General features: G+C 44.7%; 1 pseudogene; it reads right to left on the minus strand.

Moving 5' to 3' along the window:
* Positions 1 to 17,544: 17,544 nt before the first annotated feature.
* Positions 17,545 to 18,540, minus strand: Tmem94-ps1 (transmembrane protein 94, pseudogene 1; annotated as a pseudogene).
* Positions 18,541 to 72,089: the final 53,549 nt, after the last annotated feature.

Genomic DNA, 72,089 nt, shown 5'->3' on the forward strand with positions numbered 1-72,089 from the left:
GTAGAGGAATAGACAAGCTGCTGCCCGCCCACCTGCCACAGGCCACCACACAAGCGATGTGGAGAGAATAGATGGGCCTTCGGGGACGAGGGGACATTCAGCAGGCTACTGCTGATCACAGAGGTGTAGATGGCATTGAACTAGCCCTGCTTCCTAGGCTCCGACTATGGGCCCAGTACTAGGATGAGATCATGCTTGCTCGGAGTAGAACCTACTGACACAGAGCAAAAGGAGGAAAACTAAGCTCTCTGCTTCCGGAACCCAGGTTTCCAGAAGCCATCATGTAGCTTGTTTTCATAAAACCCCCAGAAAAGAAAAAAAAAATGCCCTGCTTCCTGGAAGACTGCCTGAGAAGCTTCTGTTTCTATTAAGATACTTTGAGAGGCGCTCTTCCTCCACCTTTTTAAAGGTGAGGCTCCGACAGTGCTAGCCTATAATCCCAGCACTTGGGAGACAGAGGTAGAGGAATCTGGAGTTTGAAACCTGCCTGATTATACAGTGAGCCACCCCATACCCACCCACCCCCATCACTTCATAAACAAGTGAAGATATAAAGGATCGTTGAGAGGGCTCAGCAGGTAAAGGGACTTGCACCCAGACCTGAGGACCCAAGTTCTATCCCCAAGTGCTACATGGCAGAAAGAAAGAAATGACTCTTGCAAGTTGTCCTACATGTAATAAAAATATAAATAAATGGATAAACAAATGGATTCAGGATCTAAGCAAGAGACAGATGTCTCTTCCCTGAGGGGAAGTCCCAGCAGGAGTGCTTAACTCTAACACTGAATTTTCTAGGACTCCATAAGCTGGCTAAAAGCAATTTCAAAAACCAGAAGAAACTCCACCCTAAACCACAGTGCCCAGGAGGGAAATAGGCCCCTCTGCTAGCCGAGGAGTTGGCTTGCATGGCTACCTCAAGTCTAAATATCACACAATGGTCAAAGACTCATAAAACCACAGTCAGCTTCTTCCAAGCACTCCTAGGAGAGATGTGTACTTTGAAAACGTTCTAATCCTTTGCTAAATACCAAATACTGGCTGTGTTCTGTTTCTGGCACAGTCCCTACTTCCAGCCCGGATGGGAACCAGGGGAGGGAGGATGGCTCTGTTCACCTCAGCCCTAAGACAGGGTAGGCCCTCCAGCCTTCCCTCCCAAGCCCCCCATCCCCACGCCCTGTCAGTTTCCCCTCCTCAGAGCAGGAAAGTGAGGTGAGGTAATGTCTCTGGAACCCCACCGTGGCAAGAAGATGAAAAGAATCCGAGAAATGTTGTGTTTAATTTAAAGCAGACCCAGCCTGCCACCAGGCTGCAGTTCCACTCAGAATAACCAGTTTGTTTTTCTTGGACATTCCAGGAACCAACTGGCCACCCCAAGTCAAAGCCAGCAGGAATGCTCAGAGGGCCCCTTGCTGTGAGACACTTGGCTGCCTGGGACTGGCAGATTGCTCTCTCCTCCTCAGACCAGGACTCCTACTGTGGTCACTGTAGGAGTCATTTGTTGGACATTCTTAGCCTGAGACTCTTCCTGCCCCCCCCCCCCCCCCCGCGCTTTAAGCACAATGTTGACAATAGCAACATGGTGTATTTATCCTGTGTATGCTGGTGAGCCTGGCGTTGTGCTGACCTCCCTATTCCCTGCTTGTCAGATCCTTCAAGCATCCTAAGAAATCAGGAAGATTTATTACTTTCTTTCTACAGTGGCTGCAATTAAGTCAAAGGGTGGTTACATAACTTGTCTCGGGTCACCCAGCTAGGGTTTGAGCTCAGAGTGCCAATCTAAACTTGGTTGTCCATCAGCAAGCCCTGACTTCCCACAGCTGGCACAGCATCAAGATCCTTATCCTGAATCACTGCTTCTGTGGTGTCAGGGTCTACAGTGATGTCTGGGAAGGGAGTGGTCTGGGGCACAGGCACATGGCGGCTGATGAAAGGTGGAGTTGTAGTCATGAGCTCTTCTTTCCAGCTGTTGAAACCTGCATCTTGGGTGGGGGCTTCCAGGCCCTGTGTAGCTTGTTGCTTCCAGGGATCTGTTAAACCCCTTCCTGTCTCTAATCGCTGGGTGGCTTAGAGAAAGGATGATGCCAGAGAGAGAGAGAGCAGTCCCTGGGTATGGAACTGGGCCTGGCCTGGATCTTAGGCAGTCCCCGTGCCCCTTTTATCTACAGAGCCTTATTTCTCTATAATAGTATCTTTGTCTTTGAGGGGAGCAGGAAGGGAGAACACACATGGCTCTCATGGCTGGGGCCTCCTAGGGCCCTGACTTTCTCTAGCTTTATTCTGTAACTGGCACTGAGGGTGGCCACGCAGCAGGAGGCTGCCCAACAGGAACAGTTTCTGCCTTTGAACTTTCCAAAACAAATAGACAGGCAAGGGGGCACTTCCGGTGTCTGTCCCTGAGGGCTGCTGCTGTCAGGACTCAGAACAACCAAAGGGACATCTGCCATGCTCTGCTCCTGAGCTGCTTTAGCCGTAAAGAGGACTGGATAGGAGACTGGGATGATAAGACCCAGGGCAGTGGAGCCTGTCACCAGCAAACCTGGGTCTGGCTTCCCTACCTGAGTCAACAAGAGGAGCCCTGGGCTGTGAGAGGGCAAAGAAGGGGGAGCGCTCAGAGAAAGGCTGGCTCAGGGGACAGTGAGGTTACTGTGGGAGGACTCAGCTCCCAAGAGATGTTTCCATGGCACCCATGAAGGTCAATGGTCACATTGTGTGGGAGGCTTTGGGTCCAGCCTCTCCCTGTGGGGGAAAGATAGTGGGTGGGAGGGATCCTTGCTCTCTGGCCCCTGGAAAATATCTCCTGGCACCATGCCGTGGGGTGGCAGGAAGGGGACGGAGCCTACCCACCACCTTTCCCCCTCTGCAGACAAGGGTGAAGCTGTGGGGGTGTTGCCAGGAGGAATTCCTGTCCTAGAGGGAATAGACAGCTGAGAAATGCCCTTTCTGTGTACTTTCTCCAAACCTGAGCCAATAAACCAGCTCTCGCTCCACTGAGTCATCCACGGGAACTGCAGGCTTTGGTGCCAAGTGTGGAGAAGGGGGAGACCATTTATAAGTTGCAAAATCTCAGGAATGCAATGCACTTTTCACCAAAGCAGCATGGGAGCTAGTTAACCTGGTTAACTCTTAACCAGGCAGCTAACAACAAATGCTGTGTCAGCTACCAACAGAACTTTCTGGCAGTCACCTGGCTGAGGCAGGATCCAGGCCAGTTGAGACCTAGCAATGGGAGCTGCCAGCCAGGCTCTGGGGTCAGAAAGTGAACGGTGCTTCAGAATGCCTACGTGCAGGAGGTTGGGACCCAAGGTGACAACTCAGAATGGCTGGAGAGGAGGAGAGCCCTCTTCATGTATTTTCCCCGTCACTGGAAAGGAATAAGCACCCTGGCCTAGAACAGCACTGGGAGAATGCTATTGGGGCAATATGGTGTGAGGATGAACTGGGGGTGGGGTGGGGTGTCTGGATAAGGCAGACAAAGATGGGCTGAGGGCTGGAAGCTGAGGGCTCAGCAGTTAAAGTGCTTGCTACTCAAACATCTCGACTAGATTCCCAGAAATCCTTGTAGATGTCACTGGGCTGGGTGGCTCACCTCTGAAGGATCAGGAGAGCAAGCTGGCTAGGTGTATTGCCTGGTTCTAGGTTTAGTTGAGAGGCCTTGTCTCAGTGAAACAACTGAAAGGTTTGCGGTAACCCTCCATATAGTGGCTCACAGATGTTCATGTGTGCTCATACTTGTGTGTGTGTGTGTGTGTGTGTGTGTGTGTGTGTGTGTGTGTGTGTGTGTGTGCTCACCCAGCTCAGGACAAATGGAGGGGGGGGAATGAGGGAGTTGGGGCGGTCAGGATGGGGAGACCTGGGGAAAGGCATAAGAGGAAAATACAGGAGTCCACTTAGGCCACGGAGGGCAGTGGCCAACTCTGGGCTCTCCTAAAACAAAAGCCCCTGACTTGCCAGCAGCTGCCGTATTTTTTGCATGTTATAAAGATACTTCTGTGGTTATCTCTGTGAAGGTGCGCCATGCAGCTGCGGGCAGGGTCTGATGCTGACAGCTCTTTGTAGCCAGCCCCCATATATCACAGTATCTCCCCATCCAAGTACACATTACATTTGAGACGTCAGAGAATGTCTAGGAAATTGGTGAAGTCCTTCCTTTCCCTGTACTTCTGGATGGGAAGAGCATTAGACACCTGGCCCCTGCTCCTTGGCCATCAATCAAGAGCTTCTCCCAGGGTTTAGCTGAACTCTCTGTTCACTTGCAGAAGCAAGACATGGGGTCAGTGGTGCCAAACGACTAAACAAAAATGTTAGTTATCCCAACTATGACTGTGAGTAGGTCACTCAACCTTTCTGAACTCCAGGTCTTTACAATATGAGGGACACGGTGAAGGTGGGCAGGACTTTCCTGTCTATTCAGTGAGTCCCTGGGTGCTCTCCCCTCCTCCTCTCCCATCTCCCTCCTTCACCTTCCCCTCTACCCCCTCTCTCCCCCTCTCTCTCCCTCTCTTCTAGCCTGTCAGCAACTAACTCCACAGCTTGTAGAAACAGAGAGGCTAACTTAAGTACCTTTACACACTCTGTCTATATCATTCTGGGTCCTACAAAGCAGGGAGTTTAACCCATTTTTACAGATAAAGCGACTCAGGCTCAGAGCGATGACATCTGGTCAGACACCTCTCCAATCCTCTTACTTTTCCCTTTGCAGGCCCTGAGTGCCAGGCAAGCAGCTCACCAGAGCAGACCTGCAGAATCTGAGAGGTGAGAGAGGAAACATGGTGGACCCAACATCTAGTAGAAGATCGAACTCAGTGAGCTGCTAGAAGAAGGGTGAGCAGTGCCTGAATGTATAGGTCATCTTTCTGGGCTCCCTGTGGTGGGTCCAGCTCCCTCAGATACCCTGAAATGAGATGAAAGTCGGAAGTGCATCACAATGTGTTCTAGAGTCAGTGTGGGGGTGGAGGGGGAGGCCAAGGATGAGAGGGGAGAGAGAAGTGGGTGGTGAGACTTGACACTGGGCTTCAGTGGAGTCTCCAGCCAATCTTCTAGAGGAGCTCAAAGCAAGCCTGAATCAACCCTCATAGCAACCAGCCATTATGTGTACAATAACTGCCCTGGGGAAAGGGCTGAGATGCTCCCGGAGGGCAGGCAGCTGGAAATGAGGGGCAGTCCCAGGAGATGCTTTGCAATGCCAGGCACAGTCCAAGAGGCCAACATCTCCGCCAAGTACAGCTCCCCTGAATCTCAGAGGACACATTTCTTTGTCTGGGAGAGAGTGGAACACGCCTAACTCACTTCTAAAGCCAGGCTATCTAGGTCAAAGGCCATGAATGGACACCAGGACTGGCAGTGTTTGGGTGAAGCATAGAAGGGTCTCACAGCTAAATCTTATGATTTTGTGTGTATGGGTTTATTTGCTTGCTTGTTTGTTTAAAATAAGCTTGTGTGACCTTTGCTCTCAGGGAGAAGTTTTACATTCAAACTGCGAAAGCCAACAGTCTTATGAGACTTTTGTTCGCCCATTTTACTGACTGTGTGTTATGAACGAGATGGGGATATGAACAGCCATACAAGAAAGGGTCATTCTGTTGTAGCCACACTGACTTCTAGTGAGTCCTTTCTTTTTCTTTTTTTTTTTAAAGAATTAATAATTTATTATATACAAGCACACTGTAGCTGTCTTCAGACACACCAGAAGAGGGCATCAGATCTCATTACCGATGGTTGTGAGCCACCACGTTGTTGCTGGGATTTGAACTCAGGACCTCTGGAAGAGCAGTCAGTGTTCTTAACCGCTGAGCCATCTCTCCAGCCCCTACAGAGCCATTTCTATCCCACCGACTATAGCTGACCAAGAAAGCTTCTCTTTGCAGAGTGACAGCTGAAGTGGCCATTTTAAGTCTTCCAACTGGTCAAAGTACAGAGGATAATTCTCAGCCCTCAGTGGGACATCAGTGTCACCTTCTTCAAGGCACAGGCAACATCGAGGAAGAGTGGGAAGGAAGATCTAAGCATAAGAAGGCAGAAGCCCTGGGAAGTACTGTCCTGTAGGCAGGACATGGGCACTATAACCCTGGACACCCAGCAGCTGTAGTGGTCTGTACCAGGCATTAACACACACACACGTTCGCATGCACATGCGCACGCACACACATGCACGCACACACAGACTCAACCCTAAAGACACACAGGTCAGACGGGGAAGCAGGGAAGCTGCAGGAGAGAGAGCGACAGTGGGAAGCCAGTAGTGAGTATGATACGTTATGTACATGTACATATGGAAGTATTAAAAATTGAACGTAAGTTGCTTAACTTTTCTTTTATACTTCATGCATATGGCTGTTTTGCCTGCATGTGCTACCTGCACACCACTTCTGTGCAGTATCTGTGGCAGCCAGAAGAAGGCGTGGATTTCCTGAGACCAGAGTTGTGATCCACCATGTGCATACTGGAACTCAAGCCTCTGGAAGAGCAGCCAGTACTCTTAACTACTGAACCATCTCTCCAGCCCCCTAAACAAAGCCCCACGGGCCCTTCCCTCTAGGTAACGGGTGACTTGCAGACTTGCTGCTGCAGGGGAAGGCAAGCACACAAGAGTCCATCTCTTCGGGGTTCAGACAAGCAGATTGGAGCTATAGCGATCAGAATCAGAATGTCTATCACCTCAGGAGAAGATGTCACGAGGAGGGGAACAGCAGAGCGATGGAATGTTCCAGATCTGCCCGTTGAGAGTCACTGAGGTGTCTACTTAAGATGTATGCTATTTGCTATCCAAAGGCCACTTAAATGATTTTTTGAGTGCAATGTTTTTCAGAAGTTATCTGCATCTCATTGAAGCTATAGACTATGAAGGCACTGGCTCCTAGAAATTCTTAGAAGGACAAGGGGTCCCTTGAAGAAACTCTGTAGGCTGTGTGGTTTCTCTTTTGCTCTGCTCTTTCAGGTCTATTTCTGACTCTGAGCTCCAGACCCATTGATATCCTGCCCTGACTTTTATTATGTTTCCAAAAATTTTTTATTTATGCAGATTTGCATAATATATAAAACATATTTTGATCATATCCACCACCATCTCTCTCTTTCAATTCTCCCTGATCTGCCTCCCCATAGCTGTCTTCTTTCCAACTTCATGTTCTCTTAATAATACTAATCATAACCCACTGAGTCCAGTTAGCACTGTCCTTGTGTGTAGTGGGGTGCAGCCTGCCACTGGCCACACCCCTAAAGAAAACTTACTCTCTGTAGCTGTTCTTTCGGGTACTTTGTGGCTTTTTCTTTTTTCTTTCACTCTTCTCCTACTCTACCTTCTTCCCTTTCAACCCCCTAACACTAGGTAGGAGAGAAAAAGGGATAGCGAGAAGGGGGTGATGACGTTATTAGACTACTTCCTGCTGATTGAGGGTGTTGAGTTCCTTGGGGTAAGTTTGGTCTCTCAGTCAGGATATCTAATTTCTGCTTTTTGTCTCTTCACATCTGACTACTTGGTGAACCGCAACCAACAGCATCAAACCACCACTGTCCAACCAGTTACCCACTATTGGGGCTCTAGCATTTATATAGCCTCTGAAATGCCCCCAGAATTCCTAGTTTCACATACTTATAGGAACTGTCTGCAGCTCGCCAAACCACACCCCTGCTAGAGCACAAGGCAAATCAGTTAGCTGCCGGGAAGAATCTGAAGCAGCCCCATACCCCATGCCTGGGATTAGAAAGGAGATCATGTCTTTATACCATTTCCATGTTTTTAAAGAAACCATAATTCTCACTCTAACTCTCCCTCTCCCAGCAGCCGTCAATGGCCAGTCGCTCCTCAACTAGGGGAGGGGCCTCGGGAGTGCCTCTCAGGGACGACTTTTAGAGATTACTCCGAAGAGCTTCTCTTGATTCAACCGGAGGCCTGGCTTCTGTCTGTAGAAGAGTATTCCGTATCAGCATAGGGTGTACCAATCCCAGGGGCTAGGACTTTAAAAATATGTGATGTTGCCTCCATGAGCTCTCTCTCTCTCTCTCTCTCTCTGTGTGTGTGTGTGTGTGTGTGTGTGTGTGTGTGTGTGTTAGTGTACAAATGCCACAATATACATGTGTAGGTGTAGGTCAAAGGACAAGAGAGGGTCACAGGGACTCCCAGCTCAGGTCATCAGTTCAGCAGCAGGCACCTTCACCCACTAAACCACTTCAGCAGGCCCCTGTGCTTAATCTTAAAAACTCTGCTTCTGTCTGGGGAGATGGTTCAGTAGGTAAAGTGCTTATATGCCCTTTAAGCATGAGACCTGAGTTCAATCCTCAGGACCTGTGTGCAAAATACTGCAGGTGGTGACACCGTCTATAATCCAAGCCCTGAGGAAGCAGAGACAGATGGATTCCTGGAGTAGCTGGCCAGTCAGCAAACCTACTTGGCAAGTTCTAGGCTAAGGAGAGACCCCATCCTTAAAAATAAAGGGTAGAGAGTGTTCCTACAGAAGGACACACAAGGTCGTCCTCTCTCCTGGTCACTCTCATGTGTGCACACACACATACACACACACACACACACACACGGAGAGAGAGAGAGAGAGAGAGAGAGAGAGAGAGAGAGAGAGAGAGAGAGGCACAGACCTACTCCAGCAATGCACTAGGAACAACCCACATTGAAATATATGTATATATGCTCATTAACATATATAGCCACACAGTCCTTTCTTGATATTCTCGGGGACGTGGGTTCAGAAACCCCAGTAGCATCAATGTCTGTTCTGCCCTTAAATAAAATGTATGGAATCTGCATAGAGCCTACAGCAGACATCTCTGGATGACTTCTAACATCTGACACAATGTAAGTGTCCTATAAATAATTGTTACAATGTATTGTTTGGGAAATAATGGCATGAAAAAAATGACTCTAGGTAAAGCATTGGGTACAAATACAAATTTCTTCCAAATATTTTAAATTTATAGAGATTGAATCTGCAGATGTGAAAATTGTGGTCAAGAAGGGTTAACTGTGAATATGTATTTTAGATTTCAAAATATTTAGAAATGATTTTTACAATTCTCTTTTTAAAAATGATAGGCTACATACCACATGCTCTTCCGTGGCAACCCCTAAGCACCACTCAAGAAGGCTATAAAAGAGGAAATGTTACTTTCCATTCATTTTGCAAACTTGATGAAATGGCTTAACATACTTTAAATACATTAGTTAACTAAATGGACATCATGTTCTACTTTGGAGGCATTTAATTAAAATTTATTCATTTTGATTATGTAGTTTTCGTTTCTAAGGTCTGTTATTGGTTTATTTTTTTATTATTTTCTCATACATTACATTCCAACTGCACTTTCCCCTCCTTCCACTGCCCCCAGTCCCTTACCATGCCTCTTCTCTCCCCTAGATTCACTCCTTCCTTTCCCTTCAAAAAAGAAGATCAGGTATCCCAGGGATATCAACTAAACATGGTATAACAAATTACAGTAAGACTAGACACAAACCCTTACATCAAGGCTGATGAGGCAACCTAGTAGGAGAAAAAGTGTCCCAGGAGCAAGCAAAAGGCCCCACTTCCACTCTTAGGATTCCCCACAGTAGCATCAAGCTGTGTAACTGTAACATGTGCGGATCTAGCTCAGACCCATATAGGATCTGCAATTGTAGCTTCAGTCTCTGTGAGCCCCTCTGAGCTCTGTTTAGTTGATTCTGTGGGGCATGTTCCGATGATGTCCTCTACTCACCTGACTCCCACAATTCTCCCTCTGTCTCTTCTGTGGGGCTCCCCTGACTCTGCTTAGTGTTTGGCTGTGTGTGGGTCTCTGCTCCTAACAGTTGCTGGACGTAGCCTCTCTGATGACAACTGGGCTGAGCACCGATCTATGAGTATAGCAGAATGTCATTAGGAATCAATTCATTGACCTTTTTTTTTTCTTGCCAGTTGTGTTTGGTTTTATCCTGGGTTTCTGGGATGTCCTGCCTCTGGTTCCTGAACATTCAGGCAGTATCAGGAGTAGGCTCCCTCTCGTAGCACAGGCCTCAAGTTGGACCAGTCATTGGTTGGCCACTGTCACAAGCTCTGTACCACCACTACCCCAGCACACCTTGCAGGCAGATTGTAGGTTAAAGGTTTTGTGGCCCGGTTGATGTCCCAGTCCCACTGCTGGGAGCCTTGCCTGGTTACAGAAGATGACAGCATTTGAGGGGGCAACACAGAAATCCAATGCAGTGGGAACTCCCTGGGATCTACGAGTGTGGGCTGGGGATTTAGCTCAGTGGTAGAGCACTTACTTAGGAAGCGCAAGGCCCTGAGTTCGGTCCCCAGCTCCAAAAAAAAAAGAACCAAAATTAAAAAAAAAAAAAAAAGCATAAACAACTATGAGTGTGACCCTGGTGAAGACACCTAGAAATGGGGGATACGGAGCCTGAGCAGTGTTCTCATATTTTGGAACACCTTATTCAACCAGAACTCAGATTTTTTCTGTAGAGTAGTAGGTAATGGACAACCTGGCTCTGGTTGGGAAGCCAACTTTCTGGCCTCCCGGGTGAGCCCAGCCAAGAGCTGTGTGAGAAGTGGCAGACCATAGCTGAGTGTGCAGGGCAGGCAATATGCATGAGGCAGCAATGGCAGGAGGTGGTCTCAGAGAACATGGTCCACCCACTTCACCATGCACTGGTATCTCTTTTCCAGGCCCAGAGGGTTCAGGACTTGAAGAAGGATATGTGGAGTTGTGGAGTCAGCAAAAGAAGTCTTTGACCAAGAGCTGCAGTTCGCACACTGGCACTAAGGCAACTCAGCCCACCTTTACTTATACATCTATTTATTTACAGCTGAAAGGCTTTACATTCATTTTCTCATGCATGATCCCATTTAAGAATTTCCTGTTTTTCCAAATGCACAAAACAAAGAAAGAATATTAAAAGCAGTAAAGGAAAGAGGTCAAGTAACATATAAAGGCAGACCTATCAGAATTACACCAGACTTCTCACTAGAGACTATGAAAGCCAGAAGATCCAGGACAGATGTCATACACACCCTAAGAGAACACAAATGCCAGCCCAGGTTACTGTATCCAGCAAAACTCTCAATTAACATAGATGGAAAAACCAAGATATTCCATGACAAAACCAAATGTACACAATATCTTTCTACAAATCCAGCCCTACAAAGGATAATAAATGGTAAAGCCCAACACAAGGAGGCAAGCTACACCCTAGAAAAAGCAATTGTTTTTTACACCCTAGAAAAAGAAACTAGTTGTTTTGTGACAAAATAAAGAGAAGACAAGCATACAAACATAATCTCCCCTCCAAATACGAAGATATCAGGAAGCAACAATCACTATTTCTTAATATCTCTCAACATCAATGGACTTAATTCCCCAATAAAAAGACATAGATTAACAAACTGGATATGCAATGAGGACTGAGCATTTAGCTTCCTACAGGAAACACACCTCAGAGACAAAGACAGACACTACCTCAGAGTAAAAGGCTGGAAAACAACTTTCTAAGCAAATGGTCTGAAGAAGCAAGCTGGAGTAGCCATTCTAATACCAAATAAAATCGATTTTCAACCAAAAGTCATCAAAAAAGATAAGGACACTTCATATTCATCAAAGGAAAAATCCACCAAAATGAACTCTCAATCCTAAATATCTATGCTCCAAATACAAAAACACCTACATACGTAAAAGAAACCTTACTAAGGCGTCAAAGCACATATTGCACCTCACACAATAATAGTAGGAGATTTCAACACCCCACTCTCATCAATGGACAGATCATGTAAACAGAAATTAAACAGAGACATAGACAGACTAACAGAAGTCATGAACCAAATGGACTTAACAGATATTTATAGAACTTTCTATACTAAAACAAAAGGATACCTTCTTCTCACCACCTCATGGTACTTTCTCCAAAATTGACTATATAATCGGTCACAAAACAGGACTCAACAGATACAGAAAGATAGAAATAATCCCTTGGGTTCTATCAGACCACCACAGGCTAAAGCTGGTCTTCAATAACAATAAGAAATGAACACCCACATATACATGGAAGTTGAACAATGCTCTACTCAATGATAACCTGGTCAAGGAAGAAATAAAGAAAGAAATTAAAGACTTCTTAGAATTTAATGAAAATGAAGGTACAACATACCCAAACTTATGGGACACAATGAAAGCTGTGCTAAGAGGAAAACTCATAGCTCTGAGTGCCTGCAGAAAGAAACAGAAGAGAGCATATATCAGCAGCTTGACAGCACACCTAAAAGCTCTAGAACAAAAAGAAGCAAATGTACCCAGGAGGAGTAGAAGGCAGGAAATAATCAAACTCAGAGCTGAAATCAACCAAGTAGAAACAAAAAGGACCATACAAAGAATCAACAGAACCCAAAGCTGGTTCTTTGAGAAAATCAACAAGATAGATAAACCCTTAGCCAAACTAACGAGAGGACACAGAGAATGTGCACAGATTAACAAAATTAGAAATAAAAGGGAGACGTAACAACAGAATCAGAGGAAATCAAAAAAAATCATCAGATCCTACTACAAAAGCCTATATTCGGGGCTGGGGATTTAGCTCAGTGGTAGAGCGCTTACCTAGGAAGCGCAAGGCCCTGGGTTCGGTCCCCAGTTCGGAAAAAAAGAACCAAAAAAAAAAAAAAAAGCCTATATTCAACAAATCTTGAAAATCTGGAGGAAATGGACAATTTCCTAGACAGATACCAGGTACCAAAGTTAAATCAGGAACAGATAAACCATTTAAACAACCCCATAACTCCTAAAGAAATAGAAGCAGTCATTAAAAGTCTCCCAACCAAAAAGAGCCCAGGTCCAGATGGGTTCAGTGCAGAATTCTATCAGATCTTCATAAAAGACCTCATACCAATACTATCCAAACTATTCCACAAAATTGAAACAAATGGGGCGCTACCGAATTCCTTCAATGAAACCACAATTACTCTTATACCTAAACCATAAAAAAACCCAACAAAGAAAGAGGACTTCAGACCAATTTCCCTTATGAATATCGACACAAAAATACTCAATAAAATTCTTGCAAACCAAATCCAAGAACACATCAAAACGATCATCCATCATGATCAAGTAGGCTTCATCCAGGTATGCAGGGATGGTTTAATATACGGAAAACCATCAACGTGATCCATTATATAAACAAACTGAAAGAACAAAACCACATGATCATTTCATTAGATGCTGAGAAAGCATTTGACAAAATTCAACAGCCCTTCATGGTAAAAGTCCTGGAAAGAACAGGAATTCAAGGCCCATACCTAAACATAGAAAAAGTCATACAGAGCAAACCAGTAGCTAACATTAAACTAAATGGAGAGAAACTTGAAGCAATCCCACTAAAATTGGGGACTAGACAAGGCTGCCCACTCTCTCCCTACTTATTCAATATAGTTCTTGAAATCCCCTAGCCAGAGCAATCAGACAGCAAAAGGAGATCAAAGAGATACAGATTGGAAAGGAAGAAGTCAAAATATCACTATTTGCAGATGATATGATAGTATATTTAAGTGATCCCAAAAGTTCCACCAGAGAACTACTAAACCTGGTAAACACCTTCGGCAAAGTGGCTGGGTATAAAATTAACTCAAACAAATCAGTAGCCTTCCTCTACACAAAAGAGAAACAAGCCGAGAAAGAAATTAGGGAAAGACACCCTTCATAATAGTCCCAAATAATATAAAATACCTCTGTGTGATTTTAACCAAGCAAGTGAAAGATATGTATGATAATAACTTCAAGCCTCTGAAGAAAGAAATTGAAGAAGATCTCAGAAGATGGAAAGATCTCCCATGCTCATGGATTGGTAGGATTAATATAGTAAAAATGTCCATTTTACCAAAAGCGATCTACAGAATCAATGCAATCCCCATCAAAATACCAATCCAATTCTTCAGAGAGTTTGACAAAACAATTTGCAAATTCATCTGCAATAACAAATAACCCAGGATAGCTAAAACTATCCTCAACTATAAAAGGACTTCAGGGGGAATCACTATCCCTGAACTCAAGCAGTATTACAGAGCAATAGTGATAAAAACTGCATGGTGTTGGTACAGAGACAGACAGATAGACCAATGGAATAGAATTGAAGACCCAGAAATGAACCCACACACCTATGGTCACTTGATTTTTGACAAAGGAGCCAAAACCATCCAATGGAAAAAAGATAGCATTTTCAGCAAATGGTGCCGGTTCAACTGGAGGTCAACATGTAGAAGAATGCAGATCGATCCATGCTTATCACCCTGTACAAAGCTTAAGTCCAAGTGGATCAAGGACCTCCACATCAAACCAGATACACTCAAACTAATAGAAGAAAAAGTGGGGAAGCAACTCGAACACATGGGCACTGGAGAAAATTTCCTGAACAAACCACCAATGGCTTATGCTCTAAGATCAAGAATCGACAAATGGGATCTCATAAAACTGCAAAGCTTCTGTAAGGCAAAGGACACTGTGGTTAGGACAAAACGGCAACCAACAGATTGGGAAAAGATCTTTACCAATCCCACAACTGATAGAGGCCTTATATCCAAAATATACAAAGAACTCAAGAAGTTAGACCGCAGGGAGTCAAATAACCCTATTAAAAAATGGATTTCAGGGGGTTGGGGATTTAGCTCAGTGGTAGAGCGCTTGCCTAGGAAGTGCAAGGCCCTGGGTTCGGTCCCCAGCTCCAAAAAAAAAAAAAAAAAAAAAAAAAAAAAAAAAAAACCAAAAAAAAAAAAAATGGAGTTCAGAGCTAAACAAAGAATTCACAGCTGAGGAATGTCGAATGGCTGAGAAACACCTAAAGAAATGTTCAACATCTTTAGTCATAAGGGAAATGCAAATCAAAACAACCCTGAGATTTCACCTCACACCAGTGAGAATGGCTAAGATCAAAAACTCAGGTGGCAGCAGATGCTGGCGAGGATGTGGAGAAAGAGGAACACTCCTCCATTGTTGGTGGGATTGCAGACTGGTACAACCATTCTGGAAATCAGTCTGGAGGTTCCTCAGGAAATTGGACATTGAACTACCTGAGGACCCAGCTATACCTCTCTTAGTCATATACCCAAAAGATGCCCCAACATATAAAAAAGACACGTGCTCCACTATGTTCATAGCAGCCTTATTTATAAAAGCCAGAAGCTGGAAAGAACCCAGATGCTCTTCAACAGAGGAATGGATACAGAAAATGTGGTACATCTACACAATGGAATATTACTCAGCTATCAAAAACAATGACTTTATGAAATTCATAGGCAAATGAATGGATCTGGAAAATATCATCCTGAGTGAGGTAACCCAATCACAGAAGAACACACATGGTATGCATTCATTGATAAGTGGCTATTAGCCCAAATGCTTGAATTGCCCTAGATGCACAGAACACATGAAACTCAAGACGGATGATCAAAATGCAAATGCTTCACTCCTTCTTTAGAAGGGGAACAAGAATACCCTTGGCAGGGAATAGGGAGGTAAAGATTAAAACAGAGGCAGAAGGAACACCCATTCAGGACCTGTCCCACATGTGGCCCATACATACAGCCACCCAATTAGACAAGATGGATGAAGCAAAGAAGTGCAGACCGACAGGAGCCGGATGTAGATCTCTCCTGAGAGACACAGCAAGAATACAGCAAATACAGAGGCGAATGCCAGCAGCAAACCACTGAACTGAGAATGGGACCCCCGTTGAAGGAATCAGAGAAAGGACTGAAAGAGCTTGAAGGGGTTCGAAACCCCATATGAACAACAATGCCAACCAACCAGAGCTACCAGGGACTAAGCCACTACCCAAAGACTATACATGGACTGACCCTGGACTCTGACCTCATAGGTAGCAATGAATAGCCTAGTAAGGGCACCAGTGGAAGGGGAAGCCCTTGGCCCTGCCAAGACTGAACCCCCAGGGGGAGGGCAGTAATGAGGGGAGGATGGGGAGGGGAACACCCATAGGGAAGGGGAGGATGTTGGCCTGGAAACGGGGAAAGGGAATAACTTTTGAAATGTAAATAAGAAATACCCAATTTAATAAAAGAATTTCATGTGTTTAACAATAATGTGCACACTGTACTTTCCCTCCCCTTTCCTTCCTCAATCCCTGTGGTTTTCTGCTAACCCATAATCTACAGAGCTTCAGCAAGCAGTGACAGGCTAACATGGTCCCCGGCACATGGCCAAGAGACCATGTTTGGCAGCAATCAGTTACAGTAGAGAGGTGATAGGCTATAGATCCAGGAAATTCTAATTTAATTATTGACACCCAGTGTCTGGCCACATCCTGATCAGGAGATTTAGTCCCTTTAACACACGGGCTCTTGGCAAGTTAGTAACCTGAGTAATTCTGCCTCCTTGCCTGGCTCATCTGTGAATGTTTCTGTTAATTCTTGGAATCAACACTCCAGCAAGACCGGACTACCTCTTGGTGATCACCTAACTGTTGTTTGGAATGGCTCAGTGAGCAAATCGTCAGATCATCAGAACCAAGTTCCCATCAGGAGAGAACACCCGGACATTAGCTGATGACCCACACCAGGCCCTCTTGTTGACTCAACCACATCATCATGTTTAACAAGCAGAGGGATCTGTTCCGTTCCCATGATCCTCAGGGACAAACAAGAGTAAACCATAGCCTGTGCTTTCTTTTTCTGATTCTGGGGAAATGTCTGTCACAGTAAAACTGCCAATAGCAAAACCAAAAATGCAAATGCAAGGAGAAGAGGACCAAGCATCCACTCAGGAAAAGCCAGGGGATTCTGCCTGAGAATCCCCACAGGCCATGTGGGGATCTTGCCACAAGGAGGGCCGTCTGCACTATATTTGGGTGCTTTCCCAGAAGAGGCTTGGGCACAGCCATTGAGGAGATGGGGAGACAATCTTCAGCTCAGAACACCCTTGGGATCCTGGACCTCTATTGTTTGACCTCCAGTAGGAGTTTAATGACCCACCTTACTTTTATTTCTTATTTATTTTTTATTTCTCACACGCACATCGCTAGGTAAAAGCAAAACTGAAAGGTAGCATGCTATATGATTTCAAATCTATGGCACTCTAGACACTTGTCAACACCCACAGATTGTTTATCACAAGCAATGAACTCTATACTATAGTCAATAATATATCAATACTGGCTAGGCAGTCTGGTGCAGGCACGGAAACCCCAACACTTAGGGAGGCCACCACAAGTTTCTGGTCTACCTAGAAATTCCAGGCCAGCTAGAGTTACTACATGATAAAGCCTTACTCAAAAAACAACAGCAACAACAACAAAAAAATCTATTTTAAAAAGCACTTTCTGCTTGCTGATTTAAAACTGCTCCCCAACCCCCACCCCACCCCCAAAAAATAACTATGAAAAAATAAGCACAGCGAAACAAAACCACTGAAACAAAATCATTACTCAGACAGCTAAGCATTCGGCAAATGCAGCACAGGAGCGTGAGGAGGTGCCGCAGATGTTAGCTCCAGCAGGGTGTTGTTACACAGATAACTGCTGACTTGTCTGCATATTCTCCTCTCTGCCGGAAGAGATGGGAGGAGGGGCTTCTGAAGACCTACGTCCGGTTCTTTAGCCATTGCAGGGAACACAGAATGTTATTCTTTGCTTCCTCCATCCCCTTCAGATCAGAGTAAAACCTTGACATCGTCTAAGGCAGCATATTTGGGGGTAGGGCACTTTTCTTTGTATGGCTTCTAATTTTAAAGGTTCTCATGATCTTCTTGTTGCTGTGAGCACATTCAGGACAGAGCAACTATCTCCCACTCCTAGTTCTGGGAATACACAGGCTGGTAACAAGAAAAGAAAATTCATCCTTTGGGGGGTGTCTGAAACCCACGCAAACCTGTATGAAATTGCAGGTGAACCCAGCCTTTCCTAGCTGCAGGGCGCTGCCTGCCGTGGACAACACAGCATCAGAGTCCAATGGTGCATGACAGAAAGGCCTCTACAGAGGAGGGAAGAGGACAGCGATTTGCAGGCATTGACTGAGCAGCTCTCACAGCACTTCTTCCCCAGGCTGCAAGTGTGGAGCCCTGAGGTGAAGTTAGAGTTTCCAGTATACCACTCTTCTGCTTCCCACTGTGGCAGCTGCTTGGAGGCCTGATTCCTCTGAAGATGATCTTGGGTTTCTTGGGAACCAGCTTCATTCCGGCCTCACAAGATGTGTTGGAAATAAAACATTCTTGTTTAGAATATGAATGTCTCCAAAGTCTCAAGTAAACCTCAACTTTCTTGTCATCCGTACTCAAGTTACAATAGTGACAATGCCACTCCTGAGGAGTGTTCTGGGAGACATCAATAGTAGGAGGCAGGGTGGCCGGGGGACAGGTGCTTGGTGTGGTTCTTGTTGGGTGCTTGATTCCCTCGGACCTTACCAGAGAAGGGACTGGTGGTTTGGGGTCTATGGTTACAGAAACATTTTATTCCATAGGATATTCTATGGTCAGCTTCTCAGTAAACGGGACCAACGTTAAAACCACACTTACTTCAACTAATTCGTCCTCTGACTGGTTCTTGTTGTAAATCTCCTGGCCGGAAATATGACATTTTCAGGCAGGCTTGGGAGAAGACAAAGGCCTGACCCATCTTTAAAAGTTCCCAGGCTCAGAGAGTAAACTGCCTGCTGCCCAAGCATGAGGGCCAGAGTCTGGATCTGCAGAAACCACATAAATGCCAGGTGGGGGTGTGGCTACCTGTAATTCCAAAGGCAGAGACATTGGAGCAAGCTGGCTACTCAATCCGTAAGCTCTGAGTTTAACTGAAAGATCCTGCCTCAAAATATACAATAGAAAGCACTCAAGGGAGACACCAGCATCAACCTTAGGCCTCCTCACAAGTGTGCCTGTACACCACACACTCACATACAAGAAGACAGAGGGAGAGAGAGAGAGAGAGAAATGAAAAAAGCAGATCTCGTAACACAGCAAGTGATAACATTCAGAATTGTATGGACAAGTACACATGCATGCATGCATGCATCTGCTGACACATGCCTACCACATCCTGTAGGCTACACACACACACACACACACACACACACACACAGAGCCTCACAGCCTACAGCATGTTAATCATCTCTCTTTTTTTTTTTTTTGGTTCTTTTTTTTGGAGCTGGGGACCGAACCCAGGGCCTTGCGCTTCCTAGGTAAGCGCTCTACCACTGAACTAAATCCCCAGCCCCTAATCATCTCTTAAGTATACACTGTGTATATGGAAACATTGAGAACATACTGGAAACCTTGATCGTATCTGAGAAATAGAATTCTATGTGCACTTGTAACCTGTGAATGGGGCCTAGGTGTCGTCTCTAGGCTTATGTGTCAAATCAGTCTTGAAGCAGGCCAGCTCCTCCTGAAATAAAATGTTTAATGCTTGTCTAAAAACTTTAAAACAAAGCTACTCATAAAAAAAGAAAAAGAAAACACTGGTCATATGCTCTAATAAATTGAAAACATCATGTTAGGGGCTAAGGAGAGGTTTGCTGGGTAAAAGGCTTTCTAGGCCTGAATTCAGAGAGCCAGCACCATGGGAAAGCTGGGAGTCACAGATCCCATCTGTAACCTCAATGCTGGGAGCTAGAGGCAGACAGATCCCAGAGCTCCTGGTCAGTCAGGCTATTTGAAACAGCAAGCTCTGGGTTAAGCAAGAAGTCCTGTCTCAAAAGAAAAAGAAGAGAAGAAAAAAAAGAAAAGGGTGGAGAGTAATGGAGGGAAGAAGACACCTGATGCCAACCTGTGACTCCATACATATTTAACACACACACGCACACACGTGCACACACGCACACACACACACACACACACACACACACACACACACACACACACGCCGCAGCATGTAAACCATCTGTTACGTGCACAGTAATTGATATAAATAGATACTAATGATAATTCAGTTCACAGACTGAAAGTCACCTGGCAGAGTCTAGCAAGGCTGTGGGTGGCCCTGGCCAGTTTGTAGTCCTTGAACATGTGCTCCTCCATCTTCTCCGGTTTAGGAAATCTTATTTCCAAAATGTGTGTCATGGATGACAGTCCCTGCCTTTCTGGTCTGTTTTATTTTTAATTAGAATATAATTCCATTATTTCTCCCCTTTCCTTTATTCCCTCCAACCCCTCCCAATCCTCTCCTTGCTCCCTCTCAAATTCGAGTCTTTCTCCCTTGTTATTGCTACAAATACACATGCAAAATCACATAAGTACAACCTGGCCAGTCCATTTTGTGTTGCTTATGTGTATGACCAAGGCTGACCGCTTTGCATAAGAAAACCAGTTAGGGGCTCATCCTAGGGAACCGTAGTTTTCTGGCTCTTAGCATTCCTTAGTTGCTTGTAGTTCTTTGTCTCCTGGTGAGAGTTTGCTTTTCCATGTCAGCATGTCTGTTGGTGTATCCTTCCTTGTTCAGGTCTTATTTAGGCAGCCATGTTGCTGCGTATCATGGTTGAGGCTTCCCTGTCATTTCTAGAAGACGCAATCTCAGCAGGTTTTCTGATCTTCCAGCTTTCACTTCCCACCCACTCTTCTGTGACATTCCTTGAGCCTCCGGTACAGGAGCTGAGATGAAGAGGTGTCACGTGAAGTTGGGCACCCTGTGATCTGTTGTTCTCTGTATTTCCAACGCTTGTGGTTTACTGTCGCGGTCTCTGTTTCAGAGAGGAGTTTCTTGGATGAGTGTGAGAGCTAAACTCACCTGTAAGCGGAAGGATAAGTATTTAGAACGCAGTTAAGAATTATGCAGGTTGATTGGCTAAGATCAAAAACTCAGGAGACAGCAGATGCTGGCGAGGTTGTGGAGAAAGAGGAACACTCCTCCATTGTTGGTGGGATTGCAGACTGGTAAAACCATTCTGGAAATCAGTCTGGAGGTTCCTCAGAAAATTGGACATTGAACTGCCTGAGGATCCAGCTATACCTCTCTTGGGCATATACCCAAAAGATGCCTCAACATATAAAAGAGACACGTGCTCCACTATGTTCATCGCAGCCTTATTTATAATAGCCAGAAAATGGAAAGAACCCAGATGCCCTTCAACAGAGGAATGGATACAGAAAATGTGGTACATCTACACAATGGAATACTACTCAGCTATCAAAAACAACGAGTTTATGAAATTCGTAGGCAAATGGTTGGAACTGGAAAATATCATCCTGAGTGAACTAACCCAATCACAGAAAGACATACATGGTATGCACTCATTGATAAGTGGCTATTAGCCCAAATGCTTGAATTACTCTAGATCCCTAGAACAAACGAAACTCAAGACGGATGATCAAAATGTGAATGCTTCACTCCTTCTTTAAATGAGGAAAAAGAATACCCTTGGCAGGGAAGGGAGAGGCAAAGATTAAAACAGAGACTGAAGGAACACCCATTCAGAGCCTGCCCCACATTTGGCCCATACATATACAGCCACCCAATTGGACTAGATGGATGAAGCAAAGAAGTGCAGACCGACAGGAGCCGGATGTAGATCGCTCCTGAGAGACACAGCCAGAATACAGCAAATACAGAGGCGAATGCCAGCAGCAAACCACTGAACTGAGAATAGGTCCCCTATTGAAGGAATCAGAGAAAGAACTGGAAGAGCTTGAAGGGGCTCGAGACCCCAAAAGTACAACAATGCCAAGCAACCAGAGCTTCCAGGGACTAAGCCACTACCTAAAGACTATACATGGACTGACCCTGGACTCTGACCCCATAGGTAGCAATGAATATCCTAGTAAGAGCACCAGTGGAAGGGGAAGCCCTGGGTCCTGCTAAGACTGAACCCCCAGTGAACTAGTCTATGGGGGGAGGGCGGCAATGGTGGGAGGGTTGGGAGGGGAACACCCATAAGGAAGGGGAGGGGGGAGGGGGATGTTTGCCCGGAAACCGGGAAAGGGAATAACACTCGAAATGTATATAAGAAATACTCAAGTTAATAAAAAAAAAAAAAAAGAATTATGCAGGTTAATAAAGGGTCAGTAGTAGGCTCTCCTCTAAGATTTATGACCTTGATAACCACAGGTATGCTTTTCTGTTTCTCTTTTGTGTTTTGTGTTTTCAAGGTAGGGTTTTACTATGTAGCTGGGGCTAACTTGGGACTCACTATGTAGGCCATGCAGGCCTCAAACTCATGTAGAAGGATTTGTCCACTCTTCCTCTGGGGCCCTCCAAGGATGTCAAATGATGGTCTACAGTCATATATCCCTCATAAGCTAAACACCTGTGGAAATCCTTGTGACGGAAGCCACCTTAGGCTACCTAAAGGGATATAGCCTATACTAAAGAGAAGCCACAGAGAGTCTGAGAGGATACTGTGTTCCTCACATGGGTAGCTTTGCCTCCATAGCCCTTGAACCTCCAATCAGAAAAGAACCTCAGAAAGGTCAAGAAGGTTTTTACAAACCAGGCCTCTATAGTTTAAAGGGGTCATTTTTCTGTAACAATTTTTATAGCATGTGTACAACTAATCTTGAGTACATAAACCATATGCAATGCCCTACTTAATGAGAAGGGAGGCACAGCTTCTGGGTACCCATGGCTTCTTTAGTTGAGTTGCTCATTCTTTCACTCAATCATTAATTTATTTATCTTTGGCTTCTTCTTCACTGTGATGCTCTTGGACTCCATCCTGGGGAGGTGGGAGAAAGCCGGTGACTTAGGCCAAGCCACCAGGACAACTTCATTGTCCCCATCAGAGTCACAGAACACAAACTCAAAGACAACCCCCCTCCAAAACTATAAAAGCAGATATAGTTTCTCAATATAGATAGATAGATAGATAGATAGATAGATAGATAGATAGATAGATAGATAGATAGACAGACAGATAGATAGATAGTTTGGCCATCTGGGTGAGTCTGCCAACCACTAGCTTCAGCCTCCCAAGTGCTGGGATTATAGGTGTTTTTCTAGAATTCTCTTCCCTTTTAAACCATAGCTGTCATCTTCCTATACATCATTTAGCCAGTCTTTTCCTGAAGGATCTTGACCTACTCTCTCTGGAACCTTCCTTGTACATGCCCGAGGAGGTACTGAAGCAGAGGCTTGGGCAAGCAAGGATCCAGCAAAGTTTCCTAGCAGACACAGCTTCTGCTATGAGACTTGGAATCAGATGAGATTTAGTACCTGCAGGGGTAGAGGGAGAAAAGACACTCTGGGCCATCCCCAAGGCCTGTACAGATGTGGTCTGTACACAGGTGCAGACCAGTGCAGACCAGTGCAGACCAGAAGCCTCGGGAAGGGGGAAAGTGAGCAGGACAGGGAAGCCAAGGCTCAGAAGGGGTAGAGTTGGGTCTCACATTTTATACCAGGTGGCAGACCCATTTCTAAGGTTTTAATGTTGTGTTATAAGTACATTTCTTTACTGTGTGTGCATGCACAAGTACGTATGCGTTGAATGTGGCAAACATATGGAGGTCAAAACAGCTTGCCGAGCTTGTTCTTTCCTCCTACCATACAGACTCTGTGGACCAAACCCACGTCCTAGGCCTGATGGCAGTCACCTCTACCCATACAGCCATCTGGGTGACCCAGTGTAAGCTTTTAGAATCTGGGGCTGAATCTCAACAATGTGTACAATGAGATAGTTAGGGCAGGGATTGGTGTGCAACCAGAGCAGGAGTGAGGAGGGCCAAGAAAGACTGCTCACAGAGAGGTCTTTCGATCACACTCACCTAATATAATTCTGCACGCAGTCTACATCTAATATACACACATTTACTCAGCTCCACTACTTATGATGGATGCTATTAAACACTTAGAACTCCTTTTAAAAAGTAATTATTTATTTTGTGTGCATGGTTGTTTTGCCTGTATGTGTGTCTTGGCATCATGTGTGTGGGAGTGCTCACAGAGGCCAAATAAAGTGTTGGGTCCTCTGGGATTAGAGTTACAGATGGTTTTGAGCTACCATGTGGGTACTGGGACTTGAAACTATTTGAAAGAATAGTCAGTGTGCTTAACTGCTGAGCCATCTATCGAGCCCCAGAGTCAGAACTTTTATCAAGATAACAATGGAAACAACATAAAAGAGAAATTCCATAGCCTCTTCCTGCCCACTGTGGGTATCTGTCTTATGTTCACTGGAGATCACCAGATTGCCAATACGCCCAGGGTCAGGGTGAGAGTTGCATATTTATGTGTTCCCCAAAACCTGTGTGTGGGGCTGTGTAGACAGGAGGGGTGGGCATTAGTAAATGCTGGATGAGTTGAGAATCAGGGAAATAGAGAATCGTTAAAATACTCACAATGTCCAAGCTGGCAGAAACTGTCCTCCAGGTTACTAAGGGGACACAGAAAAGTCCAGTGACTTGCACAGGATCACACAGCTAGAACCAAGATTTGAAAGCCAGACATGGCTGACTGGGCAGTCCATATCTATCCATCTGAGCCACATAACTTCCCTACATCAACTAGAGGTCAGGCCAGATTTTTCTGAAGGGCCGCTTTGCTGGCATTGAATGCCAAGGTCATAGTGGAACTCGGTGAGAGTAGACATTAGACAGACACTGTTTATGCCCATGCATGAATGCCAAGACTATCCTCCAAAGATCACGGGAACCGCTGCGTCAGAGCCCTTAGTCTGGGATGCCATGTAAGATAATGCCCTCTTCCTTGAGTCCAACTCCAGGGTAGGTGGCCAGCTCTCTCTATAGGTGAGCCTAGCTAATAAGCCTTAGGTATTATTATTAGTAACATTCTTATTAGCACACTTTGTATGGCTTTCTTTTGCCATCTATCTCTTTGTCCTCTGTCTCCCTACTCCTGGTGTCTCATCTCAGATACACCATTTGCACACAAATGTCCATGTTGGCATCCTCTGGGGAAGCCACGTCTGGGAAAGGAACTGCACTACTTTTATGATTTCAGTGACCTCTGTGACTTCTGCTTCAAGCTCTTGTTTGAGCTCCTACCCTGACTTTACCATCAGTAATGGACTGGGACCTGCAAGCTGAAATAAACCCTTTTCCCTCTCCTGAGCTGCTCTTGAGCAGAGTGTTTTTATTGTGTCAATAGAATGAAACTAGAATGGAGGATTGTTGAGAAGAGAACTGAACCTATTTGGAGGGACCGCTCACTGGGATCACTAAGGAAAATATGGGCTTTATACCCAGCCCTTAAACCGCCAGTGAACTGACGCTCAGAAGAAAGAAATGAACTAGGAAGAAAAGAAGAATCATTTGGGAAGAGGGATTCTGAACTGAAAAAAAAAAAGTCTCCATAATAGTTGCCTATGAGCGTATCTGTAGTATGTTTTCTTAGGGATTAGTGAGGGAGCCCATTGTGGTAGGGCCATCCCTGGGCAGGTGGTCCTGGGTTCTATAAGAAAGCAGGCTGAGCAAGGCATGAGGAACAAGCCAGTAAGAAATATTCTCCAGGGTCTTTATATTAGTTCCTGTCTCCAGGCTCCTGCCCCATTTGAGTTCCTGTCTTGACTTCACTCTGTGATAGACCTTACAACTTTTGGTTATGTTGTCTATGGCCATAATAGAAACCCTATATAAGACAATATCTTTATTTTAAGTAACAGTCAAAATTTGTATGTAGACCATCAATCCATAGAAATGCTTGCTAATGTTAGAATCCAGGCTCTGCTCACAGATACTGACAGGCTCCCCAGTCTAGCTGGTGCAGGACATCTCACTGGAGAAGTAAGTCTACTTCAAAGGACTGCTACATGCTGTTCCCCACAGCCTCAGTGACTTCCAGCCTGAGACTCAGACAGCCTGGCTCCTGGCTCTTTGTGAACCTTCTCCCTCTTCAGAGGTATAAAAGGGTCCTTCCGCCCCGTGGGCTCTGGTTCTCCTGAGAGAGACCCTGCTTCGTTCTCTTTCTCTTCCTGGTTCCAAGGCCTAAACTCTCCTTGGAGCCTCCACCATTTCGTTTCCCCTTCCCTCCCCCAACTTGTCCATGGCACGAATAACTCTTCTAATAGACTGCTTAGTCAAGTAATACGTCTTAGTGTTGTCCTCTTGAACAATCCACCACACCCAAAACCTAACAGTCTATGCACATACACACAAACTCATTCATTTAAACCAAACTCTATTTTATCTTAAATTAAAAAGAAAAAAATTAAGTTTCCCTAAATTATATTGTCATAAAGCCACAAGACACCTTGAAAAACTGAGGATTCTGCAGAGAGAATTTAAGAGCATCCTCCCCCAGATGATCTTGACAGAAGAGCACATTGGACAAAGTCAGGGAACATGCTGTTACCATATCTGTCAACACAGTAAGATTCCTGATACCGATTTGGAGCACAAGTAGACAGAGATATGTATTTTAAAAGTTGGCATTAGGATCAGCATGTAAGATCACGTGTGCAAACATGAGGACTAAAGTTCAAATCTCCATCCATGTAAAAACCAGGCTTTGCCACATACAACTGCAATAACCTAACCCAGTGCTATTGATGGAGGAGGCAGGAGGTGGCAAAGTTGTGTCACACTATTCCTGGGGAATGTCAACAAATGTCTACACAACCCAGTTAGGAAACCAATAACAAACCAAAGTACCACAAAACTTCAAGTTGTTTAACCACCAAATTTATAAGAATATGGGTGAGAGATTATAGAAACATGTATGACTCAAAGACAGATTTATTACTAAAAATCTACTCCAGTATGGCTGATTACTCACCAAAGTTGTAACCCTGGAGCTCTCTGCACAACTTTCAGACAGCTCAACAGGCCACAGTCTCTCCTCCTCAACAGTCATTACTGCTTATATAACCTTGGGGAGGGAGACCATGTGAATCTGGTAAGTTTCAGGGACTTCTTGAGATTTCTGAGTTGTTTACTTTCTGAGTCTTAACTAGCTTCCACCCCAGATGGACTTCTTAGCTTCTGAAGGAAATCTCTAAGCAATAGCAGAGACATAAAAGTCCTGCTTACTGACCGCCAGTTCCAGGTTCAGCGAGAGGCCCTGTCTCAAGGGAATAAGTAGAAAGTGACAGACCAGGACAACTGTCTTTCCTGGCCTCTGTTAGCACACAGACACTTGAACCTGCTCACATATATACATGTGGCATACACACACACACACACACACACACACACACACACACACACACACTTTTTTATAAGACCAGTATTAGGCAGGCATGGCGAAACAAATCTATAAATCTGAAAATTTAGGAAGCAGAAGGATCAAATGTTCAAGGCCAGTCTTGACTGTACTGTGCTTGATGCCAGCCTGAGCTATGAGATTCTGTTAAACTAACTAAACTAATCAACAATTCAGCACCTTTGTCTGCTTCTTTCTACAGCTAAAGCATTTCTGGGAAGCTCTGCAACCATTGTTCTTACTTTTAAAAGTTGTCTTCAAAATGAAACAGCTGGCCTCTACATTTCCATACCATTCGAATGTATTTGCCTTCAACCCAGCTTGTAGGAAGCTGTGTCCTCTGCATAGGGATACTGCAGCAGGGGCAGGAGAGACTCCTGGAGGAGCTGTCTTTGCTCACTCGCTCACCCTGTGGGATCCCCTGCTGGCTATTCCCTACAGTCCAGCTCTGTGGATATGATTGCCCTTTTAAAAACAGGAATCTTATCTCCCACATCCCAGTTAAAGGCAACCTTAAGAGAACCCTTAACAGATGACTGAATGATCAAGCTGATGCCCCCAGGACTAGGAGAGAGGAAGGCAGGCACAGGCTTTTCCACTTCATCTGTAAAATGGTGGTTTCATCCCTTCCTTTTTATACCTCCCTCACGCAGGGCTAAATGGAGTTAGAGAACCTGGGAGTGTTCCCAGAGGCCTGCCTGCAGGTGAGTGGGTTGCCCCAGGCAGGGAGGTGTGTGTTAAAGACCTCAGCTGTCCCCATCTGCAGATGGTTATGGCTGAGTTCCATCATCTACATTCTTATAAAACGAGAATATAAACCAGGCACAGTTACTCACACCACAGTCCCAAAAGGGGGTGGTAGAAGCAGGTGGGTCTCTGTGAATTTAAGGCCACTGTCTTAGTTAGGGTCTCATTGCTGTGAACAGACCCCAGGACCCTTATAAAAAAAAGCGTTTAATCCAGGCTTGCTTACAATTTCAGGGGTTAATCCATTATCATGGCGGAGAGACGGCTGCACACAGGCAGACATGGTCTTGGAGAGTAGCTGAAAGTATGACGTACAGGCTGCAGTCCAGCTAATTCAAAAATGGCTTGCTGTAAATGAAAGTCCAAGAATCCAGCAGTTGCTCAGAGTACAAGTCTGGATCTCTCGGTGAGAGGCCAAACCTACTCCATCTGGAGATCGGACTCCATCTTAAAAGAAAAAAAAAAAAAAGGCCTGAAAACTTGACCCACAGGGGAACCCACAGCGGAACCCACAGCGGAGCCCAAGCTGCACCCTCGTACCAGGAAGGATCCCACGGCTTGTCCTTGGCCAGAGTCCTAGCTACTTCCTAGCAACAGCTAATCAAAGGTTAGTCTGATTGTTTCAGGTGCACTTTAAGACCATTTGTGATTGTGTACGATCTTGCTTCAGAGCACCCACCTGTCAGCGTACAATAGACATTCAGTTAGATGCAGGCTGGACACTACCCTCCTCCCACTATCATTTCTTATAAAACCGTGTCCTGATGAGAGTTCGGGCTACTTCGCCAAGCCCTCCTGTGGGCCGGCGGTGAGTAAGGCCAAACTCGAGTTTGTAATAAAGAGGCCCTAATGTGATTACATTGGAGTCGGCTCCTTGGTGGTCTTTTGGGGTCATGAACACTTCCTGGCACATCAGCAGGCCTTCTGTAGGCTCCAATGCCCTCGAGGAATGGATGTGCTAGCAAGGATCTCTCTCTAGCAGGCAAAGAGCAAAAGCTTCCTTCTTCTAAGTCGTTACATAGGCTTCCAGCGGAAGGTGTGGCCTTCTTAAAGGTGTGTCTTCCTGCCTGGAGATCCAGGTCAAAGGTGTGTCTTTCTACCTCAAAAGTCCAAACTAGAAGTGATTCACCCACTTCAAACCAGTCGTCTCTCATGGGTGTACCCTCATTTCTGTAGTTCATTCCGGATGTAGTCAAGATGACAACAAAGAATGGCTGTCACAAATCATTTCTTTGGTCTGTTGTTGGCCTCTCTTTCCAGGGTGAAGAGAGATACCCTCCAAAAAGGGAGATGGGGATGAATATGGTTAAAATATACGCATTTGTAAAGATGACATAATAAGATCCATTATTTTATATAATTAGTGTATGTTAATCTAAAATTTAATATATATATACATATATGTATATGTATATGTGTATATATATATATATATATATATATATATATATACAAACTTAATTAAGAACAAAGAAAATTCCTTTTTAGAAAGCAAGTGTACAGCTGCTCCTGGACTAAACAAGAGATGGTTGTTACTCTCAAATCCAGAAGAGTGTATAGGCAGGCAGGCATCTGAGCAGGGGCTGAGCACACATTTAATCTGTAGACTCTAGGCAGGGGTGGGGGTGGGGGTGGGGGTGGTGTGGTGTCGAAACCTCAAAGCCTCCCCCCGGTGACATACCTTCTCCAACAGGGGACCAAATGTTCAAATACATGAGCCTTTGGGGGCATTGTCATTCAAACCACCACAACTGGTGACCAAAGAAGGCCTGTTTGGTAAGGTGACATTACAGTGAGGGGTCCTGTCCTTCGACTGTGTGGGACATTGTCTTAGGATGAGGAAGTGACAATGTACAAAAGTGCAAAGTTTCCAGCACTGATGGGGAAGGGAACAGAGCCCTCACCCTTGCCTGAAGAGCTATTGACAATGGATGGCTCTTAGGACAGGGAGAGTCAGTATTCTTTAGGGACATGATCCCTGGTAGGTTGACCATGGGCAGCATTAATTGGACTCTGGGTTATGACATAAACAAAGAAATGATAGATAACAGCTAGCTAGCTAGATACATGTGTGTGTGTGTGTGTGTGTGTGTGTGTGTACATATATATGATAGATGATACATACACACGTATATACATACACACATATATACAAAGATGATAGGTAGATGACAGATACATATATACATACATACACACATACATACATAGAGGAGCATAAAGTTGAAAGCTGTTCATAGGGGATTTGAGGGTGATATGATTGAAATACTATATGCATGTATTCTTAAAGAAGAAATACGAAGTATTTTTTAAAACATCAAGGCAGAAATGTGTGCAGAGTCTCCAAGGCGGAGCAGGGCCAGGCGTGTGATCAGGGGAAGTAGACGAGATTACCCAGTGCCTGAGTCCAAATCAATTAAGGATGTGTGTTTTTATTTTACAGGAGATATAAAGCCACATGAGGACTTTGGGTTTTTTAAAAGGACTTATTTTTAATTGTGTGTGTGTGTGTGTGTGTGTGTGTGTGTGTGTGTCTGTGTGTGTGTGTGTGTGTGTATGTGTACATAAGTTCAGGTACCCACATATGCCAGAAGATGGTGTCCCTGGAGCTAGAGTTACAGAGTTACAGCTGGTCATGAGTCACCCAACATAGGTGGTTTTGTTTTTGCTTTTGGTTTTTTTTTCACCTGAGGAACTGGAGTTGCTCCTTTCTGAGACAGAAAGGAACAGGGAAAGGCAGGAGATAGGGTACCCACTAGCCATCTGTGGAGAGGTCTGGTTAAAGGTTGGGTTTATAGCTTTGAGGTTTGGGGTAGTGGTCTGGGTTGGAGGCCTAACTCCGAGTCATGCAATGCTTGAGAGAAAGTCAGGAAGAAGCCACAGAGGACAGGTTCAATGCCTGGCTGTGGAGAGGTAGGAGAAGGAGTGGTCAGAGAGGTTAGGGGAGAGTGAGTACACATCAGAAGTGTGTCAGGAGGGAACGGGACGCCGAGAGTTGTCACATATGAGGAAGTCCAGAGGTAGCCGTGGTCAGTGGGTGCCTGTACCAGGGAGGGGTTGGGAGTGCAGTGTGAAGAGATGCAAAGACAGATCAGCCCTGGATGCTTCAAGCAAGAAAGATGAGGCTGGTGGGGAAATAGCCAAGGAGATGGAAGAAACTATCACCTCCCATCTCACCAGGCCTCAGGTGTGAGAAGGCTGAGGAAACAACCTCCAGCTTAGCCTCTGGCCACTCCAGTGCTGCAGGGAGCAGCCATGGCTTCTTCAGCAGCAGTTAAAATCTATTTGTTTTTAAAAAAATGTGTCTGTTTTATTCATGGGGAGGCACATGTGCTTGGGCACTAGTCAGGGGACACGTTTTGGGAGTCGCTTCTCACCATTCACTGTGTTGAGACAGGTTCTCTCTTATTTCTGCTGCCGTGGTAAGGACCACAAACCTTGTGGCCTAGAGAGCGTCTAGACAAGTCTCCTGCCTCCGCTTCCTATCTCAGTGGATGCGCTCTAGGATTACACGTGTGCTGTGGAATCTGTTTTTATGTGGGTTCTGGTCACCGAATCCAGGTTCTCAGTTTTGCATGGCAGGGTTTTTGCTGGCTGAACCATCCGCCTGCCCACCAGCAGCACTTTCGTGATCCTAGTTGTCTCCTAGAAATTGTTTTCACTTCTGACATGGTTGCTTATGAAACAGCACTTTTGAAACCCACATGTGGCCTGACCTTGGAAGAATGTTCAGCCCAAACCACAATTACTCACATTAACACTGTTTGCGTCCTGGTAGGTACATACTTATCCCTGGAGCTTGAGTTTTAAGACAGTCTTTAAACATTTTGTTTACAACAACATATAGCCATTTTCTCCATGAGGCCACATCCCTAAGGAACTTACTAAATCTGTGTTCAAGCCTCTTCTTGTACTTTCCTCACTGTTGACGATGGGGGACCTTTATGGATATATAAATGAGTTTCTGTGGCAGCCATTTTGGGCAAAGGTGTCTTCCTTGGCACTTGCATTTCTTAGTAAGTGAGTGAATAGAGGCAGTGCAAGCATAGTGGTGTATACGTCCAGTCCCTCCCAGCATTCAGAAGGCAAAGCTCGACGAAGTTGAGGACAGCCTGTTCTACAGAGAGAGCTACAGCACTGTGAGCCCCTGTTTAAAAAGAAGACGAGTTGGGAAATGTGGGGGATGTAGCTCAGCTGTAGGCTGCCTGTCTAGCATGAATAAGGCCATGGATTTAATATCCCACACCAACAAAGAGAAAGTAGGATTTAATATCCCACACCAACAAAGAGAAAGTATTGATGATGATGATGGTGTGGTGATAATGGTTAATAATGAGGAGACGGAAGGAAGGAAGGAAGGAAGGAAGGAAGGAAGGAAGGAAGGAAGGAGAAGAGAAAAGCTAAAAGAAGAGAGGTAAGAGGGGAGGAGAAAGGAAGGAAGTGAAAATTTTCAATGTAAAATACTTGGAATCTGTCTTTTCTTGGGGACAATATTCAGGAATAAATGTCTGCCTTGCCTTAAGCCACCCCTGGACTTCTCTTTGTAGTTAGTCTTGTGTCTAGACTACAGGCAAAGGAATATTTGTGGAATGCATTATACTTCTGACCAAGCAAAAATCCATCCAGACTTCTTATAACTTCGAGTTCCTTGGAGAACACCCCTCCAGGACTCCAGACCTACCTCTGCCTGGCCACTGATCCTTACCTTGCACCCCCAATCCCACCATGTGTATTCGGATGCTCCTTGACTTTTAGGAAATGTGATTCTATCATTATGTAACCTACTCTCTTGCCAGCCTCATGCTGGCCTGGGGCCCTGCTGGGGAATGACTTTCTCCCTGCCCTTGATTGAGCTGGGCTTACAAGTAGGAGATTCACTGTCATATGCAAATATTCAAGGATGTTTTCCCAGCTGTGAATTCTTTGTTTAGCTCTGAACCCCATTTTTAATACGGTTATTTGTTTCCCTGCGGTCTAACTTCTTGAGTTCTTTGTATATTTTGGATATAAGGCCTCTATCTGTTGTAGGATTGGTAAAGATCTTTTCCCAATCTGTTGGTTGCCGTTTTGTCCTAACCACAGTGTCCTTTGCCTTACAGAAGCTTTGCAGTTTTATGAGATCCCATTTGTCGATTCTTGATCTTAGAGCATAAGCCATTGGTGGTTTGTTCAGGAAATTTTTTCCAGTGCCCATGTGTTCCAGATGCCTCCCTAGTTTTTCTTCTATTAGTTTGAGTGTATCTGGTTTGATGTGGAGGTCCTTGATCCACTTGGACTTAAGCTTTGTACAGGGTGATAAGCATGGATCGATCTGCATTCTTCTACATGTTGACCTCCAGTTGAACCGGCACCATTTGCTGAAAATGCTATCTTTTTTCCATTGGATGGTTTTGGCTCCTTTGTCAAAAATCAAGTGACCATAGGTGTGTGGGTTCATTTCTGGGTCTTCAATTCTATTCCATTGGTCTATCTGTCTGTCTCTGTACCAACACCATGCAGTTTTTATCACTATTGCTCTGTAATACTGCTTGAGTTCAGGGATAGTGATTCCCCCTGAAGTCCTTTTATAGTTGAGGATAGTTTTAGCTATCCTGGGTTATTTGTTACTGCAGATGAATTTGCAAATTGTTTTGTCAAACTCTCTGAAGAATTGGATTGGTATTTTGATGGGGATTGCATTGATTCTGTAGATCGCTTTTGGTAAAATGGACATTTTTACTATATTAATCCTACCAATCCATGAGCATGGGAGATCTTTCCATCTTCTGAGATCTTCTTCAATTTCTTTCTTCAGAGGCTTGAAGTTATTATCATACATATCTTTCACTTGCTTGGTTAAAGTCACACAGAGGTATTTTATATTATTTGGGACTATTATGAAGGGTGTCTTTCCCTAATTTCTTTCTCGGCTTGTTTCTCTTTTGTGTAGAGGAAGGCTACTGATTTGTTTGAGTTAATTTTATACCCAGCCACTTTGCCGAAGGTGTTTACCAGGTTTAGTAGTTCTCTGGTGGAACTTTTGGGATCACTTAAATATACTATCATATCATCTGCAAATAGTGATATTTTGACTTCTTCTTTTCCGATCTGTATCCCCTTGACCTCCTTTTGTTGTCTGATTGCTCTGGCTAGAACTTCAAGAACTATATTGAATAAGTAGGGAGAGAGTGGGCAGCCTTGTCTAGTCCCTGATTTTAGTGGGATTGCTTCAAGTTTCTCTCCATTTAGTTTAATGTTAGCAACTGGTTTGCTGTATATGGCTTTTACTATGTTTAGGTATGGGCCTTGAATTCCTATTCTTTCCAGGACTTTTATCATGAAGGGGTGTTGAATTTTGTCAAATGCTTTCTCAGCATCTAATGAAATGATCGTGTGGTTTTGTTCTTTCAGTTTGTTTATATAATGGATCACGTTGATGGTTTTCCGTATATTAAACCATCCCTGCATGCCTGGGATGAAGCCTACTTGATCATGGTGGATGATTGTTTTGATGTGCTCTTGAATTCGATTTGCCAGAATTTTATTGAGTATTTTTGCGTCAATATTCATAAGGGAAATTGGTCTGAAGTTCTCTTTCTTTGTTGTGTCTTTGTGTGGTTTAGGTATAAGAGTAATTGTGGCTTCATAGAAGGAGTTCGGTAGTGATCCATCTGTTTCAATTTTGTGGAATAGTTTGGATAATATTGGTATGAGGTCTTCTATGAAGGTTTGATAGAATTCTGCACTAAACCCGTCTGGACCTGGGCTCTTTTTGGTTGGGAGACCTTTAATGACTGCTTCTATTTCCTTAGGAGTTATGGGGTTGTTTAACCGGTTTATCTGTTCCTGATTTAACTTCCGTACCTGGTATCTGTCTAGGAAATTGTCCATTTCCTGTAGATTTTCAAGTTTTGTTGAATATAGGTTTTTATAGTAAGATCTGATGATTTTTTGAATTTCCTCTGAATCTATAGTTATGTCTCCCTTTTCATTTCTGATTTTGTTAATTTGGACACACTCTCTGTGTCCTCTCGTTAGTCTGGCTAAGGGTTTATCTATCTTGTTGATTTTCTCAAAGAACCAACTTTTGGTTCTGTTGATTCTTTCTATGGTCCTTTTTGTTTCTACTTGGTTGATTTCAGCTCTGAGTTTGATTATTTCCTGCCTTCTACTCCTCCTGGGTGTATTTGCTTCTTTTTGTTCTAGAGCTTTTAGGTGTGCTGTCAAGCTGCTGACATATGCTCTTTCCTGTTTCTTTCTGCAGGCACTCAGCACTATGAGTTTTCCTCTTAGCACAGCTTTCATTGTGTCCCATAAGTTTGGGTATGTTGTACCTTCATTTTCATTAAATTCTAAGAAGTTTTTAATTTCTTTCTTTATTTCTACCTTGACCAGGTTATCATTGAGTAGAGCATTGTTCAATTTCCATGTATATGTGGGCATTCTTCCCTTATTGTTATTGAAGACCAGTTTTAGGCCGTGGTGGTCCGATAGCACGCATGGGATTATTTCTATCTTTCTGTACCTGTTGAGGCCTGTTTTTTGACCAATTATATGGTCAATTTTGGAGAAAGTACTATGAGGAGCGGAGAAGAAGGTATATCCTTTTGCTTTAGGATAAAATGTTCTATAAATATCTGTTAAGTCCATTTGGCTCATGATTTCTCTTAGTTTGTCTACGTCTCTGTTTAATTTCTGTTTCCATGATCTGTTCATTGATGAGAGTGGGGTGTTGAAATCTCCTACTATTATTGTGTGAGGTGCAATGTGTGTTTTGAGCTTTAGTAAGGTTTCTTTTACGTATGTAGGTGCCCTTGTATTTGGGGCATAGATATTTAGGATTGAGAGTTCATCTTGGTGGATTTTTCCTTTGATGAATATGAAGTGTCCTTCCTTATCTTTTTTGATGACTTTTAGTTGAAAATTGATTTTATTTGATATTAGAATGGCTACTCCAGCTTGCTTCTTCCGACCATTTGCTTGGAAAGTTGTTTTCCAGCCTTTCACTCTGAGGTAGTGTCTGTCTTTGTCTCTGAGGTGTGTTTCCTGTAGGCAGCTAAATGCTCAGTCCTCATTGCATATCCAGTTTGTTAATCTATGTCTTTTTATTGGGGAGTTGAGGCCATTGATGTTGAGAGATATTAAGGAATAGTGATTATTGCTTCCTGTTATATTCATATTTGGATGTGAGGTTATGTTTGTGTGCTTTTCTTCTCTTTGTTTTGTTGCCAAGACGATTAGTTTCTTGCTTCTTCTAGGGTATAGCTTGCCTCCTTATGTTGGGCTTTACCATTTATTATCCTTTGTAGTGCTGGATTTGTAGAAAGATATTGTGTAAAGTTGGTTTTGTCATGGCATATCTTGGTTTCTCCATCTATGTTAATTGAGAGTTTTGCAGGATACAGTAACCTGGGCTGGCATTTGTGTTCTCTTAGGGTCTGTATGACATCAGTCCAGGATCTTCTGGCCTTCATAGTTTCTGGCGAAAAGTCTGGTGTGATTCTGATAGGTCTGCCTTTACATGTTACTTGACCTTTTTCCCTTACTGCTTTTAATATTCTTTCTTTATTTTGTGCGTTTGGTGTTTTGACTATTATGTGACAGGAGGTGTTTCTTTTCTGGTCCAATCTATTTGGAGTTCTGTAGGCTTCTTGTATGCCTATGGGTATCTCTTTTTTTAGGTTAGGGAAGTTTTCTTCTATGATTTTGTTGAAGGTATTTACTGGTCCTTTGAGCTGGGAGTCTTCACTCTCTTCTATACCAATTATCCTTAGGTTTGATCTTCTCATTGAGTCCTGGATTTCCTGTATGTTTTGGACCAGTAGCTTTTTCCGCTTTACATTATCTTTGACAGTTGAGTCAATGATTTCTATGGAATCTTCTGCTCCTGAGATTCTCTCTTCCATCTCTTGTATTCTGTTGGTGAAGCTCGTATCTACAGCTCCTTGTCTCTTCTTTTGGTTTTCTATATCCAGGGTTGTTTCCATGTGTTCTTTCTTGATTGCTTCTATTTCCATTTTTAATTCCTTCAACTGTTTGATTGTGTTTTCCTGGAATTCTTTCAGGGATTTTTTGTGACTCCTCTCTATGGGCTTCTACTTGTTTATTTATGATTTCCTGAAATTCTTTCAGAGATTTTTGTGACTCCTCTCTATGGGCTTCTACTTGTTTATTTATGATTTCCTGGAATTCTTTCAGGGATTTTTGCAATTCCTCTCTGTAGGCTTCTACTTGTTCTCTAAGGGAGTTCTTCACGTCTTTCTTGAAGTCCTCCAGCATCATGATCAAATATGATTTTGAAACTAGATCTTGCTTTTCTGGTGTGTTTGGATATTCCATGTTTGTTTTGATGGGAGAATTGGGCTCCGATGGTGCCATGTAGTCTTGGTTTCTGTTGCTTGGGTTCCTGCGCTTGCCTCTCGCCATCAGATTATCTCTAGTGTTACTTTGTTCTGCTATTTCTGACAGTGGCTAGACTGTCCTATAAGCCTGTGTGTCAGGAGTGCTGTAGACCTGTTTTCCTGTTTTCTTTCAGCCAGTTATGGGGACAGAGTGTTCTGTTTTCGGGCGTGTAGTTTTTCCTCTCTACAGGTCTTCAGCTGTTCCTGTGGGCCTGTGTCTTGAGTTCACCAGGCAGGTCACTTGCAGCAGAAAAGTTGGTCTTACCTGTGGTCCCGAGGCTCAAGTTCGCTCTCGGGGTGCTGCCCTCGAGCTCTCTGCAGCGGCAGCAACCAGGAAGATCTGCGCCGCCCCTTCCGGGAGCTTCAGTGCACCAGGGTTCCAGATGGCGTTTGGTGTTTTCCTCTGGCGTCCGAGATGTGTGCAGAGTGCAGTCTCTTCTGGTTTCCCAGGTGTGTCTGCCTCTCTGAAGGTTTAGCTCTCCCTCCCACGGGATTTGGGTGCAGAGAACTGTTTATCCGGTCTGTTCCTTCAGGTTCTGGTGCTGTCTCAGGCGCAGGGGTCCTGCTGCTCCTGGGCCCTCCCCCATGGGAACCCAGAGGCCTTATACAGTTTCCTCTTGGGCCAGGGATGTGGGCAGGGGTGGGCAGTGTTGGTGGTCTCTTCTGCTCTGCAGCCTCAGGAGTGCCACCTGACCAGGCGGTGCGGTCTCTCTCCCACGGGGTCTGGGAGCAGAGAGCTGAGGCAGGCCGGGATCCGCGGGTGTGGGACTCCTGGTAAACACAGGAAGTGCCCGGTCCTAGAGGAATTCTGCCTCTGTGTGTCCCGAGTTCACCAGGCAGGTCTCTAGCAGCAGAAAAAGTTGGTCTTACCTGTGGTCCCGAGGCTCAAGTTTGCTCGAGGGGTGCTGCCCACGAGCTCTCTGCGGCGGCAGCAACCAGGAAGATCTGCGCCGCCCCTTCCGGGAGCTTCAGTGCACCAGGGTTCCAGATGGCATTTGGTGTTTTCCTCTGGCGTCCGAGATGTGTGCAGAGTGCAGTCTCTTCTGTTTTCCCAGGCGTGTCTGCCTCTCTGAAGGTTTAGCTCTCCCTCCCACGGGATTTGGGTGCAGAGAACTGTTTATCCGGTCTGTTCCTTCAGGTTCCGGCGGTGTCTCAGGCGCAGGGGTCCTGCCGCTCCTGGGCCCTCCCCCACGGGAACCCAGAGGCCTTATACAGTTTCCTCTTGGGCCAGGGATGTGGGCAGGGGTGGGCAGTGTTGGTGGTCTCTTCTGCTCTGCAGCCTCACGAGTGCCCACCTGACCAGGCAGTGCGGTCTCTCTCCCACGGGGTCTGAGAGCAGAGAGCTGCTGGGGGCCGGGATCTGCGGGTGTCTTTCTTTAGGTTAGGGAAATTTTCTTCTATAATTTTGTTGAAGACATTTACGGGCCCTTTAAGTTGGGAATCTTCTCTCTTTTCTATACCTATTATCCTTAGGTTTGATCTTCTCATTGTGTCCTGGATTCCCTGGATGTTTTGAGTTCAAGTTTTTGTGTTTTACATTTTCTTTTATGGTAGTGTCAATGTTTCTATGGTATCTTATGGCCCTGAGATTCTCTCTTCTATCTCTTGTATTCTGTTGGTGATGCTTGTGTCTATGACTCTTGATCTCTTTCCTAGGTTTTCTATCTCTAGGGCTGTCTCCCTTTGTGATTTCTTTTTTTTTTTTTTTTTCTTTTTTTTTTTTTTTTTTTTTTTTTTTTTTTTTTTTTTGGAGCTGGGGACCGAACCCAGGGCTAGGCAAGTGCTCTACCACTGAGGTAAATCCCCAACCCATGATTTCTTTATTGTTTCTATTCCCATTTTTAGGTCCTGATTGTTTTGTTCAATTCCTTCACCTGTTTGACTGTGTTTTCCTGTAATTCTTTAAGGGATTTTTTGTGTGTGTGTGTGTTTCCTCTTTAAGGGCTTCTACTTGTTTACCTATGTTATCATGTATTTCTTTAAGGGAGTTATTTATATCCTTCTTAAAGTCCTCTATCATCATCATGAGATGTGATTTTTAAATCCAAATCTTGCTTTTCTAGTATGTTAATCACTGTGTTATGAGAATTATCATTTTTTACTAGAAAGGCAATCTACCTGTAGATCAGGATCAGTAAAGGTTGGACTCATGCATCTTCTATGTGCCATGCTGTTTGATAGGTCATTTTCTCAGGTCTCCCTTAGTAGCATAAAATCACCCATAGATAATATATAAGCAAACATGCATCGTTCTGCTTCTGCAAAACTTTATTCATGAAGACTGAATTTTGAGTTTTATCTCATTTTTACATTGAAGAAATATTAACCTTCTTTTAATTGTATTCAATCCTTTGAAAATACTAGCTTGTAGACTGTACAAAAATATGGGGAAAGCCCTCAGGCCACAGATCGGTTATCAATGTATGTGACTAGAATGTCTAGAAAATTCTGTTGCAGCATGTGTCTTCCACATTAATTATAACCCCCAAGGAATAGAAATAGGATAAGTTTCCAATACAATTGAAAGAGAAAAATAATAGAACTAAAAGTTTAAGCAACTGAAAATGTAAAAAAAAAAAAAAAAAAAAAAAGAAAGAAAAAAGAAAGGAAGAAAAGGGAGAAAGAAGAGAGGGAGGGCAGCATGGGACACAGAGAGAAAGGACTTTGTGGGATACAGAGAGGGAGGACAGTGTGGTACACAGAAAGCATGACGGGAAAGCTAAGTTAAGCATATCGTAGCACAAGAGCATCCAACAAGGACATACAAGCAAATATGCACAGCTCTGTTCCTGTAAAATAATAGAACTCACAGACTGGTCACACTGGGCTGCAGTTAGGGGGTTGAAGAGGTCGGTCAACAGTTAACAGCACTTGTTTCTCTTGGCAGAGGAACCAAGTTTCATTCCTGGCACCCATGCTGGGTGGCTCACAACCACCTGCAACTCCAGCTCTAGGTACAGTGGATCTGACATTTGGTTTTGGCTTCACTAGATACCTGCCTCCACCCACCAGGCACATAAAAAATTAAAAATAAATGTTTAAAAAGAACTTCTGTTCAGGAAAATTAAACAACAACACCAACAACAAGTACTGATAGTTGAATATAAAGGTATAGGGAATTGTATACCAGTAAAACAGGTCTCAAATATGGGTAACTGTTAAAAAAAACAGGTCAGATACTATACCATCATCATCATCACCCTTATATATAGAGGCTTGGGCATCTACTGATTTGGGTATCCATTGGGGTATGTCTTAGAATCAATGCCTTCCTTAGAATACATACCGAGGAACAGCTGTACTAGTCATTTTTTCCATGAGCATTCATATGCAGTCAGAAGTCAGGGTCACAGAAATTGAAAACTGGACTTGATCTTGTGGTGGTCGCAAAATGATTAGAATAGCAGGAAGCCACATGTGTAACCATTCCTTGAATGAACCGTGCCACTCAGAAATGAGGGGATCTAAACAAACTGAAGCACTCGCAGGCGAACAAGTGTCTGTAGCTCAGAGAGGCCACTTACCCAGCCAATGTGTGTGTTTTAGGGCTGCAGAGCTATCTATGTCTTGGGGACCAGATCATGAGACCCAAGACTCCCAAATGGTAACGTTCATCCTTGCTGTGGTTTAGACCTTGGTCATCTCGTGAAGAACATCACTTAATGCTATCAGGAGGCAGTAGAATTCTCAATTCTCAGGGAAAGTTGTTAGGTTACTGGGGCCATGCCTTCAAAAGAAATAGTGCTACCCCAGCCCTCTGTTCATCCTGTCTTGCATGTTCAACTATGAACTCTTACCAAGATTTACCTCATCACAGGCTCAAAACAATGGGCTCACCCAAATGTGAACCAGAACCTTTAAAACTACGAGCCAAAACAAGCCTTTTCTCTTTGCCACAGTAATGGAAAACCAACCCAGTTCTCAAATGCTGGCCTTAGCCATTGACTACAGCTTCCTCTCCACGTACTTCAAGCCCAGGCTCCTCTCTAGCCAGTCAAGACGTTCTGCCCACAGTCCCTACTGGTGGACAACACGGTGCTCAGCCTGGATTGTACCCTTCTCTCCTCTAAGCATTCTTTTTCTTTTCTTAAAACCACTTCTGCTTATCTTCCTCCTCCCCAATTCAACCAGCTCCTGTATTCTTTTTTAGATTATAGGAAGTGTAGAATGATGTCATTATGCAGCAAAGCAGGTCCAGGATAAGGCATAGCCTATCACTGGATGAGTAGGAAGGGTAGGTGTTGGGGGGAATGGGGGGCAGTCTAAGGAGGAGTGAGAGGAATCAAGATGGAGACCACGGAGCAGGATGATCTGAATCCAGGTGGACTACGTCAATTTTATCTTGTCTAGGTAGGAGGTTTATATCTTTATTGTCAGTGAATTTGTTGTGTGGATTTATGTATTGTGGATTGAGAAATTAACATGTAAATCTAATATTAAATTGCAAGTTCCTAGAACTTTGTTTTACTGGACTAAAGAGGACAGTGTGTAAAAGAAATGGCTGAGGCAGTTGAAGGGTGTGGATCTTTTGCCTGCATGGAGGAGAATGCACAAGGGCCCAAGAATGAAGTGTGTGTGTGTGTGTGTGTGTGTGTGTGTGTGTGTGTGTGTGTGTGTGTGCCAGGCATGATATCTACTGCCTAGGGGACCACACTGAGAGGGCAGCTAAAAGGGAGACAACCGGAGAAGGTGGCTTGTGGACTGAGTGGTAGAGTAGCAGCGGAGTGATCCAGTGAGCAGATCCAGTTTGTGGGAACTGATAGAAAATGTTCCTTTTTAATTTTTCCGCACCAAGGAAGTGCCCAAGAAGTTACTTTCCCACAGTAACAACTAGAGTGTTACAGACATTGCAGACGGTCTCCAGGCCTCTACTCTTAGGTTTTTACAGCTGACCTCTATGTAATAAGGTTGGAGTCTCAACTAGGGATGGCCAGGCTAGCTACAATAACACAACCATAGTCGTCTGAGAACAAAAGCAATTTATTATCCAGATAAAGTCACAATCACATGGGTCCTCTGGGGGCCCAGATTCCTTTCCATTAACACTCTGTGGACTGCCAGCAACACATGCCTTCCACAGTCATGGTAACAAGCTGAAAGATGGAGAGAGGCCATAAAGGAACAGGTACTCTGGAGCCCAGACACCTGTCACTTCCACCAGGAAGGAGGCTGGGAAATGTAGTCTACTTAGTGCCTCTAAGAGAAGTGATGTTGGCTTTAAGGAGAGCCAGCCAATCTCTGCAGCTGTGCCTGTGCCTCCTTAGTTATGCAAAATTTCAGATGACACGTCTGGTTAGAGGACACACGTGGAGGCTACTATCTCTCAGTAGCTAAGAGGACCAGAACAAGTTTTAAATCTTTTACGTATTGATTTATTTGTAACCTCCATGGATGTCCTTTTGTTCTCTCCATCAAAAATGGCAATTGCAGTGACAAACAGCATCTTGAGGGTTGTTTGGAGTTTTGCAGAAGATGGTTTACAAAAGGATGGCCTAAACCACAAACTCGTCTTCATTTAACTTATTTTCTCCTCTCCTTTGTCTTTTCACTCTGTAGACCAAGCTGGCCTGGAACTTGAGATGGGCTCTGAGACACTTTGAGCTTTGTGCTTTGAGCCTGTGATGAGGCATATATCATGGTAAGAGTTCAGGGTTGGACGTGCAAGACAAGATGAACCGAGGGTCTGGGTACCACTATTCCTAAAGGTGTGAACCGCCATTCCAGCTCAACATTAGCCATCTTCATCCGTGATACCTGCAATAAACTTTGCCCCTTCCCTGTCTAATTTCTATCCACTTTTCAAAGATGAAGTCAAAGTCCTTGTTAAGCAATTGTGGCCCTTTCAGTCCTGTCACAGGAGGAAGAAAACAGAATCCAGACTGGATTGAAAGAGCCTGGGAATTTTTATTGCCCCAGGAGAATGTGTGGGCAATGTTAGCTACTACGGCCACTCCTAACACTGACGTAGTCCTTTCCAAGAGAACTGCTGCTGCTGCTTTAAGGTGCACCTCCCCAAAACACCGAGGAAGGACTCCGGATCTCCCTGTGGCCAACAGGTACCCAACCCAACAACTAAAAAGTGAGAAACTTGGCCTCAGAGAAGTGCAAAACTGGTTAAAGGCTTAAAATGTGTCACATGCAAGAAGCTATGTCAGTCCCAGCCAAATAGAAGCGGGGAGCCCACAACCTCTCCAACCCTTATTAAAGTTTGCTTAGAAATCACCTTTGTAAAGAAAGTTTCACACATCTCTAGCTCACGCCCTGTTCTGCTTGACATAGATATTTCCTAAACGCAGCGTGATACAGCCACATAGCTCTCACTTGCACACAAAGTCTATCAGGCTCGTTTTGCTTCTCACGTAAATGATGAGACGCTTGAGATTCCATGCTAGAGAAATAGCTTACTGGTGAAAGTTTGCTGATCAGGGATACTCCATGAGGAGTGTCATTTCCCGGAACAGGGTAATCCTCTTTCCTGATCCTAACAATCCAATATTGGGATTGATGTCCTTGAGTATTGTCTATATAGGTTTAGTCATTGGGATCCTTGATGTACTGTCTGTGTAGGATTAGATGTGACCCAACTATAAGTGCCATTCAAACTCAAACAGGAGTTTGGTGAATCACAGAAGTGTCTGCCTTCCTTCCTTCCTTCCTTCCTTCCTTCCTTCCTTCCTTCCTTCCTTCTTCTCTTCCTTCCTTCCCTCCCTCCTTCCTTCCTTCCTTCTTGAGTCCTAAAAATATTCCCAATAGCAGCAAGGATCAAAAGAGAGACATTTTGGCCTAGCAGAGTGAGACTAGGTTACAAGTAGACTAGTAAAGTTGAACAAAGAACCAGCAAAAGGAGCTGGAAAGATAGCTTAGTGGTTTTGAGTACTTGCTACTGATGCAGAGGACCCAGGTTTGAATCCCATTGTTCACACAATGGCTCACAACCGTCTTAACTCCAGTCCAGTGACTCCAATCCCAAATAATCTGATACCCTCTTCTGACCTCCACAATCTCTAGACACTTATGCATAGACACACATGGAGGCAAAACACTCATACACATATATAAATAAATACGTAAATAAAATAACTGGTCAAAGATTTAGAGGCAACAGGGCACAGGTGATATGGCCATTTGCCAGGGAATCAAGTCTAAGAGTGGGTAGCTTTGGGGAGAGGTTCCAAGGGAACTTGGCTCAAGAGCAAGCAGTACTCTGTCTCCAGCAATGCTGGGTGGACCTAAGGCATGCAGACATGTAAAGACTGAAAATAGCAGGTATGGCTAGGGTGTGCCAAAGCAGGCTCTCCCTGTGGTGTTGAAATGATTCATATTAGTGATAGACTTTCCTAAAGGCAATTTCATAAAATATGCTGCATTTAAAAATAACCCTACTATGAACAACCATTTTCTGAGAACAGTTTTAGAATCATGGAAGGAAGGAAGGAAGGGAGGAAGGAAGGAAGGAAGGAAGGAAGGAAGGAAGGAAGGAAGGGAAAGAGCGTACCCCTAAACGGGGAGCCGCGTCTCTCGCTCCAATCGTGGGATGGGGTGCCCCCAGGAATCACGAGTAGCCGGTCTTGATGTAACAGCAGGAGGTAGCTTTATTAACGAGATCCCGGGTCTTAGCGGGATCCCGGGTCGACACGTATCTCACACAGGAGACAGAGGAATCGACCCCGAGCCTCTTCAGGCAGGGGTTTATATAGGAGAAGCCAGGGGGTTTCTCGTGGTTATCAGCAAGGGAAATGGGTACAAGGTCTCATCTGCAAGCAGTTCGTGCGGGCTGGGGTGTTCTCAATATAGGAGAACGTCTTATCTTTATCTGTAGAGCAGGGAGTCATCCGTCCAGATGGCCCCCTTCCTGGAACAATCCCTTGACCTTGCTTTTAGGCTTGGCCGGGCACATCTCAGGCCAGCTCTGTCCTGTCCCCTTATCTGCTGTTCTTTTGCAGTTTTTATGAAGTTTTTATTTTAACTCTTCATTTCCCTCTACTTTTTGTGAATAGTTCTAATCTTAGAACTACATGATGAGTTCAGCATCCAGAGGCTCTTCACCCCGTACAGCCTGATACTGTTGTCTTAACATGAGGACATGTACAGCACTAATCCATTTCCTGACAAAAGCTAAAAGGCGATTAATGATGCAGGGCCCAAAAGTGAGCAAAAGGAGGAGGATGATCAAGGGACCGGCTAAGGCTGACAACAGGGTGGTAAGCCATGGGGACCTATTGAACCAGCTTTGAAACCAGCTATCAGTGGCTTCTCGTTCTTGTCATCTCTTGTCTAGCCTCTCTCTAAGTTTAGCCATAGAATCTTTAATGGTCCCCGAGTGATCGAGGTAAAAACATTTTTTCTTCAAAGCAGCACATAGCCCTCTTTCTTTAAGGAATATCAGGTCTAATCTTCTCTTATTTTGAAGGACTACCTCTGAGAGGGAGGTTAGGTATTCTTGGAGGTCAGAGTCAATGACAGTTCTGAATTCTCTATAAGCCTTGTATTGTAGGGCAACAGCAGATGTCCTTGTGCTACCCTTGTAGCACCTAGATAGCCTTAAATAATTTTTAACTCTCTTTTGTGTCTTATTAAGTCTTTAGCATCAGGATTCTAATCTGGACACTATCTAAACCTATACACCAAGGTCATGACCAGCTTTCAGAACTTTTAAACTTATACAGATTGTGATTCCTGAGGCACAGTCTCAAGAAGTGTTAGGAGTACTAACATATGTAATGTTAAATCAAGCCTATCTCCTCACCTATCCCGATGGAACCCAGGGCAAACATGAAATTCTTGTTTCCAAACACACTCAAGTGAGCATTATAGCAACCTCCCAGTCACTTAAATCTAGGGAGCTTTTTGAAGATCTGAGTGTCTCTCTAGGTCCCAGCTCTCAGCCCCAACAGCTAGTATGCTGTTGGTGAGGGCTGGGACTTGATGGCTGTCAGGGTGGTCAGTAGCACCAGGTACGGTCCTTTCTAGTGAGGCTCGAGTGTCTGGGCTCAGTGTAGCTGCAGTCTCCGACCTGGAACTGATAAAATGTCTCAGGGGTCCCGGGGGCATAGGCTGCTGTCAGCTGTGAGCAGATTTCTTTCTGTATCACCTGTAGGTCTTTTAGCCTGGCATACAAATCATTATTACTATGACATGTTGGTTCAGTAACATCATCTAATACAGTCAGAGGAGCTGAGGCCTCATATAAGATCTCAAAGGGGGTAAAGCTGAGTCTGGAAGGGGTATTTCTTGCTCTGAAGAGAGCAAGAGGGAAGGAGTGTCACCCAGTCTGCGCCAGTCTCCATGGTTAATTTGAACAGGGTCTCTTTTAGAGTCTTATTTTTTTTTTCTACCTGTCCTGAACTTTGAGGTCTGTAAATATAATGTAATTTCTTTTCTTTTTTTTTTTTTTTTTGGTTCTTTTTTTTTGGAGCTGGGGACCGAACCCAGGGCCTTGCGCTTCCTAGGTAAGCGCTCTACCACTGAGCTAAATCCCCAGCCCCTCTTTTTTTTTTTTTTTTTCTATTCTTTTTTTTTTTTTTTTTTTTTTTTTCGGAGCTGGGGACCGAATACAGAGCCTTGAGCTTGCTAGGCAAGCGCTCTACCACTGAGCCAAATCCCCAACCCCTATAATGTAATTTCTAATCGACCTCTAAATACTTGGCCACACCCTGGCTTACCTTGGCAACGAAAGTAGGGCCGTTGTCTGACCAGATTACCTTGGGCATTCCAGACCTGGGGAAGATTTCTTCCAGTATCTTCTTGATGATTGTAGAGGCCGTCTCTCGTTTGGTGAGAAAAGCTTCTATCTATTCCTGAAAAAGTATCTACAAGCACTAGGAGACACTTGTGATCATATTTTTCTGGTTTTGTCTCAGTGAAGTTCACTTTGACTTTTCACTAAACTCTCTAGGTCTCTTTGCCCTGTTTGCTTGTTAAGTATTCACTTATTGACATACCTTATACTTTTTACTGTCTCTCTGGCTAAAATCTTAAAGTCTATTACATACACTTAACTACTTGGACAAACTTTTTATCTCTTAAATGAGTCCATTTCTGTATTTGGCAAAGTGAGTTTTTTTTCTTTGTTCTCTGAGGAGTATAGCTTTCTCAAGTGTGCCATTGTCTTTTTTTGTTTAAGCAATTTGGGCCTTTTCTTCTGTTGTACATTCTAAGTGAGGCCATCCCTTAGTCCAATCCCAGTTCCCAGTGGCTGTCTCTTGTAGGCCTGTAACCAGGATAGGCTCCTGTATAGCCATTTCCCGAGCCACTTTATCTGCTTTGTTACTGTCCCATGCCACTGAATCTCTTCCTTCCTGATGTCCTGGGCAATGAATAGTACTCACAGTTGCTGGCTTCACCAGGGCATCTAAGAGATGGCAGGGGCTGGGGATTTAGCTCAGTGGTAGAGTGCTTACCTAGGAAGCACAAGGCCCTGGGTTTGGTCCCCAGCTCCGAAAAAAAGAACCAAAAAAAAAAAAAAAAAAAAAAAAAAAAAGAGAGATGGCAAAGGCATCTGCGGCACTGATGTACTGGGGGGTTGAGGTTCAGCCATCCCAGATGACATTGTGTTGTCCACCATGGCAGCACCCACTTATCTCTGACCTTCATGAAGAGAACTGTTCCCATCTGTAGACAAGGTAGCCTCGGCTTTCAGCAGGGGTCAATCAACCAGTCACAGAGGTCTTTTCTCCACCCATGGGCTTCTGCCAGTGCTTGACACTCATGTTGCAGTGGCTCCAGGTCAGGATTGGGCAGCAAGGTGACCAGATTGTCTCCATGGCAGCTGACCGGTGGTCCCATCTTCTGGGACATTTCATTTAAAGGCAAAACATCAGCCACTCTACCACAGTTTAAGTCCTAGATTGGGTGATAATTGTTAGTGCCCGGCTGGCAGGAGTGATGTGTTCCAGGCAGAACAGGACTAAGCCACACATCTCTCAGCATCAGGTACTGGTGCACTGAGACAGGTCTTAAGCTCTACATACACAGTCTGTAGATATGCATATACATGGCCTCACCCAGCCATTTCAGTCCACACAAGCCATTTTGGAGAGCAAATTTCTCAGGAGCAAGGGATAGGGGCAGTCAGGGATGACCATGAACAAGTGGGTTACCCAGCCCACGCCAAGGTCCACTGTTCTTCGGGCAGTCCATAAGTATTGTTTGTTGTCAGTAGCCCCTTGCACTCAAGGTCTTTGGATATTGGCCCACTGGGGGGGCATAGGAGCACAGAGCATTGGGTCCCTGTATCCACACTTCTCTTCTATCTCTGTACATAGCCAGCACTCTAGGACCAAGAAGCTCTCCAGTGGCCCCTCTTGTTTTTTCTTGGGCAGTCCCTGACCCAGTGTCATTTTTCTTTGTATTAGGCACATTGATCTTTAGCCAGGAATTCTCTTCTGTTGCCAGGTACTATCTTCCTAGGTTCCCTAACTACTGTGGCCAGTATATGTTTCTCTCTTGTCTCTTATCTCTCTCTTTAGCTCTTTAACCTCCTCTTTTTGTCTCTTTTCTTCTCTAGCTTCCTGTTCTTTTTACCTTTTTTTCCTCTTTCTCTTCCACAGTCTCTCTCATATCTTCTGTATCTTCCTCTACAGCTATTAGATGTTGTCCACTTAACCACACTTTAACTTTACTTTTTCTGTAACTTACACTAACTCTCAGCAACTTAGCTTAACCCTTTAAGTTTCTGTAACTTTTTCTTTATATCCTTTCTTTATCTTAGCCAAATTGGTGGGGCATTTTCTAGCCCCTCAGAGACCCACCCTTGGAGCCTGGCGGCAGACCTGGCACTCCCTACCTTTAGGCGTATTGAAGTTAACAGGCAGAAGTGAGGGCCTTCCATCCGTGTCTGGGACATTCTTTCTAGCCTCCAGTAGGATTCCGTCTTTCCTCAGTGGTAAAGAAGACCTGTAATAGTTACTAACAAGCATCTCAAATGGGATGGTGAGAAAACAAGAGAATCTTGAGAATAGAGGTCTACTGAAGAGGGCAAACAGCATTTAGTCACACAGCTAAACCAGGAGGCCTTCTTGGACAAAAAGGCCATTGTATAAATAAGCACAAGCTTAGATTTTCCCTCAAGGAGTATCTCTCTTCAGTGTCAGCTCTGTGGCTTTGCCTCTCAAGAGAACCAGCCTCCAAATGACACCAGGCTTTTAGTAAAAACTAATAACAAAAGGAACCTGGGTGCTAGATGCCAGGTGACTGACAAAAGAATCGTAACCAGTTTACCTGGGGCTATCAGGACCTCAGTAGTAGCCCTTTACCAAACTGTCTCACTGGGTTAAAGGCCCATGGAAAAGAAAACATTAATCCTGACCTTGGCCACCGCCAAAGCCTGAATTCTAAATCTTGACTGGCAAAACAAAGTTTTTCACAGTTTGTTGTAGATTCTTTGAAACTATTTTAGGGGCTTCTCTGTCCCCCAACCTGGGGCATTTTGACCACAGGGGCAGGAACTGGCTGCTGTGGGAATAGGATCAAAGGCACTCTCCATGTTAATGATGACTAACGAGAAAAGTAATTTAATGCTGGAGACTGACTCCTCTCTTGGAATAGGGCCAGCAGATAAGGCAGGCTTCCTTAAAGAACTTCTCTTCTGTGAGCAAATGTCAGAAATTCCTTTCTTGTTCTTGTTTTCCTTAGAGTCCTCTCCCACCTCGCTCTCAGCCTTTTCAGATAGTTCCTCCTGTAGCATTTCTAATGTAGCCTGTCCCTTTAAGGTTCTTTGCTCCCAAGCAAAAGTTAAATCTTTCCCAGCTTATCACAGCTGTCTACCGTGAGATTTCCAGAGATAGCGAACCAAGATGTAGCAATTCACTAAGAAATCTCTCTATAGTGTTTCTTTTTACCTTAAGCCTTTTTCTTTTAAACAGCTCTTGAAGAGCCAGAAAAATTGGGTGAGACTTGAGAAGTCCCCATGCTCGCTGCAGCAGCTCCGCAGCTAGTTTCCCTTTCCCCTATTGTGTGGGCTGCGAGCACAAGCACAGATAAAACACTATGTTTTTTAAAAAAAATCAACGTTGGCTATCAACCAACACACTGCCACTAGAGCGGGATCCACAAAATTAAGTTGGTTTTTTTTTTTTAATCACTATATTTGTTTTACACCGGCTTCTAGTACCGGCCGTGGGGCCCTCAGATTTGTTATGTTGATAAGGGGGTGGGGGAGGACTGGGCGTCCACGGTGTGGGTTCAGGTGTGGGTTCATCTTCATCTGGAAGACCTTCGATGTCAGGATAAATTCGAGGAGTTGTCTTCTTCTCCGTCTGCAGCTCCTGGGCTACCAGTATGTGTGAGGACGGGGATGGGGATGCCCGGGACCAGGGCTTCAGCCATGGGGGAGGGTCGGAGGCGAGGTTCTTCCATATCACGATGGAGGGGACCTGATCCGGGTGAGATCCAGGTCTGGGCTGAAAAACAATCTTTTTAGTTGGCAAAATAATAGCTTTGTCTAGGGTGCCCTCTGTGGCCAGCCTGCTCCAAACCTTGGCCACTCAGATGTGCAGTAAGTCTGCCAGCGTCCCTTTCTCACTTCCACAGATAAATTTCGAGCTCTAGCTTTAACCTCTGACTAATGATTCAAAGTTTGACTCAACGGGGTGGACACAGACTGTCCCATGGTGAAGAAAAATAGGACCGCCTTGGTAGGAGGAGCTCTCCGTCCCCCTGGTTCCGGAAAGTCACAGTCAGATCCCCTTGACTGTCCTCCTGACTATGTTCGGCTCTTGGAACGTCTTCCAGAGCCTGTAGCACCGGGGCGTCCCCCTGTCCGCTGTCAAAAAATAATTTAAGAAGGGTGGTTGCTGGGGTTGGGGATTTAGCTCAGTGGTAGAGCGCTTGCCTAGGAAGCACAAGGCCCTGGGTTCGGTCCCCAGCTCCGAAAAAAAGAACCAAAAAAAAAAAAAAAAAAAAAAAAGAAGGGTGGTTGTTTGGAGCAGGAATCCTGCATCTGCTCCCCGAGTAGGAATCCTGTATCTACTCTCTCCGAGCAGGAATCCTGTATCTACTCTCTCCGAGCAGGAATCCTGTATGTACTCTCTCTCCGAGTAGGAATCCTGTATCTACTCTCTCCGAGCAGGAATCCTGTAGCTACTCTCTCCGAGCAGGAATCCTGCATCTACTCTCTCCGAGCAGGAATCCTGCATCTACTCTCAGGCACCTATACAGGGTGGGAATCCTTCATCCACCCGAGTGCACTCAAACTTAAAACCGGTACCGAAAAAGACACAATTTACAGCACAAAAACCATGTACACTCACACACACACACACACACACACACACACACACACACACACACACACACACAGTGGCCGCTTCTCAACATGCATACCAACGTACCTCCAAGGGGCATTCGAGTCTCCAGGGGGTCACCCTCCCATCCCGGACGAGCCCCCATATGAAAGAGCATACCCCTAAACGGGGAGCCACGTCTCTTGCTCCAATCGTGGGATGGGGTGCCCCCAGGAATCACGAGTAGCCGTCTTGATGTAACAGCAGGAGGTAGCTTTATTAACGAGATCCCGGGTCTTAGCGGGATCCCGGGTCGACACGTATCTCACACAGGAGACAGAGGAATCAACCCCGAGCCTCTTCAGGCAGGGGTTTATATAGGAGAAGCCAGGGGGTTTCTCGTGGTTATCAGCAAGGGAAATGGGTACAAGGTCTCATCTGCAAGCAGTTCGTGCGGGCTGGGGTGTTCTCAATATAGGAGAACGTCTTATCTTTATCTGTAGAGCAGGGAGTCATCCGTCCAGATGGCCCCCTTCCTGGAACAATCCCTCGACCTTGTTTTTAGGCTTGGCCGGGCACATCTCAGGCCAGCTCTGTCCTGTCCCCTTATCTGCTGTTCTTTTGCAGTTTTTATGAAGTTTTTATTTTAACTCTTCGGAAGGAAGGAAGGAAGGAAGGAAGGAAGGAAGGAAGGAAGGAAGGAAGAAAGGCCCTCTTGTGACTCACCAACTATAGTTGGGTGATATAGATGGGTCACAACTAAAACTACATAGATAATATATCAGATTCCAAGGATCCCAATACTAGATTGTTAGGATCAGGAAATTGGATTGCCCCATCCAGGAAATGATTCTCCCACAGAATGAAGAATGAGTCATACTGGTGTGTCACATTCATAGCATTGCTCAGAGAGGGACAGTTATAGTCATTAGATTATGAACTCATCCTGAAACCAATCAAAACAGCTAACAGACTTGGATTCTCCTGAGTGGCCAGGCTTCAATCACATGTCTCTTGATTGTTTCTAGGGACTAGAGAAGGATCTTGATTGACAGTTGAGTTGTGTGTGTATGGATAAAGGAAGGAGCAGTTTTCCAAAGATAAACAGGAAGACCACTGACCACAGACGACTGGGAATGGGAAGTCTCCTGACTTCCCAACAGTCCCAACTCCCTCTGTTCCCTTGGCGGAGATGGAGCTCAGACAGACAGCTTCAGGCAGAGAATAAGTGATTCTTCCCAGAGATTCTTCAAGGGATTTTATATAGTTTGTACCTATACTCCATATTTTAAGTTCAATCTATGAATAATCAAATAATTTGAAAGATATGATTGAAGCCACAAAGGAGCTTTCAAACAAACAAACAAACAAACAAACAAAAAACAATCCAGGAATCTACAGGAGGGTAGACAATGCTAAGGATGGAGCTGGAAAGATCCCAGACCTTAAATTGACCTAGGCCATGTCTAGCATGTTGTACACTGGAACCTGGAGCTTTCTGATTAGGCTAGGCCGGCTGGCCCAGGAGCCCTTCCTGTCTCTGCCTCCCTGACACTGGAATTACAAGCTTGTCCTACCATGCCAGACTTTGTCACGTGAGTTCTGGGGATCAAGCTCAGGTCCTCACATCTACTTACAGACTATTCCTAGGCACTATTCCCTAAGCCTCAGTGTCTTTATTCCTAAAGCTGAGAGGAGAAACAATGCCATGGGCCGGCTGTGAGAATGCCACCGACTGTGTAGTGTAGTCACTGTGAACTGCATCTCAGCAAGGTTAAGACCAGACAAGGGAAGCCTTCACATTTAAACAGAACAGACTGATCCTGACACCCAGGGGGTCTGAAAGTCAGAGCCCTTTTCAAGGGCAAAAGAACCTACAACCTAATTTAGGGTACCAGTGAGAGTTACAATTGCATTTGAAACTGAAACTATGTTGAAAAGCCAGAATTTCCCTCTCCCAGACCCAGACATCAAGTTCTTACCAATGTGTGAATGAGACAATTGTTTGCCTTGGTGATTTCAAGAGCTTAGGAAACACTGCAGAACCAGCCTCTTTATACTACTTGGCAAGGCCAGGACACCAGCTACCACCAACCCCCTGCTCCAGTTTGCATTATGCCAAGATACCACAGGTCTCAGGTCTCATCAGGGTCCTTCCTTAGGGCTGAGGAGGTCAGCATGTATGGTGGCAGCCTCCAATTTCCTCACCTTAAATTAAGCCCAGTAAAAATTGTACAAATGTGCTGGTGGCATCTAAGCGCTACGCTACCCAAGAGAGAAAGAGATGGGGAGCTGTCGAGAAGGCTTTGGTGCCAAGAGAGAATTCGTGGTTCTCCCTGATGACTTTCACACAGCCATTTATGGGAAAAAAGCATTGAACTAGGAGTACAAAGCCACCTCTGACTGTGGTATAGAGAAAGCTTCAGGTCTCTCCCAGCAACTTCTTCATCCTTAGAACCCGCCAATGTTGCCTTCTGAGGGTAGCCAACAGGTTCTAATGAAAGAGCGTTGGGAACAGCCTTGCTCAGACAGGTCTGTGTCCTTTACCTCTGGGTGAGGGGGAGGTCCACACGGTCTGTGTCTCTGATAGAAGTGCATGGTCCACTTGGCTTAGAGTATCAGGAGAGATGAGAGAAAGAAGAGAATGGTTCATGTTCTAGTACTGACTCCAAGTTCCAGGTCTTAGACCCGCCCACCCAGGAGGTCAAAGGAGTTACAAGTAAAGATAAATTCACAGTCATCCACAAATTGACATACCGTAGTAAAAATGTTGATATTCAAAGCATGAGAAAATCTTGGGTATAGCATCAATCCACTTACATACAATGTTTGACAAATGAGCGTGTGGCAGAAACAATGGCCGTCTAAAGGAGTGTGTGAGATGTTCAAAGGCTAAATTTGGCTTAAGTAATGATATCTTGCCATACTCAGTGCAAATGAAAGACTCTCCATTTATGCATTTGTTTTCTGTTGCTAAAAACCAATGGCCACGGAGTAGGTTAATTATAAAGAAAGCAGTACCATTGCACTTAATGGTTCTGGTACGAGTTTGAGGAGTGCTCTTGGAATGAGATCCACACTAGCCGAGCCCCAAGGCAGCCCAGGATGTCACACAATGGTACATCAGGAATACGTATGTGCACATACCCCGTATTCCTTTCCTGTGCTCCTGTGAAGCCATTTGTAGCTGTGGGGGTCCCCTCGTTGATGACATTTTCTAATCCTAATTGCCACCCAAGGGCCCCACTTCTAAGTAATACATTTAGACCAAGTTTTTATTTTAAATAATCACAGGGACAACGTTATATCCTCATCAGTTTCACAGTGCACAAGCTAAATGCAAACCATGGCCCCAGATGAGCAGAGAAAAAGAGTATGTGTCTGTATAGCCTGATTCTATAGTAATGACTAAAAGAAGGGCCACAAAAGGTAATTCACATCCACAGAATAAAACAAAAACACTGGAAATTGGAAGGGAGGGAGGGAGAGGGAGGGGAGAGAGAGAGAGAGAGAGAGAGAGAGAGAGAGAGAGAGAGAGAGAGAGAGAGAGAGAGAGAGAGAGAAAGGGCAACTTTCTGGGTACTTTGTAGATCCTTAGATGGAGGTTTTCTGTTGGGATCCAAAACGAGTCTGCCACAGTTCCTTGTCTGCAGTTCCTTGTCTGGAGCTAGAGGAAGAAGTAATTTGTTAGACAGGAAATTCCAGAGCAGTGCATGGACCAGAAAGGAGATAATCAGAAGGGAGGGTCATGGGAGTGGGAAGGAATAGAGGAAGTGAGAAAGCAAGTAGGAGACACCCTTCTCCCCTTACTAGCTTCTCGTCATGGTCAGGGACTCAACCAGACCTCTCGACCCCTGAACCCAGGCTGTAGGCTCCTCCTAATTTGAGGCAGGACTCTGGAGAAAAACACTAGTTCATATCCTGATCCAAAATGCTCATTGAATGTGGTACTGTACACCTTAGTCCCAGCACTCGGGGGCAAAGGATGATGGATCTCTTTTGAGTTCAGGGTCAGCCTGCTCTATGTAGTGAGTTCCAGGCTAGCAAGAGCTACATAGCAATAGCCTATCTCAAAAAATAAGCTGAAATATTTTAGATTTGAGGATATTTGTATATGTATAGTGAGATATCTTGTTAACGGGACCTAAATTAAAACACGAACTAAATCGAAATATGAAATTTATGTTTTTTACACATTTGTATACACCATAGCTTATAAATAATTAGAATATTTAAAAGAATATTTTTAATTAATTTAGTTTACATAATCAAGTGCGTGGGCATCTGTGTGAGTGGGGGTCAGAGGTCAGCCTTCAGGAGTAGGTTCTGTCCTTCCACCATATACTTCCCAGAGATCAAATTCAGCTCATCAGACCTTGATCCACTGCGCATCATGACAGCCCTTGTGAAGTGTTTTAATGGGCACACATTCGACTGTGACCTCCAGAGGTGAGCATGAGATCAATGGTAGAACTTCCTACTTATAGCATCATGCCAGCACTCAAGAGCTTTCTGATTCCGGAGCATTAGGGATTACAGCATTCAACCTGCAGTTCTCCAAGGCAATCATAGTCACTCAGAATACGCTTTGGAAAATCCCCCAGAGTGAGGCAGGTCCTATCTGCCTTTCTTTGTGCATTGGAACAAAACAAATCAAAAGGCACCAGAGATAGGACCCACCGCCACAGACTTAGACTAACAGCCACACTTGAACAGCTGTCCAATCAGATACTGCAGGGGCTGTTCTCGGTCACCACCCAGGACTGATTGATATGTAGTCACCAGAGGTGACCTGAGTGACAGGAAGGGGAGGTTAACTGTGGTGTGGCATGGACTCCACACTATGGCAAGGGCCTCCATGATCAGGCTCCTCGGTGAGGGAAGAAACATCAGATCAGGGCTGAAAATCCATTGGCTCCTGGAGGCAGGGTTAAAGGGACATTGTGATTAGAATGACAATGAGGGGTGGTTCCCTGAGAAATGGAACATCTCCCTTCTTCTTCCTCTTTCCTCTTTCCTTCCTCTGACTTAGCAACATTTTTTTTTTTTTTTTTTTTTTTACTATTTGCAGGCAGCACAATGTCTTGGGACCTTGAGGAAGCGAGTGGACATCATTGGGAGTCTAAAACACAACCAAAAAAAATCCCATTCACCACTCTCCCCTTCAGCATCCTGTGGGTGTCACATGTGGCTTTCTCCTGACGGGGCGGAACAGGTGCACATTCTAATCTAAGGCTGACCTTTGGCTTAGTTTACAGTTCCCTCTTGCATCATGGGAAAGGACCAGAGCCTCTTGCTCTCCCTGCTGCAGAAGGAAACTCCAGATCTTATCACAGCACAGGGAACTGCCTCCCGGGAAGGCTCTTTCCTCAGAAGAGGGTTATAGGCCAGTAGATAACTCGTTCAACTCTCCTGTTATTCTATACCTAAACACAGGGTCACATGACATGACCATTCCCCATGTGGAAGTGGACAGACCTCACTTGCCCAGTAGGGTCTCTCTTGAGCCATTGTACCTTCACAGGGTGAACTGAGGCAGGCAGACTTACTGGTCCAGGTACGTTCCTGTATCTCACCGTACCTGAGTCCTCTTGTGTCCAGGAACAATGTGTCTGAGTGGGATCTTCCTAGTTAACAATCATTTTACCAGTCTTAACTCCACCGACGTCTCTCTCTCCACCAACCTGGCCAGAACTGTTTAAAACACAGATCTGATCCAGGCATGGCAGACTAAGTTCATACTCTTAGCACCTGAGAAGTAAGTAGAGGCAAAAGGATCTCAAATTTGGGGAGGAATATCTTGGAAAAACTAAAACAGAAACTCCCATTCTTCTGAGCCCTCCCTGTGTCTGATTTCAGTGTCACCTTCGAACCTTGAACCCCCTTTGTCCTGCTCCGATAAACGTCTCAAAGTCCTCCATTGCCCCTTCAACCCATCTCAGGGTCACACCCTACTGCCGGTTCCTGATAATGCTGTTTGCAAATACCAAGCCTCTATAAGAAATAAAACATTACTCATTCTCTCAGATCTGGAGCAAATGTCATTGCCCGTGTGCCTCTGCCTGCCTCCCCCAGGCAGTGTGGTGCAGTCCTTGTTCAGGCTGGGTGGTAACTCTCTACACCCACACCTGAGTTGCAGACCCTCAGCACACGCGTGGGCATGCCAGCCAGGTGTAGGACACCATCTGCGCTGCCTCCCTTTTCAAGTTCCAGGGAAACACAAGGCTGATGGGACTCTTGGAGTCCAGCATCCCAAGGCCAAGTACAGTTCAAGAACTTTGAACAGATATTGATGCCTGGACTTAGTTACTAGTTAACAGGCTCTGTAAAGATCAAACAGAACAGGGTACTCTCCAGAGCTCACTGGGGCAACTATTGTAATATTAATACCAGTGGTCTGTTATTGCTAAAGGACCCAATCCTTCAGTTATGAAGGAAGAGGATCTTCTGATAACCACCTGTGGAGGCTCCTTTGCTGCACCATTGCGGGGGCAGCCACAGTAAATCTTAGTGGCATTTTTATAGTTAGTGAGAAAGGGGTGAGGGCACCTAGGTGCTGACCAGGACACAGATGTCAGCCTACTCAGCGCTGTCCTACCTTCTGCCCCATGGAGAAGGAGCATCCTGACACTGTGTCCATCACCATTTCTTCTCATAGCCAGAGAGTTCATTTCAGGCTTTCTGTTTTCCCAATATCACTGGGCCTGATTCACTGGGAAAGGGTGACAGTATGTAATTATCTTTTATCAATGTGCTGCGGTGACATCCATTTTCACCTTCAAGCTGGCCAGATTTGGGGTCAGCTAGGAGACACACTTCTAGGTGTGTCTGTGAATACGTTTAGGAACGTCCACCCAGTATGTGAGCAGCATGCTCCCCATGGGCTCGGGTTCCAGACTGAATAAAAAGAAAGAAGAAATGAAGCACCGGTGTTTGTCTCTGACACAATGTAGCCAGCCAGTAACACCATGTTCCTGCCTCCATGTCTAGACAGCGTGATAGGCTGTGACCTTCTTAACTGTCAGCCAAAATAAGTCTTCTCCTCCCTAAGTTGCTTTGTCACAGTGACGAGAAAAAAGAAGGAATACAGCTTCCAAGTGCACAAACGCTGCTTTTGAGCTGGAGGAGGTAAGGGACACATTCCCCAGAGCTCGACTGTGGACTTGAGACAGGATCCGGCAAACATGTGGCTTTGTGTGTATAGTCTTTGTGCTGTGTTCTAAGGTCACTCTGGTTCTTACCTGCAATGGCACGAGAAATGACACTTCTGGGGGCTGCATCTGTTTCCTGCTGGTGAGGAGTTAGGATGTGGTGTGCTGTAGGGGAGTTTGCCTGTTGTGGACCGTGGCAGGCCAATATATGGGTTTCCTTGGCAGTATTGTTCCCCTGATAACTTAATAGGTTTCCAGATTTTGCAGAATATAGCTTAGCTGGCAGAGTGCTTGCCTAGTATACAGAAGTTCAGGGGTTCAATCCCCAGCATTGATTCTCTGAGCAGGAGTAGTGGCACCCACTTGTAACCCCAGCACTTATGGAGTAGAAAGGAGCATAATTGAAAGTTCAAGTTCATTCTCAGCCAGGTTTGGAGGCTAGCCTGAGCCACATGAGCCCCTGTCCAAAAAAAGAAAGAAAGAAAAGAAAAAAAGAAAGAAAAAAAGAAGAAAGAAGGAAAAGGAAAGAAAAGAAAAGATTTTAAGCTTCTGGATGCCTTGGAACAAAGATTGCTCAGAGGTTATTATCTACTCTGTCTCTTGACACATTATGTCTCACTGCTTCCAAAGACATGCCTTTCTTAGATGTTCAATTGAAGTATAACTATAGCACAGTTACACAAAAGTGAACAAATGGTAGTGTAGTGTACCACTTGGTAAATTTGTACAGGGTGATCACATAGATCTGACCCCAACAAAGAACTATAATTTTAGCCATAACTTCCCATCTGGGTGTGTTCATCACCCAACCTCCAAAACTACAAAGTAGTTTCGCCTGTTTTAAAGTTATGTAAAAAGTAAAAAAAATAAATAAATAAATAAAAAAAAATCAAAGACTCAGAGTGTGTATTTCTAGGTTTGGAATCTGAGGTTCAATGCTTTGTGAGTCATCCATAGTCTTACATATGATTGTGATTGGTTTCTTCTTATTTCTGTATAGTATTCTATATCCCAACATGTGAGCATTCTGAAAGTGATCTGTGCTACAGTTCGTTGGATGTTGGGGTGGGGTTATCAGTTGACTTAGAAGGAATAGTGCTGATATGAATGTTCTTAGACTTCCCCTTTAATTAATTCATATCCATTTCGTTGGGTGCGTGTAATGGCTGAGATCCTCCTCCAGAGGCCCGTGTGCCTGAACACTTGATCTTCAGCTGGTGCGATTATTTCGAGAGGTTCTTGAACCCTTGGGGCAGGAGATCTGAATGACAGAGAAGAGTCACCAGTCTTTAGAACTTCTAGTCCAGGGCTGGGGATTTAGCTCAGTGGTTAGAGTGCTTACCTAGGAAGCGCAAGGCCCTGGGTTCAGTCCCCAGCTCCGAAAAAAAGAACCAAAAAAAAAAAACTTCTAGTCCAGTTCTACTTCCAGCCCACAGTCTCTGCTTTCAACACCCCAATATTTGACAAGCTATGCTACAAGCTCCCACCACCACAGATCAAACTACATCAGAAGTTATACCTTCCCAGCCAGGATGGACTGACATCTCCTGAACACATGAGCCTTAAGTGCCTTCTGTCATTTTGCCATGGCAATGAGAAAAGGGAACAACATAGTATACTATCCAGACTTCACAAGATAACAGCAATATAAAGGGGGAAGGATTTGTTAAAGGTTTCAGTCCATCATGGTCTGCAGAGTCACTTGGATGGTAGTATAAGAACAATCCCCATAAAACGATGTATTTGAATGCCTAGTCTCCAGGGACTCTTTGACAGGATTAGAAGGATTATGAGATGTAGCCTTCTTCCATGTTCTTCATATAGGCTGCTAGTAGAAGGAATGGCCCAAATTAAAGATGAATAGTCATCATAATAGATAATAAGGACTTTTGAAGTTGGATTGAATGCATTTTTGCATTATAATACGACTACAACCTTCCATGGTGGTTGGAATGAGAATGGACTCATAGGCCATTCAAATATATGAATATTTGAATGCTTAGTCATCAGTAGCATTATTTGAGAATGATTAGGAGGTGTGTCCTTGTTGAGGAAATATACCACTGAGCGTGAGCTTTGAGGTTTCAAAAGTTCATTTGCCTACGCAAGGCTCTGTCTGTCTTCTCTCTCTCTCTCCCCCTCCTCCCCCCTCCCCTCCCTCTATTTCTGCTTGCAGATCAGGATGTAGCTCTCAGATACTTCTTTGGCACCACACCTACCTGCCAGCAACATGCTCCCTGCCATGACATTATTATTGCTAGGACTAAGCCCTTGGAACTAAAAACAAGCCCTCAATTAAATTCTTTGTTTTACAAAACTTCCTGGGTCATGGTGCCTCTTAACAGTCATTGAACAGTAACTAAGATACCTGGGAAGAAGGGACATGAACTGAGGAGTTGCTCAGATCAGACTGGCTTGTGGTCATGTATGTGATAAACTGTCTTGATTGACAGTTAATGTGGGAGAGCCCAGCATACTTGTGGGGCATCATTGTAGGCAGGGTGGCATGGGCTGTAAGGAAGCTAGCTAAGTATGAGCCTGTGAACCGTGCCCTCTATGGTTCCTGCCTCCAGGTTCTTGCCTTGAGTTCCCATCTTGACCCCCCTCAAAGTTGGACTGTAACCTGAAACTGTAAGATAAAATAAACCCATTCCTCCCACATTTCTTTTGGCAAGGGTGTTTGTTCACAGTAACAGAAAATCAAAGTAGAATAGTAGGTTAAAAAGAATTGGATAGAGCACAGAGAGTTTGGTTTTTCTATGTCCCATCTAGTTTGAGGTCTCAATTTAGAAACATCATATGGCTGGGGGTGGTTTGACTAGCTGGGACTATAATCATCTGGAAATGTCTTTACTTACAAATCTGACATCTGGCCTCTGGTAGCTCAAAATCTAAGCTCTAAGATACTTGTTAGCCAGTTTAGATGGCTTATGCATTCTCACAATATGGTAGCCTGCACATAGTCAGATATCTTCCCTGAAGGCTCAACATCTTCTAGTAAGAAGAATGGAATACGTAAGACCTTTCACAAGCATCTTCATGCATCACACAACCTTACTCCTCGGGATGGAACAATTAGAAACACCCCATGATTGAAAGACATTGAATAAAGCCCCCACCTCTTGACAAAAGGCCTGTCAACACGTTTATAGTCATGCTTCGAAACCATCACAGATCATAGAGTTTGCCTCTGTTTCTCTCTAGTCACCATACAACACAATTCCAGAATAGCAACTTCATATTCCTTTGGGCATTATGTGAGATTTCATGCAATCCCCATCAAAATACCAATCCAATTCTTCAAAGAGTTAGACAGAACAATTTGCAAATTCATCTGGAATAACAAAAAACCCAGGATAGCTAAAGCTATCCTCAACAATAAAAGGACTTCAGGGGGAATCACTATCCCTGAACTCAAGCAGTATTACAGAGCAATAGTGATAAAAACTGCATGGTATTGGTACAGAGACAGACAGATAGACCAATGGAATAGAATTGAAGACCCAGAAATGAACCCACACACCTATGGTCACTTGATTTTTGACAAAGGAGCCAAAACCATCCAATGGAAAAAAGATAGCATTTTCAGCAAATGGTGCTGGTTCAACTGGAGGTCAACATGTAGAAGAATGCAGATCGATCCATGCTTATCACCCTGTACAAAGCTTAAGTCCAAGTGGATCAAGGACCTCCACATCAAACCAGACACACTCAAACTAATAGAAGAAAAACTAGGGAAGCATCTGGAACACATGGGCACTGGAAAAAATTTCCTGAACAAAACACCAATGGCTTATGCTCTAAGATCAAGAATCGACAAATGGGATCTCATAAAACTGCAAAGCTTCTGTAAGGCAAAGGACACTGTGGTTAGGACAAAACGGCAACCAACAGATTGGGAAAAGATCTTTACCAATCCTACAACAGATAGAGGCCTTATATCCAAAATATACAAAGAACTCAAGAAGTTAGACCGCAGGGAAACAAATAACCCTATTAAAAAATGGGGTTCAGAGCTAAACAAAGAATTCACAGCTGAGGAATGCCGAATGGCTGAGAAACACCTAAAGAAATGTTCAACATCTTTAGTCATAAGGGAAATGCAAATCAAAACAACCCTGAGATTTCACCTCACACCAGTGAGAATGGCTAAGATCAAAAACTCAGGTGACAGCAGATGCTGGCGAGGATGTGGAGAAAGAGGAACACTCCTCCATTGTTGGTGGGATTGCAGACTGGTAAAACCATTCTGGAAATCAGTCTGGAGGTTCCTCAGAAAATTGGACATTGAACTGCCTGAGGATCCAGCTATACCTCTCTTGGGCATATACCCAAAAGATGCCTCAACATATAAAAGAGACACGTGCTCCACTATGTTCATCGCAGCCTTATTTATAATAGCCAGAAAATGGAAAGAACCCAGATGCCCTTCAACAGAGGAATGGATACAGAAAATGTGGTACATCTACACAATGGAATATTACTCAGCTATCAAAAACAACGAGTTTATGAAATTCGTAGGCAAATGGTTGGAACTGGAAAATATCATCCTGAGTGAGCTAACCCAATCACAGAAAGACATACATGGTATGCACTCATTGATAAGTGGCTATTAGCCCAAATGCTTGAATTACCCTAGATGCCTAGAACAAATTAAACTCAAGACAGATGATCAAAATGTGAATGCTTCACTCCTTCTTTAAATGAGGAAAAAGAATACCCTTGGCAGGGAAGGGAGAGGCAAAGATTAAAACAGAGACTGAAGGAACACCCATTCAGAGCCTGCCCCACATGTGGCCCATACATATACAGCCACCCAATTAGACAAGATGGATGAAGCAAAGAAGTGCAGGCCGACAGGAGCCGGATGTAGATCGCTCCTGAGAGACACAGCCAGAATACAGCAAATACAGAGGCGAATGCCAGCAGCAAACTACTGAACTGAGAATAGGTCCCCCGTTGAAGGAATCAGAGAAAGAACTGGAAGAGCTTGAAGGGGCTCGAGACCCCAAAAGTACAACAATGCCAAGCAACCAGAGCTTCCAGGGACTAAGCCACTACCTAAAGACTATACATGGACTGACCCTGGACTCTGACCTCATAGGTAGCAATGAATATCCTAGTAAGATCACCAGTGGAAGGGGAAGCCCTGGGTCCTGCTAAGACTGAACCCCCAGTGAACTAGACTATGGGGGGGAGGGCGGCAATGGGGGGAGGGTTGGGAGGGGAACACCCATAAGGAAGGGGAGGGGGGAGGGGGATGTTTGCCCGGAAACCGGGAAAGGGAATAACACTCGAAATGTATATAAGAAATACTCAAGTTAATAAAAAAAAAAGAAAAGAAAAGAAAACCAGTAGAAAGCAAAGCTAATGAACGAATGAGTGAGTGAGCTGGTCAATGGCTCGAGTTTATGCCTGGACTTCCCTCAGCGATGGACTGTAACCTGAAGAATAAGCTGAAATAAATCCTTTCCTCCTCTAAGTTGCTTTTGGCCAGAGTGTTTCATCACAGCAAGAGAAGACACGACACCCTCTGTCACAGTGAACACTGAAGATCTGACATCATCCGTGTGGACAATCTCTCCTTCCTTCCCCCAGAAGGAGTTAGTTGTCAATGTCTGGAGATATGTTTGGATGGTTGAGAAGGGGTTCTGACTAGCATCTAATGAGTGAGGCTAGGGATGCTTCTAAACATCCCAAAGCACACAGGACAGACTCCATCAAGGTAATTATTTCACCTGAAATGTTAATGCTGCCCAAGTCGAGAAAACTCAACTCTACTAAAAAACTTCCCAGGAGACGGCTACACATTAATTTGATTATATCTTATTTGGCCTACAGGCAAAGCTTGTTTGCCAAAAAATTAATAAATAAGGATAACATTGCACAGCATATTGAGGCCCTTCTTTTCTAAATCGTGTCTTAGCTTAATGCAGAAGGCACTGGAAGCCTGGCGTGTGTGCTTCTGAGTGTGAGATGGAGAAAACACACTTGTTCATTCCCCTGGTTCCTCCAGCCCTTTACTGATTTGGATCAAAGACTGACACAAAGTCACGAGGGCGAAGGCAGGTAGGCTACAGTTTTAAATAAATGAAATTTTAATTCTACATCCTGTTTGAGGCTAGATTTTCATCACTTGAACACGTCATACAGGGGCAGAGGGGCATGCTAAGTTTCCTGCTGACTTGAAAAATCTAGAGATCCAAACACAGGGCTAATAGTCACCTTCCAGCACTCTGACTCAGGGTGGGGTCCCTTCCCAGGCCTGCAGGGTAGAGCCTACGTGTTTCAGCCTGAGGGCTCTTCACCAGGGCTTTTCTTGCCTTGAATAAATGAGTGAAAAATTGCTTATTGACAGAGAAAGAAAAAAAAGATAAAATGTTTGAAAAGTCACCCTGTTGTTTGACTTGAGGAATCTCATAGAACTGACCAGGAGTGGGAGCAGTGGACAGTGAGGAGGTGCAGGTGCACCCCGATTTATAAGGACAGTGCACACTGCTGTGAATGGACCCAAGGCAGGTTCCAAACCCAGTGGGAAAAGCTACAGTTATCAACTGATACTTACTGGTACACACCATAGCCACAGTTCCTGCCGTGGTGTCTTGCTTTCATCCAAGGATGCAACATGTATGTCATTTATACAGAGATATCAGCCACAAAGCTGGTGTGGGCCTGTTTCATGAGCCAGGAGCTGGGGAGATCACTTCATTTGGCAAAGTGCTTGCTGCACAATCCTGAGGACCTGACCTCTGGCCTCGGCACCCACATAAACTACTGTGGCGTGCACCTGTAATCTTGGCCCCAGAGAGGCAAAAACAGGCAGGTTCCTGGGACTTGCTCGTCAGCCAGCCTAATCCAATCAGGAAGCTCCAGGCTAATGAGAAGCCCTGTCTCAAAAAGTAAGATGGAAAACAATTGAGGAAGATATCAGGTGTTGACTTCTGGCCTTCACACGTATGCACACACATAATACACATGTACACACCCATACACACACATGTATGCACATACCCACATACTCACATCTACACACATTCATACACACATGTACACACCCATACACACATGTACACACATATACACACCTACATACACACATGGGTACACACACATGTACACATGTACATCTACACACATGTGTATACACATATGCACATATATACATACATACATGATATACACATGTACACAAACACACACACACACACACATTTCACAACCAGTTCTCCATTGTTCCCTGACAATGTGTTACTGTATCACGGTGGAGGAATTCTAACTCTGCTCTGCAAGAGACAGGAGACAAGGTCAGAACATCCTCAGGAGTCCTCTCCTTGCTCCATAAGCAGCTATAATCCTTCCATATCCTTCCAAGGACAGTGGCCATCCCTTCCCACTTTCTTATCGAGGACTCTTATTTTGTCATTAAGGCACAATACTCTTATTTTGTCATTAAAACACACTGCCTGTCACTGATTTTGCTTCATCAAATAAAGCTGCTTCCTAACCCCAATTCATATACATACACCTAATCTCTTTCTTTTGTGGTGAGGCGGTTTCAAGACAGGGTTTCTCTGTGTGGTGGAACTCGCTCTGTAAACAAGGCTGGGCTCGAACTTAGAAATTCAACTGCCTCTGCCTCCTGAGTGCTGGGATTAAAGGTATGCACTACCAACTCCACGTTTTAGATCCTGGTTTCTAATACAATTTTCTAATGACAGAATCCAGGGTCTCTTGGGGAAGGGACTGATTCTGTCTGGGCAGGAGACCCTAATAAGGAGCTACTGGAGCATCTCCTAATGTCAAAAAGGAAGTGGTCTTGAACATGTGCTCACACACACACACACACACACACACACACACACACACACACACACACACACACTGAGAAAATGCCACAGGGGACAGAAGAGAGCACAAGGGAAAGGCTGGAAGCACTCCCTGTGGCCTCAGCAAGAGAGACCTGAGCACCAACACGCAGCAGTGGTGGGTATAGCTAAATTATGCAGCAAACATCAACGAGGTGATCCTGATATCAGTATGTGATTGGGAGCAGGTAAGTCTGCTGGCTACTTTCATGTCAGCCCGACACAGGTTTCAGTCGTTTGGGAAGAAAGGAATTCAACTGAGAAAATACCTCACCAGACTGGCCTATGGGGGAGCCTATAGGGCATTTTTTTGATTGACGATTGATCTAAGAGAGCCCAGCTCATTGTGGGCAGTGCCCCTCCTGGGCAGATGATCTTGGATGTTATAGGAAAGCAGGTTAAGCAAGCCACAATGAGAGTTCTAGTATCATTTCTCCATGGCCCCTACGTCAGCTCCTGCTCCCAGGTTCTTGCCTTGAGTTCCTGCCCTGAACTGTGAGATACAATAAACCCTCTCTTCCCCAAGTTAATTTGGGTCACAGTGCTTTTAGTCACCACTGAGGAAACTCTAAGACAGTACATGAATGGAATAAATAAACGAGAGGGGAGAGAGATCGCTCCTCTAGAAGAACAAGCTAGCTGGCTGTGAGGAGACAGGGTGTCTGCACCCCTTCAGTGCAGACTGTACAGTGACTTCATCCAAACAGCACAGTATACAAGAGAGAGAAGAATCTTAGTTTCACAGTGAAACCTTAGCCAAGCAATCAAAATTTACGCCAAGTTGTGTCAGTAGCTAGTGTGAGGGAAACAGCCTTACCTCTGGGCCCTCCTCCCAGAGACCGCCCAGTAGTTGAAGCCTGGGAAAAACATCAGCAAAATCCCAGCTGAGGGATAGACTACAAAGGAGTATCCCTCAAACTGTCAAGATCATGACAAATACTCGGGGTAAATGTGACTCAGTGTCCTGGATGGTCTCTTAGAGGGAAGATACATTAGATACAGCTAAGGAATTCTGGATGATTCACGCCTCCTAGTCGTAAGGCATCAATCAATATGGGTCTTGCCACAAATGTGCTTTGTTAGGAAAGATGTAAAGAGTAGACGAGAGCTGGGTGTGGCTTTCTGTACTGTTTCCAAAAGGCTAAAATTGTAGCTCAGTGGTAGTACTTGTCTAGCATTTGCAAGGCCCTGGGTTCAATCCCTGGCCCTTCCAAAAGGAAAATTTCAGTTGAAATAAAATATATAGTTCTTAAAAGATAGAACGTTAGGAGATGACACTGGTTGCTGGTGGTGCACATATTTAATCCCAGCATTCAGGAGGCAGAGGCAGGTGGATCTCTGTGAGTTCAAGGACAGCTTAGTCTACAGATCAAGTTACAAGACAGTCAAGAACACACACACACACACACACACACACACACACACACACACACCAAAGAAACAAACCCCAAAACCAAAAAACCCCACCTGTCTCAACCTGCCCTGCCCCCAAAGGAGATGACAGGCATGAGGTGCTGAGTCCAGTCTCCAGCGCTCAAGCAATAGGCAAGGCTGGTGACGCACTAGAACCTTAGTTGCTAGGATGGGGAGCGAGGCAGATAATGGAATCTTGAGGCTCGTTGACCAGCCAGTGTAGCCAGTCAGCAGGCTCCAGGTTTAGTGAGAGATGCTGTCTCAAAAAATAAAGTGGAAGGTGATTGAAGAAGACACCTAATGCCAAGCTTTAGCCTTCACACGCATGTACATGCTCATACATGCCCATACACATATGTAGGAACACAAACCTGAACACACAACACCACAAAAACCTATGTCAAAAAAAAAAAAAAAAAAAAAAAAAAAGCAAAGACAAAGGCCAGCCATGGCGACACACACCTTTGAACCCAGCACTAGGGAGGCTGAAACAGGAGGATCTCTGTGAGTTAGAGGCCAGCCTGGTCTACACAGGGAGCTCTAGGGCAGCCAGAGCTACACAGAGAAACCCTGTCTAAGAAAAGAAAAAAGAAAAGAGAAGAAAAGAAAAGAAAGAAGAAAAGAAGAGGGGGAAGAACTAGCTTTTTACTGTGAAATTATTAGTTCAGGGATAGTGAGATGTCTCAGAAGGTAAAAGTGCTTACCTCAAACGCTTTACAACCTGAGTTTGATCCTGGAAGTCGGGGGGGGGGGGGGGAGGAGGAAAGAAGGAGCTCCTGAAAGCTGTCTTCTGACCTTCAGGTGTCCTGCACCAAGGGTGTGCCCCCAACACCAAACAATAAGAAGAAATAAAAGCTACAGTAACTTCAAGTAACACAGACAGCATAAAGACAACAGTAGCAATCATTGGAAACAATCCTCCTTTAACATTTGACCTCCCCATGCAGAGCTGAGCGTGGAAGTTGTTAAAGGGAGCAGATCCTATGCCCTATGCCATGGCGACCTCATCTCTTGCCCTTTTGCACATAACAGATACATCCAACATATCTTCCTACAGCATCATGGTGTTACACTATTACTTTACTCTTGTAGTCAAATCTAAGTCTCTCTCTCTCTCTCTCTCTCTCTCTCTCTCTCTCTCTCTCTCTGTGTGTGTGTGTGTGTGTGTGTGTGTGTGTGTGTGTGTTGGCTAGTTTTATGTCAACTTGACACATCTAGAGTCATCTGAGAGGAGGAAACCTCAATTGAGAAAATGCCTCCATAAGCGCTCAGGCTGCAGGCAAGCCCATAGGACATTTTCTTAATTACTGATTCATGTGTCACTGTGGTGACATCCCTGGGCTGGGTTCTACTCTTCCTGAGCAAGCCAGGGGGAAGCAAGTCAGTAAACAGCACTCCTTTGCTCAGCTCCTGTCTCCAGGTTCCTGCCATGTTATTTTCAATCCTGTCTTGACTTCCTTTGTTGATGACCAATAATATGGAAATATAAGCCCAATGAACCCTTTCTTCTTCAAGTTGCTTTTGGTCACGGTGTTTCGTCACAGCATGAGAAACCCTGACGAAGACAGGAGGTGTGTCATTTAAAAGTGGGTCTTTTTCTCTGAAGGATCTTGTGTTAACACACATATACAAATATCTATTTTTGTTCATTATTCATACACATTCCTGGATTGGCCATTTACCCTGGATCCAGGTAGCCAACAGCAACACTGCCACATTTGTTGCTGCTGTTATGTGATCTGCGTGCGCAGCCTGCTAACACTGAAGGCTCGTCTCTGTCTTTGCTGATGCTTTAAGAGAGCTGCTGACTGGATGGAGTGCTGGCTCACCACGTAAGCTTACCTTCTCATCCACACTGTACCTGCTCTGCGTTCTTACACTAATTGTTTTAGTGTGTACATTTTTAATATAACAACTTTACTAATTTGGTGTGATTTTCATACGCAGGCTTGCAGTAGTTGGTTTGGTCTTATCCCGTCCCTCACTTCTCCCTGCAACTCCTGACATTCTGACATGTGACTAGGCCTTTGGTCTGATGACTAAGTCTCCGCCTCTAGAAAAAGACCTGGGATAGTGAGATGCTCAGCAGATAAAGCCACTTGCCACCAAACATGACAGCCTGAAATGCACCGCTGGGTTCCACCCAGTGAGAAGAGAGAATCAACTGAGACAAGTTGTCCTCTGACCTCCACACATGCGCTCACACATATGCTGAGACATACTGATGCCCACACATACACACGAATATAAATAAATAAATGAATAAATAAATAAATAAATAAATGTAACAAGATTTTCTTTAAAAAGAAAAATATATGGGCAATCATGATTTGGATACTGGAAGTCAGTGGTTGAGAACACTTGCTGCTCTTCCAGAGTTACCCAAATTTGACTTTTAACACACAGCCATCTATAACCCCAGTTCTCAGGGATCTCATAGACTCCTCTGGCCTCCCTAGGCACCAGGCACATGTGTGTGCACAGACACACATGCAGGCAAAACATTCATATACATAAAAATAAAATAAAAATACACTTTTATATTCCTTTCTTTAATTATGTTGTTATTGTTTGTGGGTGTTTTGCTGACAGCTATGTCTGTGCGCTGTGTGCATGCAGCGCCTGTGGGGGCCAGAGGGCACCAGGTCTCCTGGAACTAGAGTTATGGACCGTTGTGAGTGGCCATGTGGGTGCTGGGAGACAAACTCAGGTCTCTGAGGCTAAGCAGTGCCCTTAGCCTCAGAGACACCGCTCCAGTCTGTTTCTTTCCCTGTGTAAGTATAAAAGATCAACATGGCTCAGTGGGTAAAGATACTTGCTGCTTAATCTGGTTTGCTCCCCAGGATTCCCATGGTGGAAGGAAAAAGCAAACTGCTACGGGCTTTTCTCCAACCTCCACATCCATGCACAATCAAAAGAAATGAAAACAATTAAACAAATAAAATAAGACCCACAGGCCATCTGGAAATGTGCTCAGCCTCTGGCACGAGTGTTCTGTGTGTTTGCTTCTCAGAGATTGCAGTCATGGCTGTCCTTCCTCACCCCAGCTGCTTTTCTAAAACTATACTATGGGGGAGCCTCAGACTTCCCAGGAGCTTTTTGTTACCTGAGCTAACACTGTTCCAAGTGGCTCTCACCATCGCTTTGCACCATCACTGTCGGCTTTGCACACCCACTGGAGTGATGAGTCATGTAGAAAGACAGCTGTCTCCCCGGTGTACCACTTATCTTCTAGCATGCTCACAGCTGCTCCAGATGGTGGTGCCCATGACATGGCTGCTGTCTGCCCAGCATCCAGCCCACCCGTGGGTGAGACGGGCCACTCTGATCCTGGTGGTCTTCTCACGCATGACCAGCCCTGCCTCAGGCATACTCTGAAGCTGTTTCCACCTTTCCTGCCTGAGCTCTAAATCTCCAGATACAATTGCTTTTCTGTTCTTTGAGTGAGTTAGTCTGTCTCTTTCCTCTGGCATTTGCAGGAACCATCCCTGCTTCCAGAATACATTCCCCATCCTCTATTGAACAACTGTTTTATGGCTTAGTTCTCAGCTACAACCTCAGGCCTTCTGGGAAGTGTTTGTGTTTGGGTCTCTTATAGCCCAGGCTGGCCCCATACTTGCCATGTAGCCAAATGATGACCTTGAATAGCTTATCATCCTGCTTCCACATCCCACACACTGGGATGACAGGCATGTGTCGTACGTGTAAAGGTTCTAGTCTCTGTTCAGCTTGCAGCATGGTTCTAATGATTTTGCTGATGCTACTATTGCTGTGCCCCACGCAGTTGGTGCAACGTTCATTCAACCCTGCAGGAGGACGGAGGAAGGAAGGGCTGCTCCACACTGTCAGTTCACCTTTCCCATCTCCACCGTGTATGCTCAGGTTGCTGAATCCTGGGGAGACCCAGCAGCAGAGAACATGTCCCTTAAGGGGCTCAGGACAACAGAGCTTTCTAATTTTTGTTCTTAACAAGTTGGTGTGCTCTGTGACAGGCATGTTTCTTCTCCCAAGGACTTTGCTGACTTCACACACTTTGCTTGTGTGAAATGACACAGAACTGGAGTGGGCTCAGTGGAGGGGAAGATACTTGCTGCCAATGGCTGGAAATTACTCATGGTGAGATACAGAGTCCATAGATCAGTGACTCCTCCTCCCACAGTGACATTTCCTTTTGATCCAGGGTTTGGGGAAACATTCTATCATGGGAAAGAATACAGTCTGGTACTCACTCTATTCATGTTCCAAACAACAGTGTGTGTGTGTGTGTG

This window comes from Rattus norvegicus, chromosome 4 (genome assembly GCF_021556685.1).
Source record: "Rattus norvegicus strain SHRSP/BbbUtx chromosome 4, alternate assembly SHRSP_T2T, whole genome shotgun sequence".
In the NCBI taxonomy this organism is placed as follows: domain Eukaryota; kingdom Metazoa; phylum Chordata; class Mammalia; order Rodentia; family Muridae; genus Rattus; species Rattus norvegicus.